The sequence below is a fragment of the Triticum aestivum genome, chromosome 5B (assembly GCF_018294505.1).
Source record: "Triticum aestivum cultivar Chinese Spring chromosome 5B, IWGSC CS RefSeq v2.1, whole genome shotgun sequence".
Lineage (NCBI taxonomy): Eukaryota > Viridiplantae > Streptophyta > Magnoliopsida > Poales > Poaceae > Triticum > Triticum aestivum.
This window is the reverse complement of record NC_057807.1, coordinates 592,155,044-592,227,132: the sequence shown is the minus strand read 5'-3', so window position 1 is coordinate 592,227,132 and position 72,089 is coordinate 592,155,044. Positions and strand designations below refer to the sequence as shown.

Here is a 72,089-nt window from a genome sequence, read left to right as displayed (position 1 = left end):
GAATAAACTCCATGCTGATGGACTTTTGGAATCACTTGATTATGAATCACTTGATGCTTGCGAACCGTGCTTTATGGGCAAGATGACCAAAACTCCGTTCTCCGGAACAATGGAACGAGCTACTGACTTGGAAATAATACATACCGATGTATGTGGTCCAATGAGTATTGATGCTCGTGGTGGGTATTGATACGTCCATTTTGCATCATGCTTTTATGATAATATCTATTGCATTATGGGCTGTTATTTCACGTTATGTCACGATACTTATGACTATTCTCTCTTATTTTACAAGGTTTACACGAAGAGGGAGAATGCCGGCAGCTGGAATTATGGGCTGGAAAAGGAGCAAATATTGAAGGACTATTCTGCGCAACTCCAAAAGTGCTGAAACTCCACGGAATACCTTAGAATAAATAAAGAAAAATCGTCACCAAAGATGAAGGCCAGGGAGCCCACACCCTGCTCACGAGGGTGGGGGGCGCCCCCCCCCTGGGAGTGCCCCCCTACCTCGTGGGCCCCCTGGTGGCTCTCCGACGCCCATCTTCTCCTATATGAAGTCTTTCGATGAGAAAAAAATCAAAGAGAACCTTTCGGGACGAGACTCCGCCGCCACGAGGCGGAACCTTGGCGGAACCAATCTAGGGCTCTGGTGGAGCTTTTCTGTCGAGGACACTTCCCTCCGGGAGGGGGAAATCATCACCATTGTCATCACCAACGCTCCTCTCATCGGGAGAGGGCAATCTCCATCAACATCTTCACCAGCACCATCTCATCTCCAAACCCTAGTTCATCTCTTGTATCCAATTCTTGTCTCCAAGTCCGGGATTGGTGCTAGTAGTTTGCTAGTAGTGTTGATTACTTTTTGTATTTGATGCTAGTTGGTTTATTTGGTGGAAGATCATATGTTCAGATCCTATATGCACATTATTACCCCTCTGATTATGAACATGAATATGCTTTGTGAGTAGTTACGTTTGTTCCTGAGGACAAGGGAGAAGTCTTGCTATTAGTAGTCATGTGAATTTGGTATTCGTTCGATATTTAGATGAGATGTATGTTGTCTAGCCTCTAGTGGTGTTATGTGAACGTCGACTACATGACACTTCACCATTATTGGGCCTAGAGGAAGGCATTGGGAAGTAATAAGTAGATGATGGGTTGCTAGAGTGACAGAAGCTTAAACCCTAGTTTATGCGTTGCTTCGTAAGGGGCTGATTTGGATCCACATGTTTCATGCTATGGTTAGGTTTACCTTAATACTTTTGTTGTAGTTGTGGATGCTTGCAATAGAGGTTAATCATAAGTTGGATGCTTGTCCAAGTAAGGACAGTACCCAAGAACCGGTCCACCCACATATCAAATTATCAAAGTACCGAACGCGAATCATATGAGCGTGATGAAAACTAGCTTGACGATATTCCCATGTGTCCTCGGGAGCGCTTTTCCTATTATAAGAGTTTGTCCAGGCTTGTCCTTTGCTACAAAAAGGATTGGGCCACCTTGCTGCACTTTATTTACTTTTGTTACTTGTTGCTCGTTACAATTTATCTTATCACAGAACTATCTGTTACCACTTATTTTAGTACTTGCAGAGAATACCTTGCTGAAAACTGCTTATCATTTCATTCTGCTCCTCGTTGGGTTCGACACTCTTACTTATCGAAAGGACTAAGATAGATCCCCTATATGTATGGGTCATCAAGACTCTTTTCTGGCGCCGTTGCCGGGGAGTGAAGCGCCTTTGGTAGGTGGAATTTGGTAAGGAAAAATTTATTTAGTGTGCTGAAATTTTCTGTCACTTGTTACTATGGAAAGTAATTGTTTGAGGGGCTTGTTCGGGGTATCTTCACCCCGTCCAGTTGAGCCAAGAGTTGCTCCTCAACCCACTGAACCTACTGAATCTATTGAAAATGAAACTCCTTTTGGAATTCCTTCGGGTATGATGGAAAAACTGCTAGCTAACACTTTCGCAGGAGATGGCACAAAGCATCCTGACGAACATCTACGCTTTGTGGATGATGTTTGTGGACTATTTAAGCTTGCAGGTATACCCGATGATGTTGTTAAGAAGAAGGCTTTCCCTTTATCTTTGGAGGGAGACGCATTGACATGGTATAGGCTATGTGATGATACGAGATCATGGAACTATAAAAGAGTGAAATTGGAATTTCATCAAAAGTATTACCCTATGCATCTTGTTCATCGTGATCGCAATTATATATATAATTTTTGGCCTCGCGAAGGAGAAAGCATCGCTCAAGCTTGGGGGAGGCTGTTATATTCATGCCCCAATCATGAGCTCTCAAAATTGACAATTCTCCAGAATTTTTATGCTCGGCTTTCTGATAATAATCGCACCATGCTCGATACTTCTTGTGCTGGCTCTTTTATGATGAAACCTATTGAATTTGGATGGAATCTATTGGATAGAAATAAACGCAACTCTGAAGATTGGGACCTCGATGAAGGTAATGAGTCAGGTATGACACCCAAGTTTGATTGTGTTAAATCTTTTATGGATACCGATGTTTTCCGTAAGTTTAGCACTAAATATGGACTTGACTCTGAGATAGTAGCTTCTTTCTGTGAATCTTTAGCTACTTATGTTGATCTCCCCAAGGAGAAGTGGTTTAAATATCATCCTTCCATAGAAGTAAAAGTAGCTGCACCTATTAAAGTTGAAGAAAAGATTGTCACGTATAATGATCCTATTGTTCCTACTTCTTATGTTGAGAAACCTCCTTTCCCTGTTAGAATGAAGGATCATGCCAAAGCTTCAACTGTTGTTCATAAAAGAAATACTAGGACTTATACACCCCTTGAGAAAGTCAAAGTAGAACCCAATATTGCTATTGTGAAAGATCTCTTGTCAGATAATATTGATGGGCATGTTATTCAATTCACTGGTGAAACTGCTAGAATTGCTAAACCCTGTGATAGAGATAAACATAGACCTGTGATAGGCGTGCCTGTTATTTCTGTTAAAATAGGAGATCATTGTTATCATGGCTTATGTGATATGGGTGCTAGTGCTAGTGTTATACCTTATGAATTATATAAAGAAATTAAGCATGAAATTGCACCTGTTGAATTAGAAGAAATTGATGTCACAATTAAACTCACCAATAGAGATACTATTTCACCAGTGGGAATTGTTAGAGATGTTGAAATCTTGTGTGGGAAAACTAAATATCCTGCTGATTTTCTTGTTCTCAGTTCCCCGCAAGATAGCTTTTGTCCTATTATATTTGGTAGACCCTTCTTGAGTACTGTTAATGCTAAGATAGACTGCGAAAAGAATGTTGTTACTATTGGCTTGGATAATATGGTTCATGAGTTTAATTTCTCTAAATTTAGTAAACAACATCGTGAGGAAGAATTGCCTAGTAAGGATGAAATTATTGGTCTTGCCTCTATTGCTGTACCTCCTAGTGATCCTTTAGAACAGTATTTGCTAGATCATGAAAATGATATGTTTATGAATGAAAGAAGGGAAATAGATGAAGTATTCTTTAAACATGAACCTATTCTGCAACACAATTTGCCTGTTGAAATCCTAGGGGATCCTCCTCCACCCAAGGGTGATCCCGTGTTTGAGCTTAAACCGTTGCCGGATAATCTTAAATATGCTTATCTTGATGAAAAGAAAATATATCCTGTTATTATTAGCGCTAACCTTTCAGAGCATGAAGAGGAAAGATTATTGAAAACTCTGAAGAAGCACCATGCTGCTATTGGATATACTCTGGATGATCTTAAGGGCATTAGTCCCACTCTATGTCAACATAAAATAAATTTGGAAGCTGATGCCAAACCAGTTCGTGATCCTCAACGATGTTTGAATCCTAAAATGAAAGAAGTGGTAAGAAAAGAAATACTCAAGCTTCTGGAGGCAGGTATAATTTATCCCCTTGCTGATAGTCAATGGGTAAGTCCTGTCCATTGTGTCCCTAAGAAGGGAGGTATTACTGTTGTCCCATTATAAAGATGAATTGATCCCTCAAAGAATTATCACAAGTTATAGGATGGTAATTGATTTGCGCAAATTAAATAAGGCTACTAAGAAAGATCATTACCCCTTACCTTTTATTGATAAAATGCTAGAAAGACTATGCAAACATACACATTATTGCTTTCTAGATGGTTATTCTGGTTTCTCTCAAATACCTATCTCAGCTAAAGATCAATCAAAGACTACTTTTACATGCCCTTTTGGTACTTTTGCTTATAGGCGTATGCCTTTTGGTTTATGTAATGCACCTGCTACCTTTCAAAGATGCATGATGGCTATATTCTCTGACTTTTGCGAAAAGATTTGTGAGGTTTTCATGGACGACTTTTCCGTCTATGGTTCCTCTTTTGATGATTGCTTAAGCAATCTTGATCGAGTTTTGCAGAGATGTGAAGAAACTAATCTTGTCTTGAATTGGGAAAAGTGTCACTTTATGGTTAATGAAGGTATTGTCTTGGGGCACAAAGTTTCTGAAAGAGGTATTGAAGTTGATAAAGCCAAGGTTGATGCTATTGAAAAGATGCCATGTCCAAAGGACATCAAAGGTATAAAAAGTTTCCTTGGTCACGCCGGATTTTATAGGAGGTTCATTAAGGACTTCTCAAAAATCTCTCGGCCTCTGACTAATTTATTACAAAAAGATGTACCGTTTGTCTTTGATGATGATTGTGTAGAAGCATTTGAAATACTTAAGAAAGCACTAGTCTCTGCACCTGTTGTTCAGCCACCTGATTGGAATTTACCCTTTGAAATTATGTGTGATGCTAGTGATTATGCTGTAGGTGTTGTTCTAGGGCAGAGAGTTGATAAGAAATTAAATGTTATCCATTATGCTAGTAAGACTCTAGATAGTGCTCAAAGAAATTATGCTACTACCGAAAAGGAATTTTTAGCAGTGTGTTTGCTTGTGATAAGTTTAGACCTTATATTGTTGATTCCAAAGTTACTATTCACACTGATCATGCTGCTATTAAGTATCTTATGGAAAAGAAGGATGCAAAACCTAGACTTATTAGATGGGTTCTCCTGCTTCAAGAATTTGATTTGCATATTGTTGATAGAAAGGGAGCTGAGAACCCCGTTGCAGATAACTTGTCTAGGCTAGAGAATGTTCTTGATGACCCACTACCTATTAATGATAGCTTTCCTGATGAGCAATTAAATGTCATAAGTACTTCTCGTAGCACTCCATGGTATGCTGATTATGCTAATTATATTGTTGCTAAATTTATACCGCCTAGCTTCACATACCAACAAAAGAAAAAGTTTTTCTATGACTTGCGACATTACTTTTGGGATGACCCACATCTTTATAAAGAAGGAGTAGATGGTGTTATTAGACGTTGTGTACCTGAGCATGAACAGGAACAGATCCTACGCAAGTGTCACTCCGAAGCTTATGGAGACATCACGCTGGAGATAGAACTGCACATAAGGTATTGCAATCCGGTTTTTATTGGCCTACTCTCTTCAAGGATGCCCGTAAGTTTGTTTTGTCTTGCGATGAATGTCAAAGAATTGGTAATATCAGTAGACGTCAAGAAATGCCTATGAATTATTCACTTGTTATTGAGCCATTTGATGTTTGGGGCTTTGATTATATGGGACCTTTTCCTGCCTCTAATGGTTACACTCATATTCTAGTTGCTGTTGATTACGTTACTAAGTGGGTAGAAGCTATTCCAACTAGTAGTGCTGATCACAACACTTCTATTAAAATGCTTAAGGAAGTTATTTTTTCCGAGGTTTGGAGTCCCTAGATACTTAATGACTGATGGTGGTTCACACTTTATTCATGGTGCTTTCCGTAAGATGCTTGCTAAATATGACGTTAATCATAGGATTGCACCTCCTTATCATCCTCAGTCTAGTGGTCAAGTAGAATTGAGCAATAGGGAGCTCAAATTAATTTTGCAAAAGACTGTTAATAGGTCTAGAAAGAATTGGTCCAAGAAACTTGATGATGCATTATGGGCCTATAGAACTGCATATAAAAATCCTATGGGTATGTCTCCGTACAAAATGGTCTATGGAAAAGCTTGTCACTTACCTCTCGAACTAGAACATAAGGCATATTGGGCTATTAAAGAGCTCAACTATGATTTCGAACTTGCCGATGAGAAGATGTTATTTGATATTAGCTCACTTGATGAATGGAGAGCCCAAGCATATGAAAATGCCAAGTTGTTTAAAGAAAAAGTTAAAAGATGGCATGACAAAAGGATACAAAAGCGTGAGTTTAATGTAGGTGATTATGTATTGCTATACAACTCTCGTTTAAGATTTTTTGCAAGAAAACTTCTCTCTAAATGGGAAGGTCCCTACGTTATCGAGGAGGTCTATCGTTCCGGTGCCATAAAAATCAACAACTTCGCAGGCACAAATCCGAAGGAGTACATAAAGGACACTTCCAGAACGTTCCAGACGCCGAAAAGGAATAGGTAAGTGGTACGGTAAGTAAACTGACTCCAAAACAATTTTTAAGGTAATATTTCTCCGTTTTGGAATATTTAGAAAAATAGAAAAATAAGTAGCAGTCCGGGGAGGACACGAGGCCTCCACAAGGGTGGAGGGCGCGCCCTACCCCCCTGGGCGCGTCCCCCTACCTCGTGAGCACCTCGTGTGCCCTCCGGACTCCGTTTCCTTGCACGATACGTATTTTGGTTGGTAAAAATTCATTATATATACTCCCGAAGGTTTTGACCACCGTATCACGCAAATATCTTCAGTTTTTGTTTCGAGCTGTTGCTGCTGCAGATCAAAGCAAGATGTCTTCTCAAGAGTCAGTCGGAGAAAGCCGGGTATCTAACCCGGCACCGGAACCAACAGTAAACAGCGAAGCTGACCACTTTGGGCCAGCAACGGAGGAAGATATGGAGGCTGACCTGATGAGAGTAGATGCCATGGAAGATCAAGAAGTCACCTCTCGCCTCCGAGCTGGATGTACAATGAGGGAACTACAGAGCGCAGCTATTCCAAACTCGGTTATCCCTTCCAATGTTAAATTTCTTTCCTAGGAAAATATGAGGAGGAGTGTCTCTTGTTCTCCCGCAGCTATGCAACATCCTTGGGTGCAAGGAGCTTTAGCCGTTACAGGAAAGCTTCGCAAGCAAATAATGGACCTCAAGCAGCAAGTCAATAAGCTCGAGGAGGAGAACCGTATTCTGAGGGGAATCATCGCCAAGAATATTACACCTACAACCAAGAAGGAGAAATAACCACATGGGTATGGGCACTCCCCTTGGCGACTGCCAAGCTTGGGGGAGGTGCCCTGGTATCGTATCACCATCACAACTCCTATCTTTACAGTTTTTCTTAGTTCGATTCTATTAGTAGTATCTTGATTTAGTAGAATAAAGTCATGGCATGATCTAGTTTTGAGTTTTGCTTTATGATCCTTCTTTGTAATCGAGTCCGTGAGCTATATAATAAAGATTAGTGTCGAGTCAAGGGCTTGATTGTTTTGCCATGATCTTGGGGAAGTAGAAGAAAAAGAACAAAAAGAATCAAGGAGCTCATATTGATCTTATTGAAAGTAATGACTTCACATAGAAAGAGTATGATGATTAAAAGTTGTTGGGAGTTGGCAAATATAGCTTTGGTCATCGTTGCAATTAATAGGAAGTAATAAGGAAAGAGAGGTTTCACATATAGATATATTATCATTGACATCTTTTATGGTTGGGAGCACTCATTAAAATATGACACGCTAAAGAGTTGAGGTTGGACAAGGAAGTCAGCATAATGAGTTATGTTTTCTTACATTCGAGATAAAGTATGTTGTCATGGATCCTCTACCGTGTTGAGCTTGCCTTTCCCCCTCATGCTAGCCAAATTCTTAGCACCAAGTAGAAATACTACTTGTGCTTCCAAACACCCTTAAACCAGTTTTGCCATGAGAGTCCACCATATCTACCTACGGATTGAGTAAGATCCTTCAAGTAAGTTGTCATCAGTGCAAGCAATAAAAATTGCTCTTTAAATATGGATGATTTATTAATGTAGAGAAATAAGCTTTGTACGAACTTGTTGTGGACGCAATAACAGCGACGGACTGCATAATAAAGGTTCACATACAAGGGGCAATATAAAGTGACGTTCTTTTGCATTAAGATTTTGTGCATCAACCCTAAATGCGCATGACAACCTGTGCTTCCCTCTGCGAAGGCCCTATCTTTTATTATTATCCTCTACCTTACAAGAGTCTCGGTGATCCTCACCATTCCTTTTTCATTTTATCCTTTGGCAAGCTCAGCATGTTGGAAAGAGTATGATATACATATCTAATTGGATGTGGGGGAGCATGAATTGTTATCGTTGACATTACCCTTGAGGTAAAAGGTTGTGGGGCAAAACTATAAGCCCCTATCTTTCTCTGTGTCTGATTAAAACTCCGTAACCACAAATATTGCGTGAGTGCTAGCAATTATGATGGACTAAATGATAGTTGAGTATGTGGACTTGCTTTTAAGCTCTGACATAGACTCTTTCCGATGTTATGATAAATTGCAATTTCTTCAATGACTGAGATTATAATTGTTAGTGCCCAATAATGTTTCTAATTCATGATTTGGCTTTGTGAATAGATCACTACTTGAACATGAGTAATCATATGACAAAATCTATTTATGTTGTTGTTATGAAATAATCATGATGCTTTCATGTCTGTATTTTTTTTATCGACGCCTCTACCTCTAAACATGGGGACATATCTATTGTTATCGGCTTTTCGCTTGAGGACAAGCGAGGTCTAAGCTTGGGGGAGTTGATACGTCCACTTTGCATCATGCTTTTATGATAATATCTATTGCATTATGGGCTGTTATTTCACGTTATGTCACGATACTTATGGCTATTCTCTCTTATTTTACAAGGTTTACATGAAGAGGGAGAATGCCGGCAGCTGGAATTCTGGGCTGGAAAAGGAGCAAATATTGAAGGACTATTCTGCGCAACTCCAAAAGTGCTGAAACTCCATGGAATACCTTAGAATAAATAAAGAAAAATCGTCTCCAAAGATGAAGGCCAGGGGGCCCACACCCTACTCACGAGGGTGGGGGGCGCCCCCCCCCCCTGGGCGTGCCCCCCTACCTCGTGGGCCCCCTGGTGGCTCTCCGACGCCCATCTTCTCCTATATGAAGTCTTTCGATGAGAAAAAAATCAAAGAGAACCTTTCGGGACGAGACTCCGCCGCCACGAGGTGGAACCTTGGCGGAACCAATCTAGGGCTCTGGCGGAGCTTTTCTGCCGGGGACACTTCCCTCCGGGAGGGGGAAATCATCACCATTGTCATCACCAACGCTCCTCTCATCGGGAGAGGGCAATCTCCATCAACATCTTCACCAGCACCATCTCATCTCCAAACCCTAGTTCATCTCTTGTATCCAATTCTTGTCTCCAAGTACGGGATTGGTGCTAGTAGTTTGCTAGTAGTGTTGATTACTCTTTGTATTTGATGCTAGTTGGTTTATTTGGTGGAAGATCATATGTTCAGATCCTATATGCACATTATTACCCCTATGATTATGAACATGAATATGCTTTGTGAGTAGTTACATTTGTTCCTGAGGACAAGGGAGAAGTCTTGCTATTAGTAGTCATGTGAATTTGGTATTCGTTCGATATTTTGATGAGATGTATGTTCTCTAGCCTCTAGTGGTGTTATGTGAACGTCGACAACATAACACTTCACCATTATTGGGCCTAGAGGAAGGCATTGGGAAGTAATAAGTAGATGATGGGTTGCTAGAGTGACAGAAGCTTAAACCCTAGTTTATGTGTTGCTTCGTAAGGGGCTGATTTGGATTCACATGTTTCATGCTATGGTTAGGTTTACCTTAATACTTTTGTTGTAGTTGCGGATGCTTGCAATAGAGGTTAATCATAAGTGGGATACTTGTCCAAGTAAGGGCAGTACCCAAGCACCGGTCCACCCACATATCAAATTATGAAAGTACAGAACGTGAATCATATGAGCGTGATGAAAACTAGCTTGACGATATTCCCATGTGTCCTCAGGAACGCTTTTCCTATTACAAGAGTTTGTCCAGGCTTGTCCTTTGCTACAAAAAGGATTGGGCCACCTTGCTGCACTTTATTTACTTTTGTTACTTGTTGCTCGTTACAATTTATCTTATCACAAAACTATCTGTTACCACTTATTTCAGTACTTGTAGAGAATACCTTGCTGAAAACTACTTATCATTTCCTTCCGCTCCTCGTTGGGTTCGATACTCTTACTTATCGAAAGTACTACGATAGATCCCCTATACTTGTGGGTCATCAAGACTCTTTTCTGGCGCCGTTGTCGGGGAGTGAAGCGCCTTTGGTAGGTGGAATTTGGTAAGGAAAATTTTATTTAGTGTGCTGAAATTTTCTGTCACTTGTTACTATGGAAAGTAATTGTTTGAGGGGCTTGTTCGGGGTATCTTCACCCCGTCCAGTTGAGCCAAGAGTTGCTCCTCAACCCACTGAACCTACTGAATCTATTGAAAATGAAACTCCTTTTGGAATTCCTTCGGGTATGATGGAAAAACTGCTAGCTAACACTTTCGCAGGAGATGGAACAAAGCATCCTGACGAACATCTACGCTTTGTGGATGATGTTTGTGGACTATTTAAGCTTGCAGGTATACCCGATGATGTTGTTAAGAAGAAGGCTTTCCCTTCATCTTTGGAGGGATACGCATTGACATGGTATAGGCTATGTGATGATACGAGATCATGGAACTATAAAAGAGTGAAATTGGAATTTCATCAAAAGTATTACCCTATGCATCTTGTTCATCGTGATCGCAATTATATATATAATTTTTGGCCTCGCGAAGGAGAAAGCATGGCTCAAGCTTGGGGGAGGCTTAAATCAATGTTATATTCATGCACCAATCATGAGCTCTCAAAATTGACAATTCTCCAGAATTTTTATGCTCGGCTTTCTGATAATAATCGCACCATGCTCGATACTTCTTGTGCTGGCTCTTTTATGATGAAACCTATTGAATTTGGATGGGATCTATTGGATAGAATTAAACGCAACTCTGAAGATTGGGACCTCGACGAAGGTAACGAGTCAGGTATGACACCCAAGTTTGATTGTGTTAAATCTTTTATGGATACCGATGTTTTCCGTAAGTTTAGCACTAAATATGGACTTGACTCCGAGATAGTAGCTTCTTTCTGTGAATCTTTTGCTACTTATGTTGATCTCCCCAAGGAGAAGTGGTTTAAATATCATCCTCCCACAGAAGTAAAAGTAGCTGCACCTATTAAAGTTGAAGAAAAGATTGTCACGTATAATGATCCTATTGTTCCTACTTCTTATGTTGAGAAACCTCCTTTTCCTGTTAGAATGAAGGATCATGCCAAAGCTTCAACTGTTGTTCGTAAAAGCAAGACTAGGACTTATACACCCCCTCAGCAAGTCAAAGTAGAACCCAATATTGCTATTGTTAAAGATCTCTTGTCAGATAATATTGATGGGCATGTTATTCAATTCGCTGGTGAAACTGCTAGAATTGCTAAACCCTGTGATAACGATAAACATAGACCTGTGGTAGGCGTGGCTGTTATTTCTGTTAAAATAGGATATCATTGTTATCATGGCTTATGTGATATGGGTGCTAGTGCTAGTGTTATACCTTATGAATTATATAAAGAAATTAAGCATGAAATTGCACCTGCTGAGTTAGAAGAAATTGATGTCACAATTAAACTCGCCAATAGAGATACTATTTCACCAGTGGGAATTGTTAGAGATGTTGAAGTCTTATGTGAGAAAACTAAATATCATGCTGATTTTCTTGTTCTCAGTTCCCCGCAAGAAAGCTTTTGTCCTATTATATTTGGTAGCCCTTCTTGAGTACTGTTTCAGAATTAAAGCCACCTGGAACACCATAGCGAAGTGGTGTGTCCGAACGTCGTAACCGTACTTTATTAGATATGGTGCGATCTATGATGTCTCTGACTAATTTACCGCTATCGTTTTGGGGTTATGCTTTAGAGACGGTTGCATTCACTTTAAATAGGGCACCATCAAAATCCTTTGAGATGATGCCTTATGAACTATGGTTTGGCAAGAAACCAAAGTTGTCGTTTCTTAAAGTTTGGGGCTGCGATGCTTATGTGAAAAAGCTTCAACCTGATAAGCTCGAACCCAAATCGGAGAAGTGCGTCTTCATAGGATACCCAAAGGAAACTGTTGGGTACACCTTCTATCACAGATTCGAAGGCAAAATCTTTTTTGCTAAGAATGTATCCTTTCTAGAGAAGGAGTTTCTCTTGAAAGAAGTGAGTGGGAGGAAAGTAGAGCTTGATGAGGTAATTGTACATTCTCCCTTATTGGAAACTAGTTCATCACAGAAATCAGTTCCAGTGATTCCTACACCAATTAGTGAGGAAGTTAATGATGATGATCATGAAACTTCAGATCAAGTTACTACTGAACCTCGTAGGTCTTCCAAAGTAAGATCCGCACTAGAGTGGTACGGTAATCCTATTCTGGAAGTCATGTTACTAGACCATGATGAACCTATGAACTATGAGGAAGCGATGATGAGCCCAGATTCCGTGAAATGGCTTGAGGCCATGAAATCTGAGATGGAATCCATGTATGAGAACAAAGTGTGAACTTTGGTGGACTTGCCCGATGATCGGCAAGCCATAGAAAATGAATGAATCTTTAAAAAGAAGACCGACGCGGACGATAATATTATTGTTTACAAAGCTCGACTTGTTGCGAAAGGTTTTTGACAAGTTCAAGGAGTTGACTATGATGAGACTTTCTCACCCGTAGCGATGCTTAAGTCTGTCCGAATCATGTTAGCTATTGCTGCATTTTATGATTATGAAATTTGGCAAATGGATGTCAAAACTGCATTCCTGAATGGATTTCTGGAAGAAGAGTTGTATATGATGCAACCAGAAGGTTTTGTCGATCCAAAGGGTGCTAACAAAGTGTGCAAGCTCTGGCGATCCATTTATGGACTGGTGCAAACCTCTCGGAGTTGGAATAAACGCTTTGATAGTGTGATCAAAGCATATGGTTTTATACAGACTTTTGGAGAGCCTGTATTTACAAGAAAGTGAGTGGGAGCTCTGTAGCATTTCTGATCTTATATGTGGATGACATATTGTTGATTGGAAATGATATAAAATTTCTGGATAGCATAAAGGTATACCTGAATAAGAGTTTTTCTATGAAAGACCTTGGAGAAGCTGTTTACATATTGGGCATCAAGATCTATCGAGATAGATCGAGACGCTTAATTGGACTTTCACAAAGCACATACCTTGATAAAGTTTTGAAGAAGTTCAAAATGGATCAGTCAAAGAAAGGGTTCTTGCGTGTGTTACAAGGTGTGAAGTTGAGTCAGACTCAAAGCCCGGCCACTTCAGAAGATAGAGAGAAAGTGAAAGTCATTCCCTATGCTTCAGCCATAGGTTCTATCATGTATACAATGTTGTGTACCAAACCTGATGTATGTCTTGCTATAAGCATAGCAGGGAGGTACCAAAGTAATCCTGGAGTGGAGCACTGGACAGCGGTCAAGTACATCCTGAAATACCTTAAAAGGACTAAGGAAATGTTTCCCGGTTATGGGGGTGATAAAGAGTTTCTCGTAAAGAGTTACCTTGATGCAACCTTTTACACCAATCCAGATGACTCTAGGTCTCAATCTGGATACATATTGAAAGTGGGAGCAATTAGCTAAAGTAGCTCTATGCAGAGCATTGTAGACATAGAATATTTGCAAAATGCATACGGCTCTGAATGTGTCAGACCCGTTGACTAAACTTCTCTCACGAGCAAAACAAGATCACACCTTAGTACTCTTTGGGTATTAATCACATAGCGATGTGAACTAGATTATTGACTCTGGTAAACCCTTTGGTTGTTGGTCACAAGGCGATGTGAACTATGGGTGTTAATCACATACAGATGTGAACTATTGATGTTAAATCACATGGCGATGTGAACTAGATTATTAACTCTAGTGCAAGTGGGAGACCGAAGGAAATATGCCCTAGAGGCAATAATAAAGTTATTATTTATTTCCTTATTTCATGATAAATATTTATTATTCATGCTAGAATTTATTAACCGGAAACTTAGTACATGTGTGAATACGTAGACAAAACATAGTGTGTCTAGTATGCCTCTACTTGACTAGCTCGTTATTCAAAGATGGTTATGTTTCCTAACCATAGACATGTGTTGTCATTTGATGAACGGGATCACATAATTAGGAGAACGATGTGATGGACAAGACCCATCCGTTAGCTTAGCATTATGATCGTTACAGTTTCATTGCTACTGCTTTCTTCATGACTTATACATGTTCCTCAAACTATGAGATTATGCAACTCCCGAATACCAGAGGAACACCTTGTGTGCTATCAAACATCACAACGTAAATGGGTGATTATAAAGATGCTCTACAGGTGTCTCCGAAGGTGTTTGTTGGGTTGGCATAGATCGAGATTATGATTTGTCACTCCATGTTTTGGAGAGGTATCTCTAGGCCCTCTCGGTAATGCTCATCACTATAAGCCTTGCAAGCATTGTGACTAATGAGTTAGTTGCGGGATGAAGTATTACAGAACGAGTAAAGAGACTTGCCGGTAACGAGATTGAACTAGGTAAGATGATACCGACGATCGAATCTCGGGCAAGTAACATACCGATGACAAAAGGAACAACGTATGTTGTTATGCAGTTTGACCGATAAAGATCTTCGTAGAATATGTAGGAGCCAATATGAGCATCCAGGTTCCGCTATTGGTTACTGACCAGAGATATGTCTCGGTCATGTCTACATAGTTCTCAAACCCATAGGGTTTGCACTCTTAACGTTCGATGACGATTTGTATCATGAGTTATGTGATTTGATGACTGAAGTTTGTTCGGAGTCCTGGATGAGATCATGGACGTGACGAGGAGTCTCGAAATGATCGAGACATAAATATTCATATATTGGAAGGTTGCATTTGGACATCGGAATGGTTCCGAGTGGTCCGGGCATTATTCCGGAGTACCAGAAGGTTACCGGAACCCCCGGGGAGGTTCGGGCATTTTTCGGAGTACCGGGAGGTTACCGGAACCCCCTGAGAGAAGTAATGAGCCTATTGGGCCTTATTGGAGGAGAGGAGAGAGGCCACAAGGGAGGGGCGCGCCCTCCCCTTGCCTAAACCGAATTGGACTAGGGAAGGGGGCCGCCCCCCCCCCTCTTTCCTTCTTCCTCTCTCTCCCTTCCCTTTCCCTCCGGTGGAAGAAAGGTTAAGGGGGGGTGAATCCTACTTGGACTAGGATTCCAAGTAGGACCCCCCTGGCGTGCCCAACCTGGCCGGCCTCCTCTCTCCCCCCTCCTTTATATATGTGGCCAGGGGGCACCCCATAGACAAATAAGTTGATCAAGTTGATCGTTTAGCCGTGTGCGGTGCCCCCCTCCATAGAGTTCCACCTCGGTCATATCGTCGTAGTGCTTAAGCGAAGCCCTACCCCGGTAACTTCATCATCACTGTCACCACACCGTCGTGCTGACGAAACTCTCCCTCGACCTCAGCTGGATCTAGAGTTCGTGGGACGTCACTGAGCTGAACGTGTGCAGATCGCGGAGGTGCCGTACCTTCGGTGCTAGGATCGGTCGACGTACGACTACATCAACCGCGTTGTCATAACGCTTCAGTTTTCGGTCTACGAGGGTATGTAGACAACACTCTCCCCTCTTGTTGCTATGCATCACCTAGTGATAGATCTTGGTGATCGTAGGGATTTTTTTTAAATTACCGCGTTCCCCAACATCACGAATCGTGACTAAAGGCCCTCCTGCCTTGACGCCCCGCAGCGGCCACATAGAGCTCCTTTAGTCCCGATTCGTAAGCCAACCGGGACGAAAAGTGGGGGCCTTTAGTCCCGATCGTTTTGTCCCGATTGCAGAATTGGGACTAAAGGCCCTCTGAAACCGAGACTGATGCCCTGTTTTCTACTAGTGCTTGTTGCAAGAGGAATGATACGGACAACTCGTATCAAAGAATTGGATGACGCTCCTTATTTAATTGACTATTTTGGTGTCAAGATCCAATTGCCTTGTTGTCAGATAATGCTGATTACTTCTTTCCCTCAAGTGGGTGGTCTAGTTTCTTCCTAGTCAAACACATCATCATCACCCGCAGAGGGATAGGTCGCCATGGGAGAGGTGGCGGCGGCGGCACCGGCGCCTCCATGTTTGGCGCAACGGCGAGACACAATGACCTGCGAGATGATCTCTATGTTATGTTAGATGGAAAGTACATGCGTGATTGATTTCATCGCGTATAGATGTTGTTGTATCATTTCCAAATAGCAAACCAACATGTGGTTGGATGGTTAGAGGGACTGTGGTATCCCCAGCCCACCAGGGTTCAATTCCTGGTGCTCGCATTTATTCCTGGATTTATTTCAGGATTTCCGGCGATGCGCATTTAGTGGGAGGAGACGTTTCCGTCGACGACGAGGTGCCTACGGCTACTTCGTAAATTTCAAGATGATATGCCGGTTTAGTCTTTCGGAGATGCTCATAGGGGTAGGATGTGCGTGTGTGCATTCATAGGGGTGAGTGTATGTGCGTGTGTTAAAAAAATCATTTCCAAATACGTAACAAAGTGGTTAGGGATTTAATTCTGCTTTGAGATGTGTGCAAAGTGTGGGGTGTCAAAATCAAAGGAGGGGCGTCAGGCAGGACACTGTTAGACCATCTCCGATAGAATTTTCTTCCCCTTCTTACTTGGGCAGCTCGCCTCCTCCATGGTGCCCTAGCTAGTTAGTTCACTGTCCGTGGGGCAAACAAGACAACACAGATGTTGATATGTTTTTATAGCGTTACTTTGAGGAGAAATGTAGCAAAGGCCGATCGGACGTGGAGTTTCTACACCTGAGCTCATATGCTCCTGCTATGAACAGTAAAATAAATAAAATAGAAAAACATTTCAAAAAATTCTGAATTTTTTGTGTGGCATAGTTTAAGAAATGTTTGTTGTGCTTGCAAAATTTCGTTATGAAATGACTTTGGTGGAAGGCATGGTAAAAAGAACAAAATCATACTCTGAAAATGTTACTTTCAAACGCATTTTGGAGCTCTGATTTTTTTTTTGCCACGACCTCCACCAATGTGATTTCGTGATAAAATTTTGCATGCACAACAAACATTTCTTAAAGCAAGCCACAAAAAAATTTCAGAATTTTTTGAATTTTTTTCTATTTTATTTATTTTACTGTTTATAGCAGGAGCATATGAGCTCAGGTGTAGAAAGGTACTTTCGAGGCCGATCTTGTATTCTTGTTTTGCAAAGCATCACTAATATTTTAGGTACGTACCAAATTGAGATTGAGGAGAGTTAACAACCGAGGATTGCTTTCTCTTCAGTGTTCGGACTTCTTTATTCACATATTGAAAAAATGACGTTTTCAAATAATGTTCCAGGAATTTCAAAAGGTGTTCATGTTTTTAAAATTTTGTTCAGAATTCCAAAAATTGTTTCCATCCAGAAAATTTGTTCACATGTTCAAAAAATCTTAAGGGAATTCAAAAAATGTTCATATTTTCAAATTTTGTTCGGAATTCCAAAAATTGTTTCCATTCAGAAATTTTGTTAACATATTCAAAAAATCTTAAGGGAATTCAAAAAATGTTCATATTTTCAAAAAAAAATGGAATTTTAGAAAATGTCACTGTTTTTTAAAAAATCACGTTTTAAAAATGTCCACATTTTAAAAAATTGTTTGGAATTCAATTGTTTTTCTTGTTTTAAATATTGTTCACAAATTCTAAAAATATTTTCGGTTTCAAGAAATTTTTGGGATTTCAAAAAAATTCCATGTTTCAAATTTTTTCATGTTTAAAAAAAAATGTTAGTGTTTTTTAAAGACGTTCACAATTTGAAGAAATGTTGAGAAGTTAACACATGGCCCATGTGGTAATCAACCTATAAAAATGTTGACAAGTTTCAGCATTTGTTCACACATCCACGAACATTTTGCAAACTAGTGAACTTTTTTCAATTTTATGAACAGTTTTTGAATTGGCGGACTTTTTTTTTGGAATTTTGTGAAGCTTTTTGTCATTCTCTAGCTTTTTGTGAATTCAAAAACTACTTTTCAATTTTATGGACATTTGTTTAAGCCGCCAACTTTTTCTAATTATCATAGTTTTATTCGAAATTCGTATATTTCTTTATTACAATACTAGGAAAAGGACCCGTGCGTTGCAATGGGAGAAACAAATCCTTGTACGTTAGTCTGTATTTCCACTTCTGCTCACCACCATTGTTGATAATGGTCACATCATCCAACGAATGTGATCAACCCTAAGGTGGTGAGCTTGGTCATTACATCAGAGGCACAAGAATGCCTGGAGGGACCAAACACTAAACATAGTTTCCTGAGGGGGGCAAAAGACTTCAGTTTTTTCAATTAAGCCCCTCCTAAAAAAATCTTTACAGATTGTGCATTACACTCTAGCACACAACTTTTGCAATCCTCTCCTAGTACCGGGTTGTAATTCATCAAACCTACAATGATAGTGGGTCCCATTTTTGTGCTAAAAATCACTACAGAACCAATGGGAACATACTAAAATGCGTTTGACATACTGCCATAGAGTATTTTATCCTTATGCATAAATTGTGGTGTGATAAATTTGTCGAGATGGGAAGGATCCTAAAAGAATATTAGGCGAGGGTGCTAATTACCGAATTAAAACAAAGTGGTAAAAAATCATCCCAACTTTTGGTAACAAAATGAGTGGCACATATTATAACTGAAATTTGTGTGCAGATCAAAAAGAGCAGTCCGCTTTAGTACCAACTTCCACTCTGCACAGTTTTCCAACTTGTATAATGTAATGTGCAGGGATAGCTTCAAAATCAGAAATAGCTAGCACGGAGCCGAAATCATCATTTTAGGTACATCTGATCATGATTTGAGTTCCAGCTAAACAAAAGCAACCCTTAGCTAGAAAATCTATAAACAAAGTTATTCTAAAGTTTTTAACTCGGAATTAAATTTATCCTTGGCCATGATCAAGAATATATTTTGGTAACCTCGTATCAAGAGACAATATCATTTTGGAATAGATCTTTTGAACCAGTGATTGGTTTGAACTATAAAACAAATGTTGACTTCCTCTGAATTTCGAAGTGAAAAGAAAACTTATTGTGTCAGCTACACCTAGCTAGCAAGTGCCTTGCTGCACCAGTAGCAGTCGCCACAGCTTACTCCGTTGCGAGCCATTGATGCAGCCTGTTGATAACTTGGTATACTCTTCAGCAGCCACATCAAAACAATATGTCACTCTTCAGAGGAAGCCGGGGATGTTTGTTCAGGCTTCTGATGCAAATGGAGCAGGGGAGCCTTTCCCTGTTGATCTAAAAAAACAATATATCCTTAGAAATTTGACAAAAAAATTACCACTCGAACAATTTTGCAAGTAGCAAAATAATATTGAAAGTACTCGAAAAGTACACCTTCTATGCCATGTCGAAATACCAATCTCATAATTCACAAAAGGTATTTCCTAACAAATGAAGAGGCATCTTCGAAGGTTGCTGAAAATGAAATTGGCAGGAAAAAATGGCACTCTAACTCCATCTTTTTTCCTCGAAGTGAGGCCAGTCTGCACCTTAGGGCATCTCCAGCCGTTGGCCCCCCAGGAGGGGCAAAAAATCGCCCCCTGGGGGCGCACCGGCGCTAAACCGCGCACTGGGGGCGTGATGTCCCCCAGTCGCGGCGCCCACGGTTAGTCAAAAAAGTCAAATACGGCGCAAAAACGACCCAAATTTAACGCAAACATTGGCGAGTTCGTTCAACTTAAACATATTTTACAAAAAAAGAAAAAAAAACTACCGCGGGCTACCCCCGCCGTCTCCCTCGCCGCCCGCCTCGCCGCCCGCCCACGCGGTTCTACATGCCGAGGAGGCTGTAGAACCGCGTGTAGTCACCGCCGTCGTCGTCATCGTCGTCGTCGTCGTCGCCGCCCCCGCCTTCGCCTCCGCCGTCCCTGCTGCATCCCTCCCCTGGTTGGCGCGGCGGGTTGGATGGTCCGGGAGGCGGCGTCATCGTCGTCGTCGCTGTCGAGGACCACGACGTCGTGCTCGTCCTCACGCCCACGCTTGCGGGCGGCGATCTCCTCCAGGGCCCGGCGCTGCCGGACCATCTCGTCGCGTGAAGAAACTCCATGCAGATGGATTATTTGGACTCACTTGATTTTGAATCACTTGAGATATGCAAATCATACCACATGGGCAAAATGACTGAAAAGCCTCGGTTTCAGTAAGATGGAACAAGATAGCAACTTGTTGGAAATAACACATTTTGATGTGTGCAGTCCAATGAGTGTTGAGGCATGCAATGAATATCGTTATGTTCTTACTTCACGGATGATTTGAGTAGATACTGAGTGTATTTACTTGATGAAACACAAGTCTGAATTATTGAATGGTTCAAGTAATTTCAGAGTGAAGTTGAAGATCATCGTGACAAGAGTATAAAATGTCTATGATATGATCATAGAGATGAGTATCTGAGTTACGAGCTTTGGCATGCAATTAAGACATTGTGGAAATTGTTTCACAATAAATACCGCCTGGAACACCATAGTGTGATGGTGTGTCCAAACATCATAGTTGCACCCTATTGGATATGATGCATACCATGATGTCTCTTATCGAATTACCACTATCGTTCATGGGTTAGGCATTAGAGACAACCACACTCACTTTAATAGGGCACCACATAATTCCGTTGAGACGACACCGTTTGAACTATGGTTTGGAGAAACCTAAATTGTCGTTTCTTAAAAGTTTGGGGCTGCGACGCTTATGTGAAAAAGTTTCAGGTTGATAAGCTCGAACCCAAAGCGGATAAAATGCTTCTTCATAGGACACCCAAAACAGTTCGGTATACCTCCACTCTCAGTTCCGGAAGCAAAAAGGATTGTTCTAGAATTAGGTCATTTCCCGAGAAAAGTTTCTCTCGAAAGAATTGAGTGGGAGGATGGTGGAGACTTGATGAGGTTATTGAACCGTCACTTCAACAAGTGTGTAGCAGGGCACAGGAAGTTGTTCATGCGGCGCCTACACCAATTGAAATAGAAGCTTATGATAGTGATCATGAAGTTTTGGATCAAGTCACTATCGTACCTCGTAGGGTGACAAGGATGCGTACTACTTCTGAGTGGTACAGTAATCCTGTCTTGAAGGTCATGTTGCTAGACAATAATGAACCTACGAGCTATGAAGAAGCGATGGTGGGCCCGGATTCCGACGAATGGCTCAAGGCCATAACATCCGAGAGAGGATCCATGACTTTGGAAGAAATACTTGATGGTCGTAAGGACGTTGGGTAAAGATGGATTTTAAAAGGAAGACAGACAATGATGGTAAGTATCACCATTAAGAAAGCTCGACTTGTCTTTAAAGATGTTTTCCGACAAGTTCAAGGAGTTGACTACGGTGAGGCTTTCTCACTCGTAGCGATGCTATGAGTCTGTTGGAATTGGATTAGCAATTACTGCATGATTGATGAAATCTTGCAGATAGGATGTCAAAACAGTGTTTCCTCGACGTTATACTTGAGGAAAGGTTGTATGTGATACAACCAGAAGGTTTTGTCAATCCTGAAAGATGCTAACAAGTATGCAAAGCTCCAGCAATCCTTCTAAGAACTGGAGTAAGCATCTCGGAGTTGGAATGTACGCTTCGATGAGATGATCAAAGATTTTGGGTTTATACAAAGTTTGTGAGAAACTTGTATTTCCAAAGAAGTGAGTGGGAGCACTATAGAATTTCTAATAAGTATATGTGAATGACATATTGTTGATAGAAAATGATGTAGAATTTCTGGAAAGCATATAGGGTTATTTGAAAAGTGTTTTTCAATAGAAAACCTGAATTAAGCCGCTTGAACATTGAGCATCAAGATCTATGAAGATAGATAAAAACGCTAAATGGTACTTTCAAATGAGCACATACCTTGACATGATCTTAAAGGTGTTCAAGATGGATCAGTCAAAGAAGGAGTTCTTGCCTAAGTTGTAAGGTATGAAGTTAAGAGTTAAAGCTCGACCACGGCAGAAGAGAGAGAAAGGACGAAGGTCGTCCCCTATGCTTCAGACATAGGCTCTGTAGTATGCTATGCTGTGCATCGCACTGGAAGTGTGCCTTGCCATGAGTCTGGCAAGGGGGTACAAGAGTGATCCAGGAATGGATTATTGGACAGCGGTCAAAATTGTCCTTGGAGTAAATAAGGACATGTTTCTCGATTATGGAGGTGATAAGGAGTTCGGCGTAAAGGGTTACGTCGATGCAAGCTTTAACACCTATCCGAGTGACTCTGAGTAGCAAACCGGATACGTATAGTGGAGCAACCATTTGGAATAGCTCCAAGTGGAGCGTGGAAGCAGTATTTACAATATGACATAGAGATTTGCGAAGTACATACGGATCTGAATGTTGCAGACCCGTTGACTAAAACCTCTCTCACAAGCAAAACATGATCAAACCCCAGAACTCATTGAGTCTTAATCACATGATGATGTGAACTAGTTTAGTGACACTAGTAAACTCTTGGATGTTGGTGACATGGAGATGTGACCTATGAGTGTTGATCACATAGCGATGTGAACTAGATTATTGACTCTAGTGCAAGTGGGAGACTGTTGGAAATATGCCCTAGAGGCAATAATAAATTGGTTATTATTATATTTCCTTGTTCATGATAATCGTTTATTATCCATGCTATAATTGTATTGATAGGAAACTCAGATACATGTGTGGATACATAGACAACACCATGTCCCTAGTAAGCCTCTAGTTGACTAGCTCGTTGGTCAACAGATGGTTACGGTTTCCTGACCATGGACATTGGATGTCGTTGATAACGGGATCACATCATTTGGAGAATGATGTGATGGACAAGACCCAATCCTAAGCCTAGCACAAAGATTGTGTAGTTCGTATGCTAAAGCTTTTCTAATGTCAAGTATCTTTTCCTTAGACCATGAGGTTGTGCAACTCCCGGATACCGTAGAAATGCTTTGGGTGTACCAAACGTCACAACGTAACTGGGTGGCTATAAAGATGCACTACAGGTATCTCCGAAAGTGTCTGTTGGGTTGGCACGAATCGATACTGGGATTTGTCACTCTGTGTAATCGGAGAGGTATCTCTGGGCCCACTCGGTAGGACATCATCATAATGTGCACAATGTGACCAAGGGGTTGATCACGGGATGATGTGTTACGGAACGAGTAAAGAGACTTGCCATCGTAGACAAGTACAGTATCGTTATACCGACGATCGAATCTCGGGCAAGTACAGTATCGTTAGACAAAGGGAATTGTATATGGGATCGATTGAGTCCTTGACATCGTGGTTCATCCGATGAGATCATCGTGGAACATGTGGGAGCCAACATGGGTATCCACATCCCGCTGTTAGTTATTGGCCGGAGAACGTCTCGGTCATGTCTGCATGGTTCCCGAACCCGTAGGGTCTACACACTTAAGGTTCGATGACGCTAGGGTTATAGGGAATAGATATATGTGGTTACCGAATGTTGTTCGGTGTCCCAGATGAGATCCCGGACGTCACGAGGAGTTCCGGAATGGTCCGGAGGTAAAGATTTATATATGGGAAGTCCTATTTTGGCCACCGAAAAATGTTCGGGGTTTTTCGGTATTGTACTGGGAAGGTTCTAGAAGGTTCCGGAGTGGGGCCCACCTGCATGGGGGGACCCATATGAACGTGGGTAGTGGGGTCAAGGCCCCACACCCCTGGTCAAGGCGCACCAAGATCCCCCCTTAGATGAAATAAGATCATATCCCGAAGGTATAAGATCAAGATCCCTAAAAAGGGGGGATAACAATCGGTGGGGAAAGGAAAGGATGGGATTTCTTTCCTCCCACCTTTGCCAACGCCCCAATGGACTTGGAGGGCAAGAAATAATCCCCCTCCACCCCTATATATAGTGGGGAGGCGCATGGGAGCTGCACCCTTGCCCCTGGCGCAGCCCTCCCCCTCTCCCAAGTCCTCCTCCTCTCCCGCGGTGCTCGGCGAAGCCCTGCAGGATTGCCACGCTCCTCCATCACCACCACACCGTCGTGCTGCTGCTGGATGGAGTCTTCCCCAACCTCTCCCTCTCTCCTTGCTGGATCAAGGCATGGGAGACGTCACCGGGCTGTACGTGTGTTGAACGCGGAGGTGCCGTCCGTTCGGCACTAGGATCTCTGGTGATTTGGATCACGACGAGTACGACTCCTTCAACCCCGTTCTCTTGAACGCTTCCGCTTAGCGATCTACAAGGGTATGTAGATGCACTCTTCTTTCCCTCGTTGCTAATTTCTCCATAGATAGATCTTGGTGACACGTAGGAAAATTTTGAATTTCTGCTACGTTCCCCAACACGGGCGCCCCCCAGCGCGCCGGGTTCGGGCTGGGTCCGCCGGCGCTGTTTTCGGCCCAAGCCGGCGAAAATCGGGCTCCTGGGGGCGCGACTGGGCCGTTTTTTCGGCGCCGGCGCGAAAAAAACGCCTGGGTGGCCTTCCTGGGGGCGCGGCTGGAGATGCCCTTAGCAACACGAATTTAGACCTGCTAGTATTGTTGTAGACATGTACACAGCTGAACCACTGTGCAGTGTTTCAGGAATGTGTACAATAGTGTCAAAGGGAAGGTAATTTAAGATGGCATCTAAATAGTTCAGTAGTGCTAAAATAATCTAATTAGTTCAGTAATGCTCAAAAAATCTAATTAATTCAGAAAGACAACAGAACTTTAAAGATAAGTACATGTACAGTTCAACATTAGGAGATCAGCAAGGGAAGAAACAAACTGGCACCTTGGACGGAATATTAATAGGAACAAGACTATCATTGAATTTGTTCATTTTTTTAGCAATTCCACGAATGCAGAACCAGGGATATATTGTGCAAACAGTTTTGGTTAAAACATCTTTTGAAGCAGTCAATAATTTTAGCTTGTAAATCCCATAAATTTTTCAAAAAACATAATAAGTAAACATGAACATGCTTTTACTTGTTCCAACATCAAGAAATAAGGATTGGGCGCATATTGGCTACATCTTTGTCGGGCATCGTGGCCTCGTATTGGAAATATTTGCTTCTGTGCTTTCAATCTATCGGGTGTTCCAAACGCCTATTGGATGTCGTTTGTGTGTGTATGTGAGCATTTAAAAAAATAAGTCATCGTGCATCATGTTAAAGGAGAAGAACAATTATTCTATCAAAGAACATCAGCACATAATCCAACTTGATCTTAAGTCCATGTTCTGGACACCGAATCCATTGAGTACACACAATTAAAATATGCAAATTGATTGAGCTATAATAATTTTGATGTATTTTTATAGTTCTGTAGTTCTGCTAAAAGCAAGTTGGAAACTATTATTAGCAAAACATTTCAGCACCTACTCAATGTTTATATCCGAAATTTAAGCATCCATTTTCTTAGACAAAAAAAATGCAAGAAACATCATGAACGACTCTCCATAAGTTAATTTTCCCAGATGAATTAGACTGTACAACAAGCTCACCTTTGAAAACAAATTACGCCTGGCCTGATACACCAAAGAAGAACCTGAAAAAAAATGAAGTTCAACTCCTCATATGCATAACATCAAACATGTTGTGGGCAGAATCTGAATAGAAGCACACATTTATTTGGGAATAATGCAGTTACTGATCTGGGAGAGGGAGAGGAGCAGCACCACGCCATGACCAACAGTACAAAAGGAGATGAGAGGCAGCTCTACCTGTTGCAGTGTGTGCGTAGCAAGTCACCAGAGAGCAGTAGCACAGCGTGCGTGCATCAGACATGAGAGAGCGAGAGAGCTGCACGCATTCGAGGGAACCCGAGGAACGCCAGGTCGTCTCTCAGGCAGAACGCGGACCCCCTGAACCATAACAGGCGCCAGCTTTCGTCCTCGGGGTAGTACCCGTCCTCGAGCGCCCAAACGAACGGGATCCGCCGTCCCGGCTCCAGGTAGATGAACATGAAGGGGAGGTACACGTATGGGGATCTGCAAAGAACCATGGTTATTTTCAGGAGATCAAATTTGGACAGAATTGAATTACGGCTCAAGAAGAAATCGATCAGCCGCCGAAAGCAATTCAAGAAAGAGGTATCAAGAAGTGGGTCTGTCATGGCAAACTCACCAGATGCAGGGCAGTTATGCCTGCCATCCTCCCTGGCGGGGAAGCGCTCGACGATTCAATACCGGAGGGGAAGCTGGCTCTGTGGTCGACGTTGACGCACCTGCCGTTAGCGCTGAGGTAGGGGCCGATGACCTTGCAGAGCAGGACTCCACCCCCGGCTGGTCGTAGTCGCGAAGCTCCGCGTGGAGGCCGCGGAGGCCGAGCCGCGACCGTGTGGTCGGGGCGGCCGTACGCCGTCACCGCTCCCTTCTCTCTTCCTCTGGCCTCCTCTTGTCCTCCCTTTTCCTCTCCTGCTCATCTCTCTCTTCTCTCATAGATACCCGACGCCATGCCGCTCCTGCCGACCGTCGTGCTCCAGTGGCGAGGATGGCAGGGCCCGATCGGATCCGGGTGGATCTGGACGTGATGGATCCATTTCTGGCGGATTTGGCATAGAGGCGGCCGGATCCGGCGAGATTGAGGGCTGGTGGCGCCATGGCCCTTCTGGAGGTCCCTGTTCAGTGAGAAAGAGACACAGAGGTGAGAGGAGATCGAGAGGAAGGAGGAGAGGGGCGGGGCGGTGGAGCGGCCGGCGGCAGGGCGCGGCGGAGGTGTGGGGTTGCCGACGAGGCGGCTTGCGGGGGCGAGAGAAGCTCGGGCAGGATGGAGCTACGGGAGACGGAGCGGTCTGGTTCGGGCTGGTTTTTCAAGGTTATTTTTGTAAAAGTCAAACGTTATATAGAGACCCACTAAAACAGGGTCTGCGGATTAATTTTATATAAATCGAGGGACTTTTATGAAAAATCGTGCGCACGACGTACGGGCAAAAACCCAATTCTCTTTATTATTAAAAAATTAGGTAAAGATTAGGTAAAGATAAAGATGGGCCCAGGGTCTAGCCTAACGCGCGCAACGTATCCGAGCCCAAACGACACGAGACCTAACGCTTCCCTCAAAATAAGAAAAAACCTAACACACGCAGGCTGGACGCACGCACGCCCGCCGCCGCCGAGTGGTCTGCAGTCCGCCGCAGGCTGCCGGGGCCGTCCCCACGTTCCCGGCCTTCCCGGTCCTCACGTCCCCGTGGCCGTGCTCCGTTGAGCCTGGCCGTGCTGCACTTCTTCTGTGTTGCGCCGTGCGCCCTGCTGGCCCCCGCCAGCGCGGCCTTCCCCAGCGGCGGTGACGAGCAGAGCAACCGACGAGGCATCGACGGACTCCTCCCCCCGTGCTTCTGCCGCCGCCGGCTGTGTGTAGCCTGCTGCTGCCTACTGCCGCCGCGGCCACCCTTCCTTACGCTGGTAATTACTTATGTCTTTGTTTAATTGGTGTATGCATCGTTTGATTGTCACAATGCATAGATGATTTAAATGTTGAACTGAAATTATAATGGGGTGGAGTGTATATGTGAGTATGTGTAATGTGTTGGTGGAACTGGAATTGATTTATTATTGAAGGAATATAAATTGGTGTGTGCATTGTCTGATTGTCACTATAGATGATTTGTAGCTTTTTCATGTTTTATTTCTTTTATTAGATTGTTAAGCATTGATGTTAAATTCTAGATTTATTGAGCAACTGAGCTTTATTAGTTCTAGATACACCTCTTTTTATCCATTTTGATGACAAGTATTTCCGGACGGAGGGAATATGTTTTTCGCATGTGGTATTTTTTGGAATGTTATGGGGTATTTTTGGAGTGTCACAAGTGCCAAAGTTTTTTAATGTTGACAAAAAAATTGGCCCGGTGTGTGTGTGTGTGTGTGTGTGTGTGTGTGTGTAGGATTTATGATTCAAAGTATTACTTAAGTACGAAGTACTAACTGCCCTGCCCCAAATTGTTTCTTTCTGACCAGGTATCACAAAAATAAACAAATAATTTTAGTGATTTCATTTTGTTAAATCTAACTTAAGATGTTCTCATCTATACACTCAGTTCGGTTTATCTGTATGAACATTGACTTGGTTATTTACCTGTTCTACTTGGAAAGTATTGTGGATATGTGGTTGTCAGCTTTGGAGATTGTATCTGTTTCAAATATCCAGGGCTTGTGGCTCTCAATTTTTAAATTATGCATTGATGGCTTGTTATGTACTCCTACATCATATGGTTAGACATTTCTGCTTGCAGTTTGACCAGGGTTTAATATTTTCCTGGCTCCAGTACTGGACGTGAATGATGTTTGTTCTGACTTCTGAGCCAGATCAAGCACAACCTGCCGATGCCTCCACACTTGCTGACTCGCCCTCTCGCTGACGCCATCAAGGCTGAACTCGAGAGGCTCTTCCTGGATAAGGTAGTGTGGACTTTGTCATGTTATCATCAATGCATGGCAAGATTTGGCTCACAGTACCGGAATTCTGTTCCATTCGATGGTTCTTAATTGTATTTCTCAGTCTGTGTTTGGACTTGCACTGCAGGTGGTTGCTAATCTCGGTCTCTGCGTGTCCGTCTATGACATCCTTGCTGTCGAAGGCGGATTCATCTTTCCAGGAGAGGGCTGCTTGACGTATAAAGTAATTTGTGCTTTAATTGTTGCCATCCTGGAGGGAGTACTACTAACTAATTCTATATGTTGTTTAGTATATGCTCTGTAAGCTCTGTACAATATCAACGCCTAAAAGGGTGACTGCATCGCTTTGCCATGCCCTTTAGTTTGTGCAATTGAGTTGGATACCTGAAGTTCCAGTATGTTTAAGTTCTTTCCTGTGCAGTTTCTCATTGTTGCATGTAACCCCGGAGCCTTTCTTAGTAGTGCCTAGTATTTGATTGATGTGGGTACATAGAACTAAAACTTTTGGGATTGATACAGTAAGTTTGTCACTTAGACACTTAACTGTCTAATCTCAGTGTTAAACAACTACAGTTTTGAATATCAGTAATTGCCCTCAATTTTCACTTATTTAACCGACTATTTGGTGTCAAGATCCAGTTTGCCTTGCTGCAGGTTAATGCTGATTATTTCTCTGCCTCAAGTGCGTAGTCTTGCCTTTTCCTAGCTGCTGTGCTACTTGTGTTGAATGACTCACTGTAAATAGTATGTAAAACTTGTACCGTGGATGCGCTTTCTTCTGACGTTACTGTTAGTACAGAGTTTATGACCTCGTAATCTGAGGTTTTATACATTTTACAAATCATGCTTAGATTCTCTTTGTTTTCCCCATCTTGGAGAGGTTTCCTGTAGGTTATTGATGTTCAGGCCCTTCATTGAGGAGGTTCTTGTTGGGAAGGTTGGTGGATATGGTGAGAAACATTTACAAGGTGACTTGTTATTTTCTGTTTGACTTATTGTTGCTAATTGGTTTTCAACCTTTTGTAACCCCTTGCTTGAATTCATGCGTACTTTTAGTATCATGTCTTCAATTTTCATAACATCTTGCGCTGCAGGCAAACTTTTCATAATTTCATCATGATATATCCATTCTAATGCAAAAAATTAGCATATCCGATATCTGATATCTGATTCTTTTTCTACCTTACAAGTCCACACTATTACTTTTTTGAAGGACCTTATTTTTTTTCTTCCGGGTATGTGGAACTTGGTCGCACTACATTCTGATCTATAAGCTCGAACGCTGATATGGCACGATGATACGCACATGACCCTTCTGTTGCAGGCATATTACAGTTTCATATAGAGTTCTCCTCATGTCAGTGAATTCTAAGCCCAAGTCCTCGAGTCTTTGGTTGGAGAATTTGTACGGGCTTGCCATGAGCTTGTCGTCCTCTTCGCACCTGTAGAGGTAGAAATCGGTAGTCGGTACAGGTATAGATATAGATATGGACACGCATATGCAGAAGGTTGATATTTCATTCAGAGTAAACTAGCATACTTGGAAGTGATAGGATAGTGTGGAAAAAGACCCCGGATCAACTGGAGGAGGCAACTGCGGTGTAGCGCCATGCCGAAGCAGAGGTAGCGGCTGTGGGCGTGGTGGTGCTCATAGACGAGGAGATGGGCATGTACAACGTCGCGGACATCTGTGTAGATGGCGACAGCGTTGGGGTAGGCCTTCTTAGTACCCATTAGGTACCTTGCGACATGGTAGTTGCTGGCATTTAAAGACCGCTGCAGCATGGGACCGATGGTCATTGGCGGCACCACAACCGCCAGCTGCAGCTGCCTCCTGCTTGCCTCCTCCGTTGCTGCCATCTCTGCCATCATCTTGGCACAACAATAGTAGTTCTGCACAATGAAATTACTAGATTCCTAAGACGACACACACTGTTTGTTTCATCATGCGTATTATGTTTGGAAATCTGCTTCAGGTCATTGCCTTTGAGCTCCTTATATCCTTGATGAATTGACCTTTTCCTATCGGTTTGGGAGGTCTTGGGTTTGACCCGACCACCTGTATTTTAGTTTAGTTTTTTGTTAAAAAAAGTCTTGACCTCCGGGTGCCACAAATTAATTGGTAACATTGTGCAAAAATAAACTATTGAATTGGGAACAAACACTGCACCTGCGGAAAGATATGCATAGCAAGTTTCTAAGACACTATAAGGGCCTTTTGGTCTCACTTGCATTTAGATACTATACTAGTATGTTCTTTTCAGACAATTTCGAAAACGTCAAGTTTTCCATTTGGGACTCGGTTAAAAATGCTTGACTTTCGCCAAAATCCATCCATTTTGGTGTTTCTCAAAATCAAAAAAATCGGGGGTGGCCAGTAAGAACCTATCCCAGCTGATTGCTCATCATTATTACGATTTGTGATTGAGTTCCAAACATTGTTCTTTTACATGGCTGTTTTTTTCACTTTAATTTAGTTTTTCGTGCTTAAATATTATTGCAATGAATGTTAAGTCGCTTCGGAAATATCATACGCCTGTCTGTTTGCAGAACTCATAGTCGCTCCAGCATGTCTCATCCAGGATGGTGTCGGGGCTTCTGTTGGGGTTCATGTGCACTGCGCCGTACGAAGACGTGAAAACAAGGCGGCGGACGCCCATGTCCGCCGCCGCGTTCACCACGTTTCTGGTCCCCTCCACGGCGACCGGTATGAGTTCCTACATAGAGCCCCGCGGCCGAGAACAGGCAGCTAGCATTAATTAGGAAGCAAGCATTTCTTCCTTGCACCGCAGATGGTAATTAAGTATACACCGCAGATGGTAATTAAGTATATATGCTGCAAAAGTGTAGCAAGTGAACTGACAACATCGTTGGACACTGGAGAGGCGACATGGAAGACGCCATGGCAGCCGTCGAAGGCGGCACGGAGGCTGTCGTAGTCCAGGACGTCGGCGCGGCACAAGGATAATCTCTCATCGGCTCCCTCCAAGGTATGCAAATGAACGTTCTTGCGGTCCGCTTCACATGATTGGTGCACGATGCCATTGAAGCAAGTGATGGATTAGAAAAGGTAACTAGGAGGTATATATGCAAGATGCATGTGCTTAGACGTACCTGGGTCTCTAGCGGTTCCCCTGACACGATAGCCACGGTGGAGGAGCTCCTTCACCACCCATGACCCAATGAAGCCCCCTGCCCCCGTGACACAAACTAGCTCCTGCGCTCGCTGCTTATCAGCACTGCTGTTATTGGCCATGGAATCGATTTCTGGCTGTAACTTGCAACACTGAGAGAGAATTGATTCTCTTTCCTGCCACACAAACTTGCCTTGTGGGTTTCCGTGTATTTATAATGCAATGCAAGCTTATACCTGGCCTGGGTCTCTATCTATCTAACTTTTTAAGAGTTTATGGCTGTGTGCATAGCCAAGGGTATTCCCCTCTTTTCGGAAAACAAAACTCTAACTATAAAAAGAAGCTAGGCAAGTGGGGCGTACTATCTGGCTAGGACCAGTGCTATATAAATACCTAGATACATCAGCAACAGGAGAACAATCAGAAGTTAATTAAGCACATATATAGTACCAAAAGGAGAGTCATGGAGCCTAACATGGGGCAAGCCCTGGCTGCCGTCCTCATACTGCTGGTGACCACGAGAGTGCTATGGTATCTGCTTTGGAGGCCGTATGTTGTGGCCAGGTGGTTCGGGCGGCAGGGCATCCGAGGTCCACCTTACAGGTTTCTGGTTGGGTCTCTGCCGGAGTGCCAAACGATGCTGGTTGCCGGGAGAGCCAAGGCTCTGGACACCAGCTCTCATGACTGCATCGCCACCGTGCAACCCTTCTTCCGGAAATGGGCCTCCCAGTATGGTAATTAACTATTTGAATGCCTGTAACCACCTACCTAATCGGTCGTTATGGCATGTAATATAAAATATAATCCCATGTATGTGCGTGCAATTAATCAGGTAAAACATTCCTGTACTGGTTGGGGCCGACACCAGCCCTTTGTTGTACTGACATGGAGCTTGTGAAGCAAATGTTCACCGACAGGACAGACGTGTTCCAAAAAGAATACTTGAATCCGAGCCTGGACTCAATTCTAGGGAACGGGGTCATATTTGCAAACGGAGATGACTGGAAGCGACGCCGCAAATTCGTCCACCCGGCTTTCAACCAGGAGACGATCAAGGTTACTACTTACTAAAATTTTCCATATCAATTTTTAGTTAATCTGAAGAGAACATTACGTATGTTTGAATGTTTGTTTTCAGTCCATGTCAACAATAGCGTGGGAGTGCACACAGCAGGCGATGGAACGGTGGTGTGCCCAACTGCAAGGGCGGCAGCAAGCCGAGATAGACATGAGGCACGACTCCGACGAGATAGCCATGGGTGTCATTGCACAAGTGATGTTGGGCAAGGACCACGAGGAGGCCCGGGAGGTGTTCGTCGCCGGAAGGGAGCAGATGGAGATTGCCGCATATGCGTTCGCAGATCTCCCGTTACCTGGATTCAGGTAGAAACTCGAAAGACTGGCCAGAATGAATGAATCGATTAAAATTAATATTGGTTATTTCTAGGTACCTGCCGACACGTCGCAACCGTCGGACGTGGCAGCTCGATAAGCTCGTGACAAGCAAGATCTCGCACATCCTAAAGGCACGACTTGCCAGCAGCGTCTACGAAGATGACCTGCTCGGGCAGATGCTGCAGCTGCAGGCATGTAGAAGCAGCGCCGAGACTCTGAGCACCCGGGAGATGATCGGCGAGTGCAGGACTCTATTCGCGGCGGGGTACGAAACCAGCGCCAGCGTCATAACTTGGGCGATGTTCCTGCTCGCCAGCTACCCACGCTGGCAGGACATGGTCAGGGAGGAGGTCGCACGGGAATATCCTGCTCACCAGCTTCCCCCGGTTGACACCCTTGGCAAACTCAAGCTGGTATAGATCGACACAAAAAATCTTATTGCATGCAGTACACTGTGCATACATCTAATAAGTGCCTGCCGTGGTGACTTGCAGCTTGACATGGTACTCCTGGAGACGCTGAGGCTCTATGGCCCCCTAACTTTCCTGCAGAGGAAGACCATCTCGGACACCATCCTCGCCAACACGAAGGTGCCGAAAGGAACGATGATATCAATCCCGCTGCTGATGTTGCACCGGGACAAAGAGGTCTGGGGACCCGACGCTGACGAGTTTAACCCAATGAGGTTCCAGAGTGGCGTCTCGAGGGACACCAAGCTTTCACGCGCGCTGCTGGCCTTCTCATATGGGCCGAGGGTCTGTGCTGGGCAGAACTTCGCCATGGTCGAGGTGCAGATCGTGATAGCCACCATCCTCAGGAGTTTCTCCTTCTCCCTGTCCCCCAGTTACGTGCACAAGCCCAGCAATTTCGTCACCCTATTGCCCAGGTACGGGCTCCCTCTCATCGTCAGGAACCTGCAGCAGCTGACTGGGTGATCTTCTGGAGCTCCCTCGATCTTCTTTGATGTGTCGTCATGTGCTACGCCTACGCCATAATATTTACAGTAGTCATAATCAGCAAATGTTCGCTGGGAGGGATGACAATTGTGAACGTTTTGATGACAACTTTAGTTGTCATGAGGACCACAAAGATGGCAATTCTAGTTTGCAAGCACGACATTTTTCTGGTGAAAAACAGAACTGCACCGGAGGTTCCATGCTCTGACCAACACAAACTGCCATCAAAATTGTTCGCAAATTTCATCTTTCCCAGCGAATGTTCGCTGGCTATTGGGGTCCAATATTATGTATTACCTCTGTACCGAAATACTTGTAGCGGGGGAAGCTAGTACAAGTTCCCCAACTACAAGTATTTCGGTGCGGAGGGAGTAGTTAATAAGCTCAGCCACTTTGGCATACATTTGAAATGTATGATTATGTTGTTATATATATATATTGTTGTTCTTCCGAGCTAGCTACATACTCTGTATATGAACTTATATGATGTGATATGTACGCAATTTGAAACCTTTTCTTTAAGCATTGGACCGCAGAACAACTGTTACAATGAGTGGAGCAAAAAGAAGGAAAGCTACACAAACCCTAAACTCTTAGGAAAAGAAGATCACCCAATGCCGCTCTCGAATCATGTCCATAATTAGAAATCCTCCATTCTTAAATAGTTGTAACCTACTATCTATTTTTTCCATGCAATTATGCCACATCATCAAGTCATGCATGTGGTCATAAGTTATAATATGTGCACTAATCTATTCATGCAACCATGACACCTCAGCAACCATGCATGTTACTTTGTTTCACTTATTTTTGTGCGGATGGGAAACTTTTCGAAGATGACAGTCTTGTGCCCGAGTCCAGATGGTCCAGTCTATGCCCACACAAGTTTCTTTTTGAAGTGAATAATTAACAACTCATGTGGACAAAAAACTTTAAATTTTTCAAGCGTCTATTTATGCATATGTTTTACCAAGGTTTCCGCAGCAACACGCGGGGCATCATTTAGTTTACTTAAGAAGTGAGAACCACTCCTGCAAACAAACATCATGTTTGTCTCTGATCTTGAACTTAAGCAGAATAAAATCCTCTTTAAGAGCATATCTCCAGTTATGAATGGAACGACTTGATTATACTTGGTAATGCAATTTGAAACTTTGTGTCATATACTTGTGATGTATGCATGGTTATATAGCGCGCTATCCTTGAATGGTACTACATGTATGATTACTCACTACAAAAACCTCAACCATATACAGTTTGGATAATTTAAATGAATACCCAAACATACGCGATAACTATGGGTGCATAACACATTAGCACCAATGTTGTCATATAGTAACACCAGAAGATGACCATCTAAGATGTGGAGATCCTCAATAAGGACCGGAACCATATCAGTTCCATAGTCCCACGCTGCCGGTTCCCAGTCCACATCCAAGTGAGTGGAGTGTAGGGTGAGGGAAGAAGATGAAAGATATAATGCATGAGTAGCTATGACGAACAGAATAACACCAAAGGTGTGCTTTATGAACCCTGTGGACCACCCCATGGGAGCGGTGAAGGGAAAGCTCCCATTGGTGAAAAAAAAACATAACCCCTTGGGTTATCTTGCGCTTGGAAACATGGCCAATGAGCGCTCCGAGGAGATTGAAGGTACTCAAACTTTTTTAACTTGAAATGGAAGGTCAGGTAGTGGAGACAACAAATCCATGATCTCAAAGAGCAGCCCCAAGGCATAGATGACATGCACGAGGTACTTGTTTAAGGCCTTAGATGGCTCTAAAAAGGCGAGAAGATGTTTACAACGGTTCCATCGCTGAGTTACCTCCAGGGACGAAAGAAGGTGAATTGTCTTCATAACTAAACCGAAACGCTCAATCCTCCATGGCGTTCCTCACTTCCTCTTAGCCTTAAACAACCATTTAAAATCAATGAGATTAACACCCATCTTTCTTTTGAGCATATATTAACACCCTTCTGTGAGGGAACAATCTACCATCTTTACTCTTAACGAGGAGAACGATTTGAAGTTTTGAACAAAGATGAGAAGTCAAGTCAAGCGGAAGTACAATGGGTTGTGATAAGGGTTGGGGGGGGGGGGGGGGGGGGGGGGCTAACAGAGTAAAGATGAAATGTCATGCAAAATTGGCACGCGGCCTTTTTTTTGTGGAATAGGTGCCATATCAATTGGCGCAGAAGCTTGTGGTTGGAAACTGATGGCCATGCATGGGCCACCATCGTTAGAAGTTTCGCCTCCGGTTCTTGACGGGGCCTGATGGTTGTTGCTGGGAGCCAAAGTGGATGGCAACATGGTTTCACCTCCCATGTACTAGTAGTATTTAAGCCGGTGTTGTTTGCGTCGAGATCGAACAAGAAAATTATTTTTTAATTTACATGTCCCAATAATACACACCAGTATACTGCGATTGTGTCGCCTGGGTCGCCAAGAGCTGGATTTGTATGCGATTTTGAAGCGTCGGGCTCTTCATTGAGCATGGATGCCAAGAAAAGGATCCGGCACCGTGCCAAACCGCGAAAACAACCATGATTTTATCCCTAGCGCCCTGCACTTAGTGCCTGCGTTGTACATGTCCTAACATTTGCAAATAATCGTACTACTCAGGGCACCCACATCGCATAGCCAAACTACAGCCTTTGGCACTAGACACTAGAGCCTGCCGTTGTGCACCCTGTTTGGCTTGTGCTTCGATTCCAAATTGGTTGGATAATAAAAAATGAACGATTTGCACGTCACTCTTTTCTTGCATGTACGGGACGAGAGAGATAACTGCTTATACATTTTCTCTAGAATACGCATAAACATGGATATCTTATATTATAAGAGAAGGGAGGGCCAGAAAGCCCAAGGTGATTAGGGCACGACGCGCGCACACACACACACCTCCACAATCTACCGCAAACTAGATCTAAGGACTTATACGGTGAAGTTCTACGAGCCCACCGACACAATCTTTTTTTGTCTAAATTTACCCTAAGTAGGCCGGCAGATCTCCATGACAAGCTTTTCCAGACATCCCAACACACCAAAACAATGATGGATCACATGTCTTTCTGTTGTCGGTTTGGAACCACCAAGTTCATTCACCCACAAAAGTTATTTCCATTCAAATTCATTACATAGTAAGACTAATTGAGTAAAATAAAAATCTAGCGCCGCCTTGAAATGATGCATGCATGACTGTGATTTCAACACTCCCTCCTTTTCCCATGGGTGTAAACTTTTGCTGAAATCTCCCACTCACAACCATGGTTTTGATCCCCTTGCCTTTAGTGTATGCAATAACTTCCATCTTTTAACTTCCTCACCATATATACCCGTAAACCTTCATACAAATCCATCCTCTTCTGTTATTTCTGTATGAAGGTGGTACCTCGACACAAAATCTAAAAGCTTGACATTTATCTCTCTCTTCCATATCATTGCAAGGCCCCCTCCTTTCCCACAACAATCCTTCACTTCCATATGTGGACCAAGCTTCCACCACAACCATTCAATCTTACTTCTCACCATCTTTGTTGCTAAAAGAAATAGCCATCGGGGTCTTACTTATGCACATCCAGAAGCCCACGAATTGCCTGGCCATTCCCCAAGCCCCGGAAATTCCATGCCACTAGTCTCAATTTCGCTTGCATGACTATTCCGACATCCCAGCACTTGTTTTTGTTTCTGGCTCGCCCATACCCTTGCCTCCCGTCCTGCCATTAGCATCAGCTATTATTTTGGAGTCACCTTCCCTGCCGACCAATAATTCTGGAATAGCTACAGGCCAGCCAGGTTTGAAGCCTCATTTTTCTTTCTCAGCGCTTTCCTCATGATGAGCTCTCATAATCCTACCCATTAATCCTGCAAACATCCATCCTTGGTCCCCCAATGTCCAAAGATCGACTTCCTCTCAGCTAAAATTGGAGATACACACCTCCTGTTGGTTCCCTTCTTGGCGGCATCACAGGCATTTCAACACCATGGATCCCTCTGGTTAGAGAAAGGTGTGGTAGCTCCCGCTTGTCCCTACATGGCTACACCCTCATGAACAGTAAATTAGAAAACAATAAAAAATAAAATAAAGAATCTGAAATTTTGTTACATGAAACTCACATCGTATAGCCAAACTGCAGCGTTTGGCACTAAGGGTCTGCCGTTGTGCACCCTGTTTGGCATGTGCTCCGATTTCAAATTGGATTGGACAATAGAAAATGATTGATTTGTACATCACTCTCTTCTTGCATTTATGGGTTGTAGAGAGAGAACTGTTTATGCTAATTCAGGTCAGAATCAGATCGATGTTGCAGAAGATCGGAAAATGGCTATACTAGAGATAAACAAAGAATGCGGCATTGATGCCAATTGATCAGTGTGGAGTAAATTTGGCCAGCGGATGCCAGGCTAGATTCGGCCAGTAAATCTGGGTCACTCTCATTTTGCATAACACATCTTTTCACATATCTCAGTTTGTATTATATTTTACATACGGTCATACACAATGTGGATAGCAGTGAGTAATGATGGACCCAGTACGTGTCCTCACTGTACTATTCATGGGGCCATACAATCATGATGTTTTCGTTGCACTATTACTCGAGACTTAACGGAGTATATATGAATTATTCTGGCTACCATTGTATGGCCAGAATCACAATCTTGATATTATTGGAAATAATTTCTGTGGTCTACTTTCTATTTTTGTGTTTGTCTGCTGTGTCGGTCAAAGTTCGCATATCTGAGGCTAACATGTAGGGACTTTCTTGCAGCATTTTCAGTCAATCCAATTAAACCTTTAACTCTTCGTTTTATGCAGTTAAGCACACCTAGCCAAATCCTCAAACCCTTAACTCACGAATTAAGTCCCAAACGCAGCTCCCCCCCCCCCCCCCCCCCCCCCCCAAAAAAAACGCCCCTGCAACTCCGGTGAGCCTCGCCAGCACCAAAATTTCGACGTCGACAAGGAATTAATTACATAAAATCGCGCTTGTGCGGCTGTGCATATGCCGACGGCCAGGCGAGACAAATGCACGCGCGTGGCGTTTTCTTTCTCTTCTCATAACCATCACTAAGTGGAGTGGGAAGACTACATTATTTAAGTTGGTCTCACACCTCCTCAATTTTCAAGGTGGGACTAAAGATAACACATCCACTTGCCATTTATTCATAAGCTTTTAAGATTAGGTTTAGGAATTTTAAAATAATGTACATGGGCCAAGCCCATAGTTTCTAACAACTCCACCATATCTCAAATGTCCATTTAGAGATTTGCCTAATTTTACTACTTAATTAACGTACTAAATTCTCAAAAAAATAAAATAACATACTACTGTATCAGCAGAGGCTGTTTTTTGTTAAGTTGAACTTCTGCCTAAAACCTTAAGCTACACCATTCACAATTTTATAATGGACTATGACCTGAATTGCAAATTTTGTGCGAACATAATTCTCTCAATATCATAACTAGTACTTAGCTGCCAGTAGCCTACCCCGCGGGCTGAGCATATACATCGTACTCGCTAGTCTCAGCTTACTAAAGAACACCCAAGTCGCATACACTGTGACGTTCAACCGCTGGGGGTCATACACGAGTGTTCTTCCAAGAACTATATGACCCTCAGGTGTTGCACCCTTGGCGCAAAGACCAATTGCATCTAAGAAAGCTAGGTGAACTATCAGATTTTTTTTTTACCAAACCACATATGCAAAATATGACAAACCGTTGCGCCGTTGGTGCAAAAATAAAAAACAACCGTACCCTTGCCTCCCGTCCTGCCATTAGCATTAGCTATTATTTTGGAGTCACCTTCCCCGCCGACCAATAATTCTGGAATAGCTACAGGCCAGCCAGGTTTGAAGCCGGACTTTTATTTCTCAGCGCTTTCCTCATGATCAGCTCTCATAATCCTACCCATTAATCATGCAAACATCCATCCTTGGTCCCCCAATGTCCAAAGATCGACTTCCTCTCAGCTAGAATTGGAGATACGCACCTCCTGTTGGTTCCCTTCTTGGCGGCATCACATGCATTTCAACACCATGGATCCCTCTGGTTAGAGAAAGGTGTGGTAGCTCCCACTTGTCCCTACACGGCTACATCCTCATGAACAGTAAATTCAAAAAAAAAAAAGAATCTGAAATTTTGTTACATCAAACTCACATCGTATAGCCAAACTGCAGCGTTTGGCACTAAGGGCCTGCCGTTGTGCACCCTGTTTGGCATGTGCTCCGATTTCAAATTGGGTTGGACAATAGAAAATGATTGATTTGTACGTCCTCTCTTCTTGCATTTACGGGTTGTGGAGAGAGAACCGTTTATGCTAATTCGGGTCAGAATCAGATCAATGCTGCAGAAGATCGGAAAATGACTATACGAGAGAGAAACAGAGAATGTGGAATTGATGTGTCAAGGGCCTCAGTGCCCAAGACAGCGGGGCCTCGACTACGTAGTTCGTAGTCTCGGTGGATAGAAGCGCTAGGGTTTTTGCCTGGCTGCTCAATGGTGCGGGAGGAGAGGATAGGAGACGGAGGAAGAGGTAGGAGATAATAACTTTATTGCTTGCCCTCAAAGGGTGCTGATTATACGATATATAAAGGCCCCATGGGCTGCTAACAAACTAGAAACCTATACGTAACAAACTAGTCTTTTATTCTAGGAACTAATGTATCAGGACCAGGACTCCTGCCCAGCCTACGCCTCGCCTGATGCGGCCGACGGCTGCTGCTCCTGGCCGCGTGGCCCACGCCTGTAGGACGTGCCCCACATGACATCTCTCCCCCCCTCGACGAGCAGCTCGTCCTCGAGCTGAAAAGCGGGGTAGCGCTCGACGAAACTGTCAAGATCCTCCCATGTAGCTGATGATGCTGCTTCACCCTTCCAGTGGACGAGTAGCTGGCGAACGCCGCGTGCTAGGCGCGCACGAGTCACGCGCTCCGGTTCTGGAACAGCCGCTCCGTTGTGGATCGGAGGCAAACCCGGCGGTGCAGTTGGAGGCGTGCCGAAGAACTTCTTGAGGAGGCCCACGTGGAACACGTCATGGAGGCACGAGCGTGCCGGAAGCTCAAGGCGGTAAGCCACGTCGTTGACGACCTCTGAAATGCGGTACGGCCCATAGAAGCGTGGCTTGAGCTTGCCCCTGGTTGGCAAGTTGAGAGAGGATGCGGCGCGCTGGCGAAGGCGAAGCCAGACCCAATCGCCCACGTCATGCCGAATGTCCCGATGGCGTCTGTCGTAGCAGGACTTGTAGACCGCCTGTGCCTGTTGTAGACGATAGCGGACGTCCTCGAGAAGCTCGTCGCGCTCCGCCATGCTCCTAGCCACTGCGGCTACCCTCGTGTCGCCCGGCTCGTAAGAGCGAATAGTGGGAGGGTCACGGCCATACACAAGCTTGAACGGAGTTTCTTGGGTCGCTGTCTGGTAGGCGGTGTTGTAGATGTACTCGGCCCAGGGAAGCCACCGGAGCCACTGCCTGGGACGATCCCCGGTGAGACAACGTAGGTACATCACAATGATCTTGTTAGCAGCCTCCGTTTGGCCATCCGACTGTGGATGAAACGCTGACGTCATGTGCAGCTTTGTCCCGATGAGGCGCATGAGCTCCCGCCAAAAAGCCGAGGTGAAGACGGGGTCGCGGTCAGAGACCATGGACTGCGGCACGCCATGGAGACGAACAATCTCAGCGAAGAACACCTGCGCCACTAATTCTGCCGTGTACGGGTGGGCCAGCGCCACAAAGTGGCAATACTTGCTGAAGCGATCCACCACGGTGAGGATGACAGACTTCCCGCCCACGCGAGGGAGCGCTTCCACGAAGTCGATGCCGACGTCAGTCCACACGCCCGTGGGCACCGGCAGCGGCAGCAACAGCCCAGCGGGGTGCAAGTGCTCGGACTTGTACCTCTGGCAAGTACTGCAAGTGCGGATGTACTCTTGCACTGTCTTGCGAAGGTTAGGTGCGTGGAAGTCGCGGCGGAGACGATGCAAGGTGCGCAGGACGCCTTCATGCCCATCATCGTGCACGGCACTGAGAATCTCCTGGAGTAGCAGGGACGGCGGTGGAATGTAGAGGCGGCCGTTGAAAGTGACGAGGCCGTCGGAGAGAGCCCACGACTGCTGCCGCGTACCCGCCGTGATATCCTCACGCAGCGTGACGAGCGCCGGATCTGTGGACGTCGCTTGCCGGAGGCGATCGATGAAGTCGAAGCGAGGACCCGAGATCACCATGATCGACGTCTCCTCCGTGTCGCGGCGGGAAAGGGCATCCGCCACCGTGTTTGTACTACCGGCCTTGTACTCCACGGTAAAGTCGAACCCCAGTAGTTTGCCGACCCAATGATGCTGCGGGATGGTTGCCAAACGTTGGTCAAGTAGAAATTTGAGACTGTAGTGATCCGTTTTTACCACAAATTGGTGCCCCCAGAGGTACGGTCTCCAGTGACGAATCGCGAGCACCAGGCCGATGAGTTCCCATTCATATGCTGCCAGGGAACGGTGACGTGGCGCGGCTGGCCGGCTAAAGAAAGCCACCGGGTGTTGGTCCTGAAGAAGGACGGCCCCGAAACCGTATGTCGAGGCGTCACACTCGACGATGAACGGCCGCGTGAAATCCGGTAACGCTAGGACGGGAGCCGTGGTGACTGTCGTCTTGAGGGCGTGAAAAGCTGCTGCCGCCTCCGGCGACCAGGAGAAACCATCCTTGCGAAGGAGGGCCGTTAGTGGCGCGGCAACCACGCCAAACTCCTTGACAAACTTGCGGTAGTACCCCGCAAGGCCGAGAAACCCCCGAACCGCGCGCGCCAAGCGTGGTTGCGGCCATTCGGCCACTGCCTGCACCTTTTCCGGATCCATGGCCACTCCTGCAGCGGAGATGGTGTGACCCAGGTATGAGATCGACTCGACGACGAATGCGCATTTGGATCGCTTGACGAAGAGCCGGTGCTGGTGCAGGACGGTGAAGACGGTGCGCACATGTCGGAGATGGTCAGCCCATGTCTCGCTGAAAATGAGGATGTCGTCAAAGAAGACGAGAACAAAACAGCGCAGGTACGGCCGCATCAGATCGTTCATGAGGGCCTGGAACGTTGCCGGCGCGTTGCAGAGGCCGAACGGCATCACCAGGAACTCGTAGAGGCCGTCATAAGTACGGAAGGCGGTCTTCGGGATGTCCTCCGCACGCATCCGCACCTGGTGGTAGCCGGAGCGCAAGTCGAGCTTGGTGAAGAAACGAGCGTGCCGGAGCTCGTCGAGGAGTTCGTCCACCACCGGGATCGGAAACGCATTCTTGACAGTAATGGCGTTTAGGGCGCGGTAGTCGATGCAGAAGCGCCAGGACCCGTCGGCCTTGCGGACCAGCAGTACCGGGGACGAGAATGCGGAACAACTTGCTCGGATGATGCCCTGGGCGAGCATGGCGGCGCACTGACGCTCCAGCTCGTCCTTATGCGCGGCCGGGTAGCGATACGGACGGACGGCCACCGGGGCGGAACCGGGCAGCAGGGTGATGCCGTGGTCGCGGCTGCGGGGCGGTGGCACGCCGGAGGGTTCGGCGAAGATGCCGTCGAACTCGGTGATGATGGCGTAGAGGAAGTCACGGCCGCTGCATGATTTCAGGGCTGGCCCGTCCGGTCCTGCAATGCCGCGCCAGCACACCCGATGGCCCCTCCGCCAGAATGTCATGGAGAGGGCGCGGAAATCCCACAGGATCGGTCCGAGCGTCGCCAGCCACTGCGTGCCCAGGACGATGTCGTAGCCCGCGAGCGGCAAGGCGAGGAAATCCTCCGAGAACTCCTCTTGGCCGATGCGGAAGGGCACGACGTGGTACGCGCCCTGGCACGGAACGCGCTCGCCATTGGCCACCGTGACGCGCATCTTCTCGGTGGTGGGGGATGGCAGCGTAGCACGAGCGGCCGCCTCCTCGGCGATGAAGTTGTGGGTGGAGCCTGAGTCGATCAGGGCGAGGAGGGAGACACCCCCGAGAGTAATATGCATCTGCATGGTTTCGCTCGTGCGCACCCCGGAGATTGCGTGGAGCGAGATCTGAGGGTCGGCCCGCGATGCATCATCAGTAGCGGAGGCCGCGTCGTCGTCGTCGTCGTCCGGCGCTAAGTCGAGGAGAAAGATGCGCTGGCACACGCGGTTGTGGCCCCTGCCAAACTTCTCGTTACAGTTGAAGCATAGGCCCAGGCGACGGCGTTCCTCCATCTCTGTCTGGGAGAGACGTTTGATTGGGCGCCCGTCCGGCAGACTGTGGCCATGCTGGGGTGCTGCTGGTGGGGCCGGTGCGGCGGGCGCGAGGCGTGGTCCTGGCGTCGGCAGAATGCCCTTCTGCGGAAAACGCACCGGTGGCGCGGCGGAAAGCGCGCACTGGTCGCGCAGCTCCAATTTGCGGGCGAGGCTCATGGCGACGGCGAGGGACTGCGGGTTATGGATTTCCACGTCGAGGCTGAGGGGTGGCTGGAGGCCTGCGGTGAAGATCTGAACTTTCTGCGTTTCCGACAAGGAGCCTGCCCGGGGAAGGAGCGCCTCAAACCGCTCCTGGAAGTCGACGACGGACGTCGTGCGCTTGCACGCCATCAGTTCGCCCAGCGGGTTCGCGTGCAGAGGAGGCCCGAAGCGGAGGTTGAGCAGCTCGGAAAAGCGGCGCCACGGCGGAGTGCCCTCGTCACGCTGGACCTGCATGTACCACAGCTGGGCAGAACCCTCGAGGTTGTATGATGCCATCCAGACTTTCTCCTCCTCGGCGATCCGTTGTTGATGGAAGAAGGACTCGCATCTGTTGAGGAAAGCGAGCGGGTCGGACTTGCCGTCGAACTTGGGGAAGTCCATCTTCTGAAACCGCAGGGGCCGATCGTTGTGGTGCTGTCCGTCGTGGCTGATATCGGCGGCTGACGAGGAGGCCGACTTCTCCTTCTGGAGGGCTGCCACGGACGACTGCAGGGATGTCACGGTTGCAGTCAGGGCTTCGATCATCTTGGCCAAATCAGCGGTGGTGGGTTCCGACATGGCGGAAGAAACCGAGGCGGCGGCGGATGGCGGCGATGGAGGTGGGCGGGGCGGCGGGTGCAGCGTGGAGGAGGCCGAGGAGCGGCTGGAACCTGATACCAAGTTGTCAAGGGCCTCAGTGCCCAAGACAGCGGGGCCTCGACTACGTAGTTCGTAGTCTCGGTGGATAGGAGCGCTAGGGTTTTTGCCTGGCTGCTCAATGGTGCGGGAGGAGAGGATAGGAGACGGAGGAAGAGGTAGGAGATAATAACTTTATTGCTTGCCCTCAAAGGATGCTGATTATACGATATATAAAGGCCCCATGGGCTACTAACAAACTAGAAACCTATACGTAACAAACTAGTCTTTTATTCTAGGAACTAATGTATCAGGACCAGGACTCCTGCCCAGCCTACGCCTCGCCTGATGCGGCCGACGGCTACTGCTCCTGGCCGCGTGGCCCACGCCTGTAGGACGTGCCCCACATGACATGATGCCAATTGATCAGTGTGGAGTAAATTTGGCCAGCAGATGCCCGGCCAGATTCGGCCAGTAAATCTGGTTCACTCTCATTTTGCATAACACATCTTTTCACATGTCTTAGTTTGTATTATATGTTACATACGGTCATACACAATGTGGATAGCGGTGGGTAATGATGGATCCAGTACGTGTCCTCACTGTACTATTCATGGGGTCATACAATCATGATGTTTTCGTTACACTATTATTCGAGTCTTAACGGAGTATATATGAATTATTCTGGGTACCATTGTATGGCCAGAATCACAATCTTGATATTACTGGAAATAATTTATGTGGTCTATTTTCTATTTTTTGTGTTTGTCTGCTGTGTCAGTCAAAGTTCGTACATCTGAGGCTAACATGTAGGGACTTTCTTACAGCGTTTTCAGTCAATCCAACTAAACCTTTAACCCTTTGTTTTATGTAGTCTATTGGCTTCCCTATTACAATGTTCAAACCTAGAGGTAGGAAAATCACACGCCAAAAATAGCAATCATCAAAGGTTGCCGCCGCCGCTCCTGCTGACCGTCCGCCATTATTCATCGTTTCAATAACCTCCAAATTATCAGAATTAATAACTAGACGATTGCAACCCGCACGTTGCGCTAGTGAAAGACCGAATCTGAGAGCCCAAGCTTCTGCTGTTAGAGCATCGATGCAATGATCAATTTTCCAAGTACCCCCTGCAATAAAGTTCCTTTTGTCGTTCCTCTGGACAGCCCCCTCCGTACCTTTAAGAAGATCATGATTAAAAGAAGCATCAACATTAAGTTTCACAAAACCCACCAGGGGACGAATCCAACCCCCTCTTTTCATAGAAGCCCTTGGACTGGAAGCAACAACATAATTAGCTGTAAGAGCTTGTACCCCCATTGAAATCTGTTTTGCATCTTGAATTCTTTCCTTGTGCACTAATTTATGTCTTTCCCACCATAAATACCAAGACGTAATGGCAATCATCTCCCGAGTATTCTGCAACCCCATAATAGATAAATCTTGGTCAGGCATGAGCAACAAAAACCCGAGGACCGCCTCTCCAGCACGATCAACTTCACAAGCTTGAGCAATGATCTCGTCTAATCCAAGCCTTCTCCAGACCTCTTTTGCCTTCTAGCACTGAAACAACATATGATTTGTGTCTTCTAAACCAGAAGCACAACAAGGGCATAAAGGTGAAACTTTCATGTGTCTATTAGCAAGCGTGACACGACATGGAAGAGTACCATGCAGCGTCCGCCAAATAAAAAATTTCACCTTCGCTGGACAAGATAACTTCCCAATTCCTCATAACCATCACTAAGTGCAGTGGAAAGACTTCATTATTTAAGTTGGTCTCACACCTCCTCCATTTTCAAGGTGGGACTAAAGATAACACATCCACTTGCCATTTATTCATAAGCTTTTAAGATTAGGTTTAGGAATTTTAAAATAATGTACCCGGGCCAAGCCCGTTATTTCTAACAACTCCACCAGATCTCAAATGTCCATTTAGAGATTTGCCTAATTTTACTACTTAATTAACACACTATTGATGCTAAAAAAAAACACTATTGTATCAGCACAAGCTGTTTTCTTTTAAGTTGAACTTCTGCCTAAAACCTTAAACTACACCATTCACAACTTTATAATGGACTATGCCCTGAATTGCAAATTTTGTGCGAACATATTTCACTCAATATCATTACCGGTACTTAGCTGCCAATAGCCTACCCCGAGGGCGAAGCATATACATCGTACTGGCTAGTCTAGTCATACACGAGTGTTCCTCCAAGAACTAGATGACCCTCAGCTGTTGCACCCTTGACGCAAAGACCAATTGCGTCTAAGAAAGCTAGGTGAACTATCGGATATATTTTTTACCGAACCACATGTGTAAAATATGACGAACCGTTGCGCCGTTGGTGCAAAAATCAAAAGCAACCGAGAAACTAGACGAACAATTTATTGTTTCTTTGTTGCCCATAAATAGGGTTGACTTGAATACTATTTTATGTCAAAATGATCTTACTACCCCGTTTTAAGAAGGTGCGTGGAGCACACTCGATTGCGTTCGAGAGATACTCCAGGTTTGGCAACCTGGCTGCACCGAAAATAAAATCTATATCTCATGCAATTTTATAGAAAACCCTCTGATGTTTTTTATAATCAACATGCATTCCAGTTTTAAGTTAGATTTTTATTTTTACATAAAACCACCTTAAGTTTCTGGTAATCAACCCGCATGCCAATTTTAAGTCAGATTTTCAATTTTGCAGGAACCACCTGATATTTGGGTTAATCAATCAACAGTACATATCAAATATTTTTACGAAATATCCATATCTTTTAAATCCTAACTCTATATATGAAATTTGATTAAAAAATATGTAGAATCTGAATATGATTTTATTTTACCTGTTAAATTAAAAAAAATGCTATCTAGGCCAATCTTAATAAATAATGCACGATTCGTCTTTCTTTCATATCGGTGTCAATTCGGATTTGAAATGAACACCTCAGCAAAACTAGGATTGGAGACGAAAGAAACCATCTATAACCAAGCATGCAAGCCTCGTCAAAACCTCATAGAAAAGACAGGTTTCTCGTCTTATGCCGAGAGAGACGCCTTAGGATTGACAACATTTAAACGCATTGTGATTATGTGAGCATTGAGGCCATAATCAGTGACGGTGGGAAGGAAAATAAGTGGCACCGTCTTGTGCTGAAATAAAGGACGTGGATCTATTGGGTTATTGAGTCATGATTATTGGGTTAAGGAAGTGTAGTAATTTTTTCTCTGTTCCAATGCATGGGCTCTTTTGCTAGTATGTGTTAATGGGTCGTGCAAAGAGCATCCCAAAGATCTGTGCATGATGGTGATCTGGGTTTGTAGGGCGCCCAAAACCAATGAGTTCGGAAATAATGAACTACACAAGCTTTTAAGGGTAGGACACCTAGTGTTATTGTCCGACCGCGATTCCTCACGCAGGAAACAATGAATAAAGGGGGAGACCTGGTACGTATCCATCGTATCTATAATTTTTTATTGTTTCATGCCAATATTTTACAACTTTCATATACTTTTGAAACTTTTTATACTATTTTTGGGACTAAGATATTGATCCAGTGCCCAGTGCCAGTTCCTGTTTGTTGCATGTTTTTTGTTTCGTTGAATATCCATACCAAACGAAGTCCAAACGCGATAAAAATTTACGGAGATTTATTTTGGTATATATGTGATTATGGGGAATTGGAATCAACGTGAAATGATGCCTGAGGGGCCCACAAGCCCTAGGGGCGTGCCCCCCTACCCCGGGCGCGGCCAGGAGGCTTGTGGCCACCCCGTAAAGCGGTTGGTGCCCTTCTTCGGCCGCAAGAAAATAATATCCGGATAAAAATCATGTTAAAATTTCAGCCCAATCAGAGTTACAGATCTCCGGAATTTAAAAAAGGTGAAAGGCCAGAATCTGAGAACATAGAAACAGAAGGAAACAGATAGAGATCCAGTCTCAGAGGGGCTCCCGCCCCTCCGCTGCCATGGAGGCCAAGGACCAGAGGGGAAACCCTCCTCCCACTAGGGGGGCCAAGGAAGAAGGAGGAGGGGGGCTCTCTCTCCCCCTCTCTCCCGGTGGCGCCGGAACGCCGCTGGGGCAGTCATCGTGTGACAGCGATCTACTCCTACAACTCCGTGATATTCACCAACACCTCCATCACCTTCCCCCATCTATCTACAACGGTTCACTCTCCCGCAACCCGCTATACTCTCTACTTGAACATGGTGTTTTATGCTTCATATTATTATCTAATGATGTATTGCCATCCTATGATGTCTGAGTAGATTTTTGTTGTCCTATCGGGTAATTGGTGAATTGATATGATTGGTTTAATTTGCTTGTGGTTATGTTGTTGTCCTTTGGTGCCCACCATATGAGCGCGCATGTGGATCACATAATAGGGTTAGTTGTATGTTGATAGGACTATGCATTGGAGGGCAAGGGTGACATCAGCTTTAGCCTTCCATAGAAATTGATTCATACGGGATTGAAGGGGGGCCAATATATATTTTAATACTATGGTTGGGTTTTACCTTAATGAACATTAGTAGTTGCAGATGCTTGCTAATAGTTCCAATCATAAGTGCATAGAATTCCATGTAAGGGATGACATGCTAGCAGTGGCCTCTCCCACATAAAAACTTGCCATCGGTCTAGTAACTTAGTCAATTGCTTATGGACAATTTCGCACATCATTCCACCACTTTTCCACACTCGTTAAACTAACTTAATTGTTTCTCTATCTAAACAACACCTAACTTTTATTTTCACGTTCTTTACTATCTTGCAAACATATCCCTTTACACCTACAAAATATTTCTAGTTTCATACTTGTTCTATGTAAAGCGAACGTTAAGCATGCGTAGAGTTGTATTGGTGGTCGATAGAACTTGAAGGGAATATAAATTCTACCTTTAGCTCCTCGTTGGGTTTGACACTCTTATTTATCAAGAAAAGCTACAACTGATCACCTATACTTGTGGGTTATCAAGACACTTTTCTGACGCCGTTGCCGGAGAGCAATAGCGTGGGGTGAATATTTTCGTGTGTGCTTGTTTGCTTTATTACAAAGTAGATTTTATTTTCTGTTCTAAGCTGTTCTCTATCTTTACCAATGGATATGGAACACGAAACCAAAACAATTAGGTGTACTTGCTACTCATGAAGATGGGGAACCTCCTAAAACCCTCGATGCTTGTTATGTGAAAAATATTAAACACTACTTTGATAATCCTGAGAAAACCCCATTCAACTCGATAACAGGAGACACGTTGGATCAACGTGAATACTTTAGGGATTATCGCTTGACTCTAAAAGGGAAACTCTTATGGGATCAAATTCATATGTTGCATTGGTATGCTCGGGATCTATGTTTGAGATAGGATTATACTTGTTGCTCTAGAATGAAGGCTCCACACCTTCCTTTTCATGCAAATATAATAATAATGAAACCTTAGCTTCTCATGCTAATGGTATATATGATTACTACGATGTGGAAAAAATAGAAGAATTCGTTGCTTTTAAGGGTGCTTATGAAATTGAATCTTTATTTGAAAAGTATGAAAATTATGATGATGCTATTTACAGATTTGAAAATTATACTTTACTTAAATATTGCTATGAGAATTATGAATACATTTTCCCTCTACCCTGAGCGCCTCCCTTCCCCTCTCTGAGCGCCAGTGGCCACTCCGGCGCCGGCAACACCAACTCCTTCCTCTCGCCGGGCTCTACTCCGGAGCCGGCGCCCCGTCCCATGGCCTCGCAGGTTTCCCTTTCGGCGGTGTCCTCCTCATCCTCCAAGGCATCGTCGTCCCCGCCAAGGCCGACCCTCAGATCCGCCATTGCCGTCCCCGAGGTGCTCGGCACGGCGTTCGGTCCCATCATCCAGGGTGACGCTGCTAGCGGTCCGTCCAGGCCGGCGGTGCGGGCGTGGCAGACCAAGGTGGGTCGCCGGACGGGCAGCCCCGTCTCGCCCCCGTGTCCGTCCACCAGGAGGCGGCTCTCGCCGACGCTTCCCACCTCGAGGCCCCCGCGGACTCGCATACCCGTTGCTCTGCAAGGCTGCTACTACAATTGTGGAGATGACCGGCACATTTCGAGGGATTGCACCAACGAGACCCTGTGCGTGCAATGTGGAGGTTTCGGGCACATTGCCAGGGACTGTGCGGAGCGGAGGAGCGCGTCGCCGGTGGAGGCCCCGGTGCGCCCGCGGCCGGTGCGCGTGTTGCGCCAGCGACTGGTGCCCGGTGCCATCAATGCCCCTGCTGCTTCTCTCCTCTGGCAGGTGGAACTTGTGCCGTCTCCAGATCCGATGGTGCTGCCGCCGCCCCCGCTGGGGCCGCCGCCCCTGGGCGCACGCAGGGTGGAGCGCCCGTGGAGCCAGGTGGTCCGGGATGGTGCTGATGGGAGTTCGGCTGGCCCGGCGTTCTCGGTACCATTCGAGCCGGTGGATGTGGCAAGGCCGGCTGTCGTAGTGCAGCAGCCTGTCGCGGAGGAAGTGGGTAGTTGTTACATGGAGCAAGCCGAGGATCTCTGGCAGATGGAGGCGAAGCTGTCCAAGGCAGTGGTGGTGACGATTACTGGCACCAGGCTGGAGGTCGATCTGGAGACGGCGGTGGCGGCCTTGCATGCACAGTTTCGCATTGGGCCGATGGACATGTCAATTCGAGCGTTCTACGCGGAGGACTTCTTGGTGCTATGCAGGGAGAAGAGCACGTGCGACAGGATGGTGCGTCAGGGCGGTTTGTCACCGTCTACGACAGCTGGTTTCTCGTTGTCGTTGCGTCCATGGCTACGACAGGCGCAGGCTACCGGAGCGGTGTTGTCCTTCCTTGTGCCGGTAGCGCTAGTGGGGGTGCCGGCGCACGCTTGGACGAGGAGGACGGCCAATGCGACTCTCCATGGCCTGGGGCTCGTGGTTGGAGTGGTGGACAGCACGGCGCAGAGGTATAAAATGTCGAGCTACAAAGTTTGGCTGCAAACTGACCGGCCGGAGCGCATCCCGAAGCAGAGGCGGTTGTTTGTGGAGGAGCCCCGTCAGCGGCGGGGCAGGGTCTTTCCATGGGCAGTGAGGACGGCTGCGCTGTGGTACAACATTCGTATTCTCAAGTTGGCCGAGCCGGTGATGGACGAGGACGATGATCCAGAGTTGTCGCCGCCACCTAGTCTGCCGGCACCGTCGTCGGGTGGCGATGGGAGTTTGGATAGGAGAGATCACCGTGGTCTAAGGCGGAGCAGAGGGTGAGCGGAGAACCGGTCGTGGCGCGGCTGCCTCGCCGCCGTCGGCGGGATGCTCGTCGGCGGCATCAGCCCCAGCGCTGGCACATGGGCATGTTCAAAATAAAGGCGTTGCGGGCCCAGAAAGTGAGCATGACGCTCGGATGCGGCAGGTGGTGCCTGCAGTAGAGCTGTACAGGGCCTTGACCGTGGAATCTTCGATGCCAACGGCTCGGGGCGCGGCGGCCAACCGGGTGGATGGTTCTGGAGCGGCCCCATTGGTGTCGTCTTGCGACTCGGGAGATGGGAAGAGGGGTCGCGCGTGGGGATCACCACCATCTGTTATATTATCCCGATGACGTGGGCCAAGTGAGCAGGTAGCGCGAGGAGTGGAGCCCGTTGATTCAGTTCAGGCAGTGGAGACCGGAGGGATTTGCCTGGTCGGCTCGATGGAACTGTCCGTGGGGCCGGGGCCGGAGCTGGCCCGGTCCGTTGTGCGTTCCGAAAAGATGCGGGAATGCTCGTTGGACAGGGACTCCTGTAGGCAGATGGAGACAACAAATTCTGTCGATTCTCATGCATCCTTCGACGGGGCCGGACACATGCAGCCAGGCAAGGAAGGGCACGTGGTTGGCGTGGAATCGGCGCTTCCATGCATGCAAGGATGTACGGCCCTTGAGCTACCCTCACATGAGGACGAACCGAACCAGCATGTGGGGCAGGTGGAGGCTTGGGACATGTTTGAGGTGAGGCCAACTCCACCGCGCGACCTCAAATGGACGTCCGTTTTGTCCGGTTTCTGTCCGTTTGGGTAGGAATTTGGGGTCGTGTCCGGGCGTGTCCTGGGATGCGGTGGTCGTGCGCCCATCGCGCGGCCGCATCCATTTGCCCCATCCTGTCCGCGTATACTTAAAAAACTAAAAGCAACATTTCAAAGCCAAGCCCTAGTTCAGGCCCGCGGCGGCCCCGGTTCATCACGCCGGCAACAGAGCCAGCGGCCTACACGTCCATCGCCGGCATTAGCCAGCGGCCGGCAACACAGCCAGCCTCCAAAATGAATAGTTGTCCTCGCCGGCAACACAGCCGGCCTCCAAAATGAATGTTTTCTTGCGGGCACACTACTAGCGGCCGGACGGGCGGCACCCATGCCGGCCTTAAAAAGAACGGCCACGCCGATCGGACGACCTAGTTCAGGCCTTCGGCGTCAAGCATCTCCTTCTGCCTGGCCTCGAACTAGGCCCTCGTCTTGTCGCTCATCTTCGACAAGTCCACGCTCATGATCGCAAGGGCCACCTCCTTCGCTTTGCTGGCGGCATTGGTGGCCTCGATGTCGAGATGCCTCTGCCTGGCCTTGACGTTGTCGGCCTCGATGTCGAGCTGCCTTTGCCGGGCCGCCTCCTCCATGTCGAGCTGCCTTTGCCGGGCCGCCTCCTCCATGTCGAGCTGCCTTTGCCGGCCCGCCTCCTCCATGTCGATCTTCCTCCTCTTGGCCGCCTCCTCCATCTCAAGCTTCTGTCTTTGAAGGTCTAGGTATTGCTTCATTTGCTCGTCCTTGCTTTGCCGCTTCTTCTCGTCCCTCACATCCTTTTGAGACATCATGCCATGCAAAGTCTCATGCAAGGCCATGGATGAGGCATCACGTATGTCGTTCACCTTGGAGTTGGTCTTGCCCCTCGGCCTCTTCAACGCCTCGCCATCTCCACCTCCGGCGAACTTGGCCGTCTTTAGTCCTCTCTTCCTTTGTAGTTCACGGTATTGGTCCTTGAACTTAGGGCACATGTTGATGAGCGTCCAACAATGCGTAAGAGTGAATGGCTTGTCATTGTGCCGCTCTTTGGGTGAGCTCGTCGATGAACAATGGCGCACCACTAATATCAACGTCATTGCTTTCTTCTTCTTCATCATCACCTTCACATAGATGTCATCGTCTTCATGACACGAGTCACCATGGTCATAGTCAGCACGGTCGTGCCCACCTTCATCGGGGACGTACTCGGCGCGGCCATCCTGACTTTGGGTCTCATCGGGGTCGTAGGCACGGCCATGCCCACCATCGAAGATCACGTCCTCCATGTAGCGGTTGTAGAAGGGGTCGTCGACCGCTGGCGTTGGGGTTGGCATTTCGTCAAACAAGACGCGGGGGCCGGCATGGTGCCCGTGAATGGTGCACGTGCCTGCTTTCTTAGCATCTCGACGGATGGCCGCTCGCCGCTGCTGGACCCACGCGTGACGTTGAGGTCGATGACGGCCGCGGGGTGCGGTGTGGACGGCGCAAACACGTCCGGCGACCCCGAGAAACGGGTTTGGCCGTCGTGCCTTGGCGGAGGGAAGCAGGGTGACATGGGCGCGGTGCGCGACATCGGCGACTGGCAGTGCGTAGGCCGGGCGACCGACGAGCCTATGCTCGCCGGGTCGATGGCCGCTGTAGGGAACCCGGCAGGACGGCCCATGCCAAGCATGAGGATGGCGTGCGCTTTGTTGACGAGGTCCTCCTTCTCGTCGGCAGCGGCCTTGCGTCGTGCGGCCTCCAGCTCCTCGCGCTGGGCGGCGAACTTGGCCGCGGCGGCATTGACCTTGACGACCGCTCTCCGTTCCCTCCTCTTCGCCGATTCCGCGTCCAACTTGGCGATCTCCTCCGGCGTGCACTCCAACCGTGGCTTCCTTGGCGCCTTCTTCTTCACCTTTACGGGCGGGTCGACGGCCAGGCCGCCGGAACTCGGCGGGGCGTTGGCCATGGAGGGGAGAGAGAGGGGGCGGCGGGAGGGACGTGGGAGGGTTTGGGGAAAATGGCGCCAAATGAATGTGGGGGGGGGGGGGTTGGTTTCTCCCACCGACAGGCGGGCCAGGGGAGGACAAGCGCGCGCGTCCCGTCCGTCCGTGCGCTGTCCGTTTCACCCCAAACCAAGCGCAAGTTTGGGCCGGGGATGGGTCGAAAACGGACCAAATCCGGACATTTGTCCGTTTGAGGCCGCGCGTTGGGCCGCCTCTTTTGTCCCTTTTACCCCAAACAGACGGGGGCAGACAGGATAGGGTCGCGCAGTGGAGTTGGCCTGAGCCTGTCGGGGCATGACAAGCTATCTACAGCGAGCACTACTCCATGCACGCCGAGGCCTATAGAGCCGGCTCTGGTGGACGTAGCGCAACTCTGTGATAGCATGCGCAGATTAATTGAGCCAATCTTGGCACGGCCGGAGACGCGCACGCATGGGGTTCAAACCCGCAGACCAAGGAAGAAGAGGATGCTGGATGTCACGCCGAGGAGGAGCGAGAGGATCTCAAAGCACGGGGCCAGCAAGCAGCAACAGGTGCTCATCCGTAGGCTATGTTTGGCTCATGAGGGAGAGATCATCTCCGAGGAGGCTCTCAGGATGTACGTCGAGCTGTTCAACCGGCCACTCTTGGAAGCTCACATCGTAGCCGTGTTGGCTCTCTTCGGGTGGGAGTCACCGCTGACATCGTTGCTGGACACGCCCCAGGTGGTCGCCACCATGGCCTAGGGGCGGATGCTAGTGGATTGGGTAGGACGTGATAATGAATGTGCAACCCTTAAGGCTAATTGTGTGGAATGTGCGTGGGCTAAATGCCTCGGCACGTAGAGATGTAGTGCGGCATGTGGTGATGGAGGCAAATCGGGGCATTGTTTGCCTTCAGGAGACCAAGCTGCAACAAATATATGCAACGGTTGTACAACATTGTCTTGGCAATAAACTTACCAAGTTTTTCTATGTCCGTGCGGTTGGGACGCGTGGTGGGATTTTAGTGGCTTGGGACGAGATGATAGTCATGCTCTCAAACCCACACTACCAGACTAACTCACTCACGGCAATTGTGAAGGCTCCGGGTGCCGCGGAGTGGTGGCTAACGTGTGTCTACGGACCTTAAGAGGATAGGGATAAAGTGGAGTTTCTCCAAGAGCTTGTGGATATTAGAGAGCTGCACGCAGGACCCTGGCTAGTAGCTGGAGACTTTAACCTCATTGCAAGGCAAGAAGACAAGAACAACGACTTGATCAACCGGAGGATGTTGGGCAGATTTCGAGCCAAATTGAATAGGCTCAAGTTGAAGGAGATGTACTTGAATGGTCGCTGGTACACATGGTCAAATGAATGGCAGCACGCTACTCTGGAGAAGATTGATCATGTGTTCATTTCGAACGAGTGGGATGAGGCTTTTGTGACATGTTTCCTATTTGCCCTGGGCACAGTGATATCAGATCATTGTCCTTTGATGTTGGACATGAATGTGGAAATAAAAACACACAAACGCTTCCGTTTCGAAGCCTTCTGGGTTAAGGCGGCAGGATTCATGGAGACTGTGCAGGCAGTGTGGGATTCTACCCCTCCGGCATCAAATGACTACCTCACGCTGGATTGCCAGCTTAGGGAAACGACAAAGGCTTTGCAGAAGTGGAGTGACCGGTGGATTGGGAACGTGAAGTTGCAGATTGCCATTGCTTTGGAGGTGATCATGCGGCTGGATGTTGCAATGGAGTCACGAGCGTTGTCTCATGCGGAAAGGGAGCTGCGGAAATGCTTGAAGCACAAACTGTTAGGGTTGTGCTCGCTGGAGCACTCGATAGCAAGGCAGCAATCTCGGCTGCTGCAGCTGCGTGAGGGAGATGGTAACACAAGGCTGTATCACCAGCAGGCTAGTCACATGCAACGGAAGAACGTGTTGCGAGCTATCAGGTACAATGGGCAAATTTACTCAGGCCAGGATGAGGTGGCCTTAGCGGTTGATGCGTATTATGGTCGAGCTTTCAGTTGGTGTGAGCCACGACAGCATGCGATAAACTTAGAAGGGCTCAACCTACCACAACTGGATCTGACACATCTTGAGGAACCATTCACACCTGAGGAAGTGGAGAGAGTGATTAAGGCGATGCTGATGGACAAGGCGCCAGGGTCGGATGGTTTTACAGGAAGGTTCTATGCCACGTGCTGGAACATCATTAAAGTGGAATTCATGGGTGCTATGGATTGTATGTATCGGGAGGACATGAGAGGCATGGTTGCAATCAACAGATCGTTAGTGTCTCCACTGCCGAAGAAGGAGGGAGCGTTGGATGTGGGTGACTTTCGACCCATAAACCTTGTGCATGGGGCCATAAAAATCTTTGAAAAGGTACTCTCAACCAGGTTGGCTATGGAGCTCCCAAACCTCATGGGGAATCATCAAAGTGCGTTCGTTAAAGGAAGATCCCTTCACGACAATTTCATGCTAGTGCAAGGAATGGCAAGGCGGCTACACGCTTTGAGGAGCCCGGCTGTTCTACTTAAGTTAGATATTTCAAAGGCATTCGATTCGGTCCAATGGCCTTTCTTGTTGGAGGTCTTACAGCAGTTCGGTTTTGGTCACAAGTGGAGAGCTTGGATTTGTGGGATTCTTGCCACGTCGACTACAAAGGTGATGGTCAATGGAGAGCCAGGAGAAACCATATACAACTGCAAAGGAATGCGGCAAGGGGACTCATTGTCACCAATGTTGTTCATTCTCACGATGGAACCACTACAACGCATGTTTGAGGTTGTTGTGCTACGACGAGTGATGGAACCCCTGGCAGCGGTGGGCATGAGGCAGAGAATGTCGATACACATGGATGATGGGGTCCTTTTCTTGAAGCCGAAGCAAGTGGACTTGGCAGCATGCGGAGCAATCTTTACCATGTTTGGGGAAGCTTCAAGCCTATGAATCAACATGACCAAGTCGGCGGCGCTGCCTATTAGATGTTATGAGCATACGATGGCTTGGGTGAACCAGGGGTTGGGATGTCCGGTGGCCTCGTTCCCTATCAAATACTGAAAGTGCAACTATCCCTAGGTGGTTTTGGTAATTCCTAACAACATATAGCTCATTGAGCTAATACTATTTCAAGACAAATATTTCAGAAAAGCTCAATGAATGGCATGGTATGGATGAGGAAAGTGGATCCCTCAAAATACTAAGGATAAAAGGATTGGCTCAAGCTCAAAAGCTCAAGACTCTACATTTTATATTTTAGTGATCCAAGATCACATTGAGTCTATAGGAAAAGCCAATACTATCAAGGAGGAATGAGGTGTTGCTTGATGAGTTTCTTGCTTCAAGTGCTTAGTGATATGCTCCAAAAACCCTCAACTACTTTCTCATATCCACATATGACCTAAACATAAAGTCAAACTCGGCCCCACCGATTCTTTCTATCCGGAGCCACCGAGTTCAGATGTCATAGCCACTGCCACAAACCCTAGGCAAATTGGTCTCACCGATAGGGATCTCGGTCTCACCGAGATGGGATTGTAATCTCTCTGTTTCCCTTCGTAATGTTTCGGTCTAACCAAAGTGAGCGATCGGTCCCACCAAGATTGCAATGTAAACTCTCTGTTTCCCTTTCGTAACATTTCGGTCTCACCGAAAAGAGCGAATCGGTCCCACCGAGTTTACCTGATCAACTCTCTGGTTAGCTAATTACCAAAATCGGTCTCACCGAGTTTGTGTAATCGGTCTCACCGAGATTACGTTATGCCCTAACCCTAACCATATCAGTCTTACCGAGTTGCATGTCGGTCCCACCGAAATCACTAACGGTCACTAGGTTTACTGAATCGGTCCGACCGAGTTTGTTGATTCGGTCCCACCGAGATTGGTAAATTGTGTGTAACGGTTAGATTTTGTGTGGAAGCTATATATACCCCTCCACCTCCTCTTCATTCGTGGAGAGAGCCATCAGAACAAACCTACACTTCCAACTTACCATTTCTGAGACAGAACTACCTACTCATGTGTTGAGGCCAAGATATTCCATTCCTACCATATGAATCTTGATCTCTAGCCTTCCCCAAGTTGCTTTCCACTCAAATCTTCTTTCCACCAGATCCAAAACCTGTGAGAGAGAGTTGAGTGTTGGGGAGACTATCATTTGAAGCACAAGAGCAAGGAGTTCATCATCAACACACCATTTGTTACTTCTTGGAGAGTGGTGTCTCCTAGATTGGCTAGGTGTCACTTGGGAGCCTCCGACAAGATTATGGAGTTGAACCAAGGAGTTTGTAAGGGCAAGGAGATCGCCTACTTCGTGAAGATCTACCGCTAGTGAGGCAAGTCCTTCGTGGGCGACGGCCATGGTGGGATAGACAAGGTTGCTTCTTTGTGGGCCCTTTTGGGTGGAGCCCTCCGTGGACTCGCGCAACCTTACCCTTCGTGGGTTGAAGTCTCCATCAACGTGGATGTACGATAGCACCACCTATCGAAACCACGGCTCAAAAATCACCATGTCTCCAAATTGTGTTTGAAATCTCCAAACCCTTCCCTTTACATTCTTGCAAGTTGCATGCTTTAATTTCTGCTGCTCATATACTCTTTGCATGCTTGCTTGAATTGTGTGAAGATTGCTTGACTTGTGCTAAGATAGCTAAAATCTGCCAAAGACTAAAATTGGGAAAAGGTTAAGTTTTTAATTGGTCAAGTATTCTAATCACCCCCCCCCCTCTAGACATACTTCAAGGTCCTACAAATACATTGGATTGCCTCTTTCCCTAAGAAAACAAACGGCAGGACAGCTACAATACTTGGTGGACAACTTGGCAAATCGTCTGCCAAAATGGAAGGCCGCGCTAATGCCAAAGAGCGGGAGGTTGACCCTTGTGCAGTCAGTGTTGTGTGCTATGCCAATACATGCGATGATGGCACTAGACCTGCCGATAAAGACAATTGCGGCCATGAACAAAGTATGCAGGGGATTCCTGCGGTGCAAGAGGGCCGAGGCAAATGGAGGCAATTGCGCGGTGGCCTGGGAAGCGGTGTGTGCACCTAAGTGGGCAGGAGGTCTAGGAATCCCTAACCTACACAGGTTGAATGTGGAAATGCAAGCGAGGTGGCCGTGGCTGAAACGGGTGGATAGTAACAGACCGTGGAGCGAATTCACTATAAAGTGCCTAAGGAGTCCATGCAACTATTCCGGGCAGCAAGTAGAGTCGAGGCTAGTGATGGGAGGACTACCTTGTTCTGGGAGGATAGATGGCTTGATGGCATGAGGGTGCAGGAGCTGGCCCCGGCGGTGTATAAAAGGATTTCACCAAGAATCAGGCGAGGAGCAATGGTGGGTCAGGTCGCAGCTAGTGGAGATTGGGCACAGGATGTCGGGTCGGACATGGACGAGACTACGATGCGGCAGTTCCTAGAGCTATGATCGAGGGTAGAAGCTTGGGAGCCGCGTGTTAAGGAGCAGGACGTGGTCTCTTGGTCCTAGGAGACGCATCGCCAGTTCACCGTGAGATCGGCATACGCGAGCAGGTTTTGGGGACGTGAGGTGGTGTCGACATCGAAGCTGACTTGGAAATCTCGTGCACCGTTGGAATGTCGCTTTTTTACGTGATTGGCCCTTAAAAATCAGTGTTGGACCTCGGACCGGCTAGCAAGGAGGGGTTTGCCACAACAAGACACGTGCCCGTTTTGTGATCAAGAAGAATAAACGATAAACCACATTTTGCTCACGTGTGTGTTTGCCAGAATGACTTGGACGCTGGTAGGAAAGGCTCTTGGCAGAGCGGACTGGAAGCCAAGCCAGGAGGACACGCTTGGGGACTGGATTTCCAGCAGAAGCGCGGATAGTGATACGAGCATCATGGACTTATGTACAGTGATGCTACTTGTAATGTGGGACCTTTGGAAGCATCGCAATGCCATTGTTTTCGATGGTGATTCCCCATCGATAGAGAGGCCCATCCAGAAGGTGAAGTCTGAGGCCAAAGTGTGGGCTACGGCAGGGTTAATCGAGAGGGAGTTGGAGAGTTTCCAAAGTAGTTTGTATAGGTGGGCGATGAGGGAGGAATAAGGTACTTGTTTGTAAGTGGAGTGGGTGCGCACTAAAAGACACACAGACGTGTACATGTAACTTGTGGTGGAGGCTTTCTTTGCCTTTCTTCTTTAATATATGATATGCACACTCGTGCATATTTGAGAAAAAAAGAGAATTATGAATACAATGCTAATATTAATCAGTTTATTGAGAAAGTCGTCGCTATCCAAGAAGAGACTAATATTTTGCAGGAAACTATGGAAGAAGAAATTGATGACACTATGAGCTCATTAGATGAAAAAGATGACGAGGAGAGCCAAGAACAAAAGGAGGAAGAGCGTATTAGCTACTCGTGCCCACCTTCTAATGAGAGAACTCTTCAACTCATACATTGTTTAATTTCCCTTCGTGCTTGCCGAAGGATGAATGCTATGATGATTGATATGATCCCTTAGATTCGTTTGAAATATCCCTTTTTGATGAAATTGATGTTTGCTATGCTTGTGGTCGTGATGCCAATATGAATTATGCTTATGGAGATGAACTTTCTATAGCTCCTTATGTTAATAATGAAATTGTTAATATTGCACCCACGCATGATAGTCGTATTAACTTTTTGAATTCCCAACAATGGTACGCGTCGGTGCTATACAAATGGTTTTTAACCCCTTTCTGCGACGGCACTTGGAACCGTCGCCAAGTGAGTGTGGGTGATAGGGGGGTCCTTCCCACACGACCCAGAAGCCGTCGGGGATATGCCCTCCTGGCACACACGCTCGGCAAAATGAGGTCGTGTGCGACCAGCGAGCGAGCAAATACGGTTATATGTATAGTAGTGCTCAAAAATACAATTATACAAGCAAAATTGTTTCTGGGCGTAAGTACATCCCACACAGTCAGTCCCCGCTAAACGTTTCCATTCGTATATACATCCCACACAGTCGCTCCAAGGAAAACGTTTCTGTTCACAGGTACATCACACACAATTTTCCCCGTTAAATCGTTTTTGATAGCATTGACATCGCACACAATATTAACAATTTTATCGTTTGCGTTATTGAATGCGTCGCACATGGTGCGTAGAAGAAACTGTGTGGAAAAGGATGTCCATCACACACAGTTTTTATGCGGTAAACATTTGCGGAAGGTGGCCTAACGCAAACAGTTTGGAAGAGAATGTCGTGTGTGATTGTTCATCGATCCAACACGGTTTATTCCTAGAAACTATGTGCATTGCCTTAGGTCATCGCCCACGGTATTTTCTCAATAACCGTTTGCAATAGAAAAAACCAATTAGCAGGCTAATTGCCCTATTATTAATAATCCATTTATTAATCTAGTTGACATTCATATTAAACACATAATATATTTCATTCCAATATTAAGGAAGCATGATTTCATAATTGAAATACATCAGAGTACAACATGATATAGCTTCAGCACTCAGCTACCCCATTACACAACTGCACCAGCACCAAGTATCACATGCAACATCTAGAACCTTTCGAAATTTGCTTCATAGACATTAATATAGACAGATGCATCTCATCTAGAAAACTGTTGAAGCGGAAGGCGAAATTGAGCCTTCATTCATGTTGAAGGTCTTTACAACTTTAGGCCAGTGTCTGTGGATGATTGACCGTCCATCCTTCGTCCTCTTCGGGAACACTTCAATATTGAACCGTGGGTGTTGTATAAAAACTTTCCTCGGCTCCTGACCATAGAGGTGGTTTGAGAGGTAATCATCAGCGAATTGCTTTGGAAAGGCCTGAAAACAAGGATGTGCATAAATATCTTCTCTATATTGGAAATGGGGCAAAGGAATAAAAAAGGCAAGGTATAATAGTTAGTACCATCTTGTAAACCTCAGTGCTTCCTATTGTTTCCCTGCAACACATATAAGGTAGTTAGTCATCAAGTTAAGTAAGGGTTCACATGCTATCAGTACTAGTAAATTGTACGTGCTTTGCACGTCATTTAAATATATATATATAAAGCATGGAAAAATACATTTGAATATGTGTTTCCCTTTCTAGAATCGTACTGGACAAGATCCATCTTGGTTCTTACCTCTCTAGAATCCAGATTGTTCTAGCCTCTTTTTATTAGAGTATCGATAAGCATGTGGATAGATACTTCTAGAACGCATGAGATGGTAGAGTTGGGTTTTCAATTAGAAGGCCATGTGGCAGTATCCTATGAGTTAAAAACTATATCCAATGGATGATAATGCTCGGATTTGTCATCTCTTGACCGTTGGATGGGCATATCCAACGACTAATATTTGAAGCTATTGGCACAATATATAGTGGTATAGAAAATATGTTGATGAAAAATAAGCACACTGTAGATTCATCAGATTAATTCAAGCCACATGGAAAACTCATTTATCCAAACCAAGCATGATTAAGAATTAGGAAATATAGCACTTGTATATGTTTCTCATGTATTAAGTACAACCAAATTCGATTTATTCCTCACATGGTATACAATAACAGAATGCAGCCACAACAATTGAACATCGCATTGCAGAATTGAACCAAGCAGTTAACTAAACACCACAACAAATGAACCAAACGTTAACTAAGCACCACATTGCACAATATAACATACTCCTAATAGAAGATCAGACAGTTAACCAAACCAAGCATGCTTAACAACTTGGAAATATAGCAATTGTATTTGTTTCTCATGTATTTAGTACATCCAAATTCGATTTAATTCTCACATGGTATACAATAACAGAATGCACACACAACAATTGAACATCGCATTGCAGAATTGAACCAAACAGTTAACTAAACACCACAACAAATGAACCAAACGTTAACTGAGCACCACATTGCACAATATAACATACTCCTAATAGAAGATCAGAAAGTTAACCAAACCAAGCATGCTTAACAACTTGGAAATATATCAATTGTATTTGTTTCTCATGTATTTAGTATAGTCAAATTCAATTTATTTCTCACATGGTATACAATAACAGAATGCACACACAGCAATTGAACATCGCATTGCGGAATTGAACCAAACAGTTAACTAAACACCACAACAAGTGAACCAAACGTTAAATAAGCACCACATTGCACAATATAACATACTCCTAATAGAAGATTAGACAGTTAACCAAACCAAGCATGCTTGACAACTTGGAAAATTGCACCCTAAAGAATTGAACATCACATTTGCAGAATTGAACCAAATAGTTAACTGAACACCACATTGCATGACATATAGAACATATACACTAGAGCAGAAGATTGCATGGTAAAAGTAGATAGCACAATTCACTAGAATTTTTTAAGGAAAGGCAGTAGCTAGCAAACTGAACATGGGTCCTTATAGTGAGCTAATAAGACAAGCTACTCATTGTCAGACATATCGATGACGATTGGCTCCTTGGACATGGAAGAGGGTGATGCCTCCACATCGTGGGTGCCCTCGTCGTAGTGGTGAGTTGCCTGAGCCACTCCGGGCACCAACATGCTAGCTCTTGAGATGAGGTAAGCACGTGCACGCTGAGAAAACACCTCGTAGTGTTTGTTGAAGGCACCTATAGTGGCCTCGAGAGAACGCCATGAACTGTTGTTTAAAGCAGCCAACCGCGTCGCGGCGTCGGTGTGCGAGACGTTGATGGTGCCCTCGACGGTGAGGTGCTCCTCCAAGATCTGGGGGTTGGCACGAATGGCAGCCATCGCAACCTCATCCGCGCGTGCGGCCGTGATTTGCTTCTCCGCTGCCAAATATTCCTTGAGATCCTGGCTATACTGAGTGCACCATGGCTTAAGGCGGCACTTATTTGGTGGAGGGTCGGTGATTTGGGTGGAAGATGTCGCGCTCATGCCGGCGGTCAGGGCATGTGGGATGTGGAAGGAGGAGGAGGATGGGGGTCGGGTGTGGATTACCTGCCTGGATAGGCGAGGCCGAGCAGTGTGAAGGAGGGTCGCTGGCGAGAAGGCGGTGCTGCAAGCAAGGAGTGAAGGTTTCAACTTGAAAAGGAAGGCGGAAACAGGGGAAATGTGGCTTTTGGTAAGGGGGATGGGGCAGGGAGGTAAATATTTTTCGCGGAAGCCGAAAATTTGGAATCGCTTCAGCGAAAATACTGGTGCACAAAGTGTCATCAGACACAGTCCCTTATTCAGAATTGTGTACGATATGTGAACATCACAAACAATTCAGATAGCTTAACCCGTGTGTGATGAGTTTGAACGTCAAAAATTTTGGTTCCAATTTCCCTGTAGCTGACGCACCTTCTCGCGTAAGCCATAGGTGTACTATACACTGACGGTACTCCAGGATATTTTGTACTGCATCTCACACAGTTGGTGATAATAAACTGTGTGGGATCTACTTGATTTTTTATCTTGATTTGAATTACATAATGGGGTCACAGCTGCAAAGGATGGTGTTTGAATTGCTAGAACTTCTATCTGTAGTGAACATGCAACTATAAGTGTGTCGTCAAAAAAATTGGAATTATTCAGGGTTCGTTTGGACATTTTTATACGGTAACTTGGTTTTCTAGGCATTTCAGGTGCACAATTCAAAATTAAACCACATGCATATGCTCTGGTGCACCAAAATGGGTTGTAAAATGATATATGTGTCCATGGGTTGATGCTTACGTCCCATTCAAGAAATGGGGATGAATTTCAAACACCACGGCACTGTGGTTCTCCGGCAAATGTTGAGGTGCTTGCTTTTGTAATTCTAGTAAATACAAAACTCGTCTGACATTCATGAACCTTGGAATGCTACCATGGAACGGCATCAAGATGCTAGGGTAAGAAAATATTGTCCCATGTGGGCCAGGTTATGGTATAAGCTTCTCGCAAACCAGAGCTTCTCTCACAACAAGCATGATGGTTTCGGTAGGAAACGTTTCACCTTTCTGGACGAAACGATATCCGTTGCCTCTTCTCGATTTCAATTTTTTTCCTAGTGTCAACATAGAACAACAGGAGTGTTGTGTCAATTTTTGGGATTTTTCGGGGTTCGCTTGGACATTTTTATACATTAACTGAGTTTTCTATGCATTCATGTGCATAATTCAAATTTGAACTACATGCACATGCTCTAATGCATATAAATTAGTTGAAAATTCAAATTTGTGTCCTTGGTTGCATGCTTATTAGGTCCCATGCAAGAAATGGGAACGAATGTCAAACACCCTGCCACCTTCACTCGGCCGCAAACATTGAGGTGCCTGCTTTTTAAATTCTAGTAAATCCAAAGCTCGTCTGAAATTCATGAAACTTGGCATGCTTTCATGGAGCGGCATCAACATGTCGTGGTAAATTTGTTGTCCCATTTGGGGCAGGTTTGGGGATATGCTTCTCACAAACCAGAGCTTCTCACAACAAGCCCGATGGTTTCGGTAGGGAACGTTTCACCTTTCTGGACGAAACGATATCCATTGCCTCTTCTCGATTTCAATTTTTTTCCTAGTGTCAACATAGAACAACAGGAGTGTTGTGTCAATTTTTGGGATTTTTGGGGGTTCTCTTGGACATTTTTATACATTAACTGAGTTTCTATGCATTCATGTGCATAATTCAAATGTGAACTACAATCACATGCTCTAATGCATATAAATTGGTTGAAAATTCAAATATGTGTCCTTGGTTGCATGCTTAATTAGGTCCCATGCAAGAAATGGGAATAATGTCAAACACCCTGCCACCGTCACTCGGCCGCGAACATTGAGATACCTGGGTTTTAAATTCTAGTAAATGCAAAACTCGTATGAAATTCATGAAACTTGGCATGCTATCATGGAGCGGCATCAACATGCCATGGTAAATTTTTTGTCCCATTTGGGCCAGGTTTGGAGCTATGCTTCTCACAAACCAGAGCTTCTCACAACAAGCCTGGTGGTTTCGGTAGGGAACATCCCACCTTTTGGGACAAAACAATATCCGCTGCCTCTTATTGCTTTCAAAAAATTTCTAGTGTCAACACAGAACAACATAAGTGTTGTGTCAATTTTTTGGATTTTCGGAGTTCGTTTGGACATTTTTATGCATTAACTGAGTTTTCTATGCATTCATGTGCATAATTCAAATTTGAACTACAGGCACATGCTCTAATGCATATAAATTGGTTGAAAATTCAAATCTGTGTCCGTGGTTGCATGCTTAGGTCCCATGCAGGAAATGAGAACGAATGTCAAACACCTTGCCACTGTCACTCGGTCGCAGACATTGAGCTTCCTTGTTTTTAAATTCTAGTAAATCCAAAAGTCGTCTGAAATTCATGAAACTTGGCATGCTATCATGGAGCGGCATCAACATGTTGTGGTAATTTTTTTGTCCCATTTGGGGCAGGTTTAGGGATATGCTTCTCACAAACCAGAGCTTCTCACAACAAGCCTGATGGTTTTGGTAGTGAACATCTCACCTTTGGGGACGAAACGATATCCGCTGCCTCTTATTGCTTTCAAATATTTTCTAGTGTCAATAGAAAACAACATGAGTGTTGTGTCAATTTTTGGGACTTTTCAGGGTTCGTTTGGACATTTTTATGCATTAATTGAGTTTTCGATGCATTTACGTGCATAATTCAAATTTGAAATACATGCACATGCTCCAGTGCATATAAATTGGTTGGAAAATCAAATATGTGTCCTTGGGTGCATGCTTAGGTCCCATGCAAGAAAAGGGAATGAATTTCAAACACCAGGGCATCGTTGATTACTGGCAAAACATTGAGATACTTTATTTTTTAATTCTAGTAAATCCAAAACTGGTCTGAAATTCATGGAACTTGGCATGCGATCATGGAATGGCACCCGACATGCTGTGGTGTTTTTGGTGTCCATTTTGAGAGAAGGCGCACTCGAGTAACAGCCAACAAAGGCATTTTGAAACAAATAGCTGCCACTTTAATATCTCAAACATTTGTATAATTCAAATCGTGTGCGTTCTGTTAACCATTTATGTGATGTCGCGTGTCTTGGTTTTAATGGCTATAGGAGGTACCGTGCGGACATCTACTTGACTGAACGGGAGGTGTGCGAGTGCAGTCCGGTGCGCAGGCTGACCGAGAGGCTCACCGGGAAGCGTGCGAGCTGTTCAACGCAGCATTTGTCCATCTCTTCAACGCAAATGGTTCAGATTGAATATGGTATGCAAATTAAAGCCAGACTTCGGTGCTAAGCCAAGAGACACTGTGATTTGTCAAAATATGCAGCTAAAAATCACTAGCACTGTCTAATTTTTGCAACTAAAATCACTACCACTATCTAATTCATGTGTTGTTCGCTATGCACTCACCTTACGGGGCGTGCTAGTAGCTGTGTGAAACGACGGTAGGTGTGCTAGTAGTCCACCGCGCAGGCTCATCGGGAGGCGAGCCAGCCCTTTGACCGCCGCCCACCTTGCTCCCACTCCTCCATATTAATGGTGCATACGCCTCGCTCCATGAAATGATGGTATATGAATGCCAGAAGTCTGCCGCGCAGGCTCACCGGGAAGCGAGACAGCCTTTGACCGCCACCCGCATCTCTCCCACTGGTCTGTATTAATGGTGCGCCCAAGCGGCTGCACCCCCCATCATCGCCACACACACAATCCTCTCTCTCTCTCTCTCTCTCTCTCTCTCTCTCTCCGCTCGAATCCTCGATGCCGCTCTCAGTCCTCAAAGTGCACCGGAGGACAGCGTGAATATGGAGATAGAGGTTTCCGTTGCCGGTGACGAGGTGGATAACGAGGCTGCCAACAAGCGGAGGTGGGTTGAGAAAGAACGGCAAGCGACTCCAGCAGGCCTAAACATCATCAGCAACCTCCCCGATGATATGTTGAGAGTCATCATATCCCTCCTCCCAATCAAATATGGGATGAGGACAGCCGCCCTTTCCCGGCGGTGGCGCCCCCTATGGCTCCTCACCCCTGTCGACCTCCTCGACGCCCACGAGCTCTGCCATGGCTATCGCAAAAGTTTGGATGCGTTCTCCTAGATCCTCGGCAGTCACCATGGCCCAATCAGAGGCCTCATCACGGGCAAGTTTCGTTCCAATGGCAAGGAACCAGCCAAGCTTGATGAGTGGTTCTGATCCCCCGCCATAGATCAGCTTGAGAAGCTCAGTTCTAATGATGGGCATATGCGCTCGTTGCCAACGTCCGCGCTCCGCTTCGTGCCCACGCTGCGCCTCGCCAAGTTCATGAACTGCCACCCCCCCCCTTAATGACGTGCCCGCTCTTTTTCTACCATGACCGAAGCACCTCGAGCTCATCGTCATCCGCATCCCAAAGGATGACATGGAGCGCCTGCGCCGCGGCTGTACGGCACTCGAGTTCCTTCATCTTCAGGCGATGAATTGGTCGAGTACCTTCCACATCACCTCCAGGACTCTCAGGACTATTTATGTGTGTTGCTGGTGCTACAACAAGAGATCACAAAAGGTGGACCACAATATGGTCATTGAGGACACATCTTCACTTGAGAGATTACTTGTAGTTGATCAACAAGGTCCAACAAGAATCAATGTCATTTCTGTGCCGAAATTGGCAGTGGTGGGCTACTCGTCTGTCAAATACTACTACTTTCAGGTACAACATTCGCCTTATACCTCTCCTTCTTGATATCAACATTATTTCTAGTTTTGAAGATATGTTCGTCTGTCATCCAGCAAAGCTTCACCCAGATTCTGGGCAAAGTGAAGGTCTTGGCACTAGAATTTGTTGGCCCCAACCTGGACCAAGTTGCCAGTTGCCTGAGATGCTTTCCGTGCCTGAAGAAGTTGTATATCAAGGTGATGTTCCTTTTATATTAAATGTTAACCATAAGGGAATTCAATTTTTTGCACCTTTTTCCCAAGTTTACCATGACAATGTACTACGATTTCTGAAGGAAATTTGGAGGATTTCAGGTCATACACCCCCACACCAGCTTGATTCATATGGTTACAATCCATAAGCATTTCTCCTTTGGATTTATTTGTACTAGTTTTCTTAGGGAATTTTTCATCCAATCCAACCTCTTCTGAAGAAGGCTACATGTTTCTAGATTGTAATAAAATGCCCATGTTAATCATGTCAGATCGAAGATGGCATGTTGGTGTATTTTATAGGCGTGTGGTAGTGTTCAAAACTACATGTAGGCACTAACACGTTCTCTTCTTTTGCAGATAATAATAGGCCCGGAGGTGGATAATGTTTATAACGACAATCACATCGAATGTCTGGATCTGCATCTCTCAAATATTACTTTAAACTCCTACCAAGGGAACTTACCGGAGATTACACTTGCTAGGTTCTTTCTTGCCAGAGCAAAGGTGTTGAGGGTACTAATACTAAAATACACATCCGTGACATTTTGGGCTGAACAAAAAAAATGTCATACATATGACACTTCTATGACGATAATTGTGACAAAACCCAGTATCATCATAGATGTGGTGGGCTCCTACTTCTATGACAAAAAATCATGACAGAAAATGGGCTTTTCATCCTGGATGGGCCGGAGACGCAGCTGCATGACATTCTTTGGGCCGTCCATGACGGAAAAAACCATGGTAGAAGCGAGGGCAAGGAAAATTTCGGGGAGTTCCCGGTTACGGTGGGAGGTCAGGGGCCGAGCGATGCGCGTTTCTCTCGTACACGTACGCGTGTGTGTGCGAGGCGTTGGCTCTAACTGAACCCGAGCGAGGCGTTGGGCTCTAACTGAACCCGAGCGATTGCACTGCAGGCTACGCGTTACTGAACCCGAGCGATCGATCGATGGCTCACTGAACCCGATCGAGCGATTTCTTCGCTACTGCTGCTAACTGAAGCCAATCGATTGGATGAACAATGAGCGTTGTGGGGGAGTTTGGATGAACAGTGAGCGGTGGCGTTGCCTCTGGATGAACAGGACCCCGTGGTGTGGAGGGCTGGATGAACAGTAGACGGTGGAGGGGTGCCCGTGGAGGGGTGGTTGAACAGTAGCCGGTGGAGTAGCGCGCGGTGGAGGCTGGATGAACAGGAGCACGTGGAGGCTGGAGGAGGTCGACGGTAGCCCGTGGAGGCTGGAGGAGGTCGACGGTGGAGATGAACAGTATCCTGTGGAGTCCCGTTTTGCGGTACGCCACACCCCTCCCGATGAACAGGACCCCCGTTTCGACCGTAGCGCTCCAACACAAGTCTGTTTCGTCCGTTTTGTGGTACGCCACACCCCTCCCGATGAACAGGATCCCCGTTTCGACCGTAGCGCTCCAACACAAGTCGGTTTCATCCGTTTTGCGATACGCCACACCCCTCCCGATCAACAGGACCCCCGCTTAGACCGTAGCGCCCCAACACAAGTCTGTTTCGTCCATTTTGCGGTACACCACACCCCTCCCGATCAATAGGACCCCCGTTTCGACCGTAGGAGGTCTGTTTCCTCCGTTTTGCGGTACGCCAGACCCCTCCCGATGAACATGATCCCGTTTTGAATGTGGCCAATCGAACACAAGGCCGTTTCCTCCATTCTGCGGTATGCCAGGCCTCGTTTCCATCGCCTGTTCCGTCCAAGCCCTCCCGATGAACACGACCACGCATTCCATTCCGACCCAGCCGGTTGGCTCCCATGCGTTCCATTGCCTCCCGATGAACACGACGCATTTTGTTGCCTCCCCATGAACACGACGACGACGATGTTTCTCCGTTCCGACCCAGCCATGTACACGAGCCCTGGCCGTACGTATGCGCGAGTAGGCGTTCGAGACCCCGCCCATATATACACATACGTGGCCGTATTTTCTTTCTTGCACACTGGCCGTTGTATGTACGTGTACATGCTACATGTGTGCCTCTACTACGACACGTACGTGCCTCTACTACGACACGTGTGCGCCTCTACATCGACCAGTATATATGTACGTACACGTTCGCGACCAGAATGACAACGCTACGTACGCTTCGACCAGGTGGGTCCCGACTGTCAGGCACTTCCTTGCATGCGAAGATGTAGCTGGTGGGTCCCAGCAGTCAGGGGGAGAATCGGTTTTTTTCGGACGCACTTCCTTGCGTGCGAAGATGTAGCTGGTGGGTCCCAGCAGTTAGGGGGCGAATCGTTTTTTTTCGGACGCACTTCCTTGCGTGCAAAGATGTAGCT

At 46.0% G+C, this 72,089-nt stretch overlaps 2 protein-coding genes and 1 long non-coding RNA gene across 3 annotated transcripts; 1 reads left to right on the top strand and 2 right to left on the bottom strand.

Moving 5' to 3' along the window:
• Window positions 1-18,917: 18,917 nt before the first annotated feature.
• Window positions 18,918-26,886, bottom strand: LOC123117054 (uncharacterized). The gene is made up of 4 exons (XR_006457266.1): window positions 26,218-26,886; window positions 25,815-26,081; window positions 25,596-25,639; window positions 18,918-19,414 (listed from the first exon to the last, which is right to left on the bottom strand). It is a non-coding gene; the product is annotated as an uncharacterized lncRNA (long non-coding RNA).
• Window positions 26,887-29,619: 2,733 nt separating this feature from the next.
• On the bottom strand, window positions 29,620-31,791 carry LOC123113481 (cinnamoyl-CoA reductase 1). Its single transcript, XM_044534720.1, has 5 exons — window positions 31,602-31,791; window positions 31,351-31,505; window positions 31,022-31,204; window positions 30,028-30,380; window positions 29,620-29,929 (listed from the first exon to the last, which is right to left on the bottom strand). Exons 1-5 carry the CDS (start codon window positions 31,741-31,743, stop codon window positions 29,755-29,757), a joined length of 1,008 nt encoding a protein of 335 aa, XP_044390655.1. The 5' UTR covers window positions 31,744-31,791; the 3' UTR covers window positions 29,620-29,754.
• LOC123113480 (cytochrome P450 709B2) lies at window positions 31,204-34,429 on the top strand. The gene is made up of 5 exons (XM_044534719.1): window positions 31,204-32,355; window positions 32,454-32,677; window positions 32,760-33,004; window positions 33,069-33,429; window positions 33,511-34,429. Exons 1-5 carry the CDS (start codon window positions 32,085-32,087, stop codon window positions 33,949-33,951), a joined length of 1,542 nt encoding a protein of 513 aa, XP_044390654.1. The 5' UTR covers window positions 31,204-32,084; the 3' UTR covers window positions 33,952-34,429.
• The last annotated feature ends 37,660 nt before the right edge of the window (window positions 34,430-72,089 follow it).

Excerpts from the sequence above, each read along its gene's own strand:
- LOC123113480 (XM_044534719.1), top strand. The coding sequence starts at position 32,085 with ATGGAGCCTAACATGGGGCAAGCCCTGGCTGCCGTCCTCATACTGCTG. Across the intron at positions 32,678-32,759 it reads TCAACCAGGAGACGATCAAG|TCCATGTCAACAATAGCGTG; the intron begins GTTACTACTTAC and ends GTTTGTTTTCAG. Across the intron at positions 33,005-33,068 it reads CTCCCGTTACCTGGATTCAG|GTACCTGCCGACACGTCGCA; the intron begins GTAGAAACTCGA and ends GGTTATTTCTAG.
- LOC123113481 (XM_044534720.1), bottom strand. The coding sequence starts at position 31,743 with ATGGCCAATAACAGCAGTGCTGATAAGCAGCGAGCGCAGGAGCTAGTT. Across the intron at positions 30,381-31,021 it reads AGTTCTGCAAACAGACAGGC|AACTACTATTGTTGTGCCAA; the intron begins GTATGATATTTC and ends TTCATTGTGCAG. Across the intron at positions 29,930-30,027 it reads CACTATCCTATCACTTCCAA|GTGCGAAGAGGACGACAAGC; the intron begins GTATGCTAGTTT and ends CTACCTCTACAG.